We start from the raw sequence: 63,066 nt of genomic DNA, 5'->3' as shown, positions 1-63,066 counted from the left end.
CCCGCAGTCACAGGCAGCTCAACGACACCTTCCGCCGGGACAGCATCACCGGTGAATCCTACGAGGGGGGTGGACATTTTGTGCAACAACTGTCTGGACAAGCTCATTTTTTGGAAGGCCTCGTAAAACAAAATATCAGCTGAGCTTCCACTATCCACAAGAACACGCCTTACATCATAGTTTGCCATAGTGAGGGAGATCACCATGGCGTCATCGTGGGGAGTCTGAACCCCCTTTACATCCTCATCAGAAAAGGTGATTACATTGCCGACCCTCTGCCTCTTTACGACGGCCGTCCCTAACGCTTCCGTCGAGCCCCCTGCGTTCCTCACGAGCCGAGAGCAGCCCCCAGTGATAGGGTGGATCACGCCCGCAACGGGTCGATTCTGCTCCCGAGGCTCCGGAGAAGCCGGGTCGGCCGGACGCGGGTCTGCGGGGGGACGTCGGTCGCTCACATATCGACCGAGACGCCCCCGACGGATAAGAGCCTCGATCTCGTCCCGAAGCTGGAAGCAGTCCTCTGTGTCGTGGCCGTGGTCTCGGTGGTACTCACAGTACGCCCGGGAGGGCCTCTTTCCAGGGATCCTTCGTATCTGTCTCGGGGCCGGGAGGTCCTCCCGCCCCTTGATCTCCATAAGGATCTGGGCCCGGGGAGTCAGGAGAGGGGTGTACCGGTTGAAACGTCGGGGCGGAGAACGAGGGCGTGGGGCGCCGTGGTTCTTCGCCGGCGACGGGCTTCTGCGCCGACGCTGGGGCGTCGGGCTCCTCCTCTGGCGTGCCTCTTTCTGCCTTTTCTTCCCAAGCTTTGGAGGGATCTCGGCAGCCTCCTTGCTCCGGTGGGCGGCCGCCTCCTCGGCGTCCGCATACTGGTTCGCCCGGGACAACAGCTCTGGGAAGCTCCGCGGCAGGCGTTTGTCCAGGGAGAAGGTGAGCCTGCCCTTCCGGAAGCCATGCTTCAGGGCTGAAAGAGCTACCTCCTGACTCAGATTCCGGACCTCCAGCGTAGCCCTGTTGAAGCGGGTAAGATAATCCCGCAGGCTTTCTCCCTCGTTTTGCCGGACGTCAAAGAGGGAGTCGGAGACCAGTCGCCGCCGGCTACTGACGGCGAAATGAGTGATGAAGAGGCGAGTGAACTGGTCGAAAGACCGGATTGAGTCAGCCTCCAGCCCGGCGAACCACGCCCTCGCCGGGCCACGGAGGGTTGCCGGGAAGGCCTTGCAGAGAAGGGGATCTGATGCTCCGTGGAGGAGCATAAGAGTCCTGAAACTCTCGACGTGATCCCGCGGGTCTGCCGTCCCGTCATAGGGCTCGATCGCCGGCATTTTGAACCCCGGGGGATTCGGGGTCCGCAGGATCCTCGAGGCAAGCGCCGGCTGGGAGGAGATCTCTAAGTCGGCGAAGGGATCTTTGGAATGGCCCTTCAGGACCTGGAGTTGTCGGTGGAGATCGTCCACCCGCCGGTCCAGGGAGCGCGACCGGTGGGTGGGAGACAAGGAGCGGCGAGTGGGGGACCGACTGGAGCGCGGGTTCCTCGAGGACTGGGGGGTCTGGGAACGCGCCCGGGCCCGCCTCTCGTACCCCGCGCAGCTCCGATGGGAAGGTTCCGGCAGAATAGACCGTGCTCGAGAATCCTCCTCGCGCCGGCGCTCCTCCCCATGGGAGAGGAAGGAGCGCGGGTTGAGGAGGACAGGTGAACGCTCAGGCAGCAGCGGCTCCTGAGCCCGCTGCGGCGCCCGGGACATCGCACCCTGCAGATTCTGCACCGCCTCCGCGAGGGTGCGAACCTGCTGGGTTAGCTGGTCGAACTGGGCGGCTTCGACCATCTGAATGGGCGGTGGGGCGGTGGAGTGTTGCTGAGAGCGTGTTGGAGATGCAGCGGCCTCCCGGCCAATGGCCCGAGAGGCCCCGCGACCGGAAGCATTGGAAGCTCCACGACCACCTCGCCGTGCCATTACGATCACTCTGAGATCCGGCCCTTCATCTAGCGCCAACTGTTGCTGGTGGTCCAAACCGAGAACGATTGGCACAGCGGTGTGAACGGGGTTCCCTTTGAGTTGCTTTGGTTGCGCTCCGCCCTCCGCCGTGAAACCTGCAAGCAAGCCTCGCACCACCACCGGGGTAGTGGGGGCCCTCCGACGATCAAGTCAGAGGAGATCGAAGGAGAAGGAGAAGGAGAAGGAGAAGGTAGCAGGTGAGATGATACTCTGGAAGATATATCTTACCCTCCCCCTTCCCCCCCAGCCTCATATATATCAGGCTGGGGGGTTTTTCCGGGGATTCGTCATCGTGTGGCACGATGGGGCTGCCACTGACATGGCCGTTACAGGGCGTCGTGGGGCAGCGCCGGGTACAGCCATGGCAGGGCATAGTGGAGCTCCGCTTTGTACGGCTGTTACAGGGGATCGTGGGGCGGCGCCGGATACGGCCGTTGCAGGGAGTAGTGGAGCAGGGGGCCGTGGCGTGCCTCAGAGGAGCAGTCTATTGTCGTCGAGAGATTACCGACTCGGGGTCGGATTGCTGGATCAAGGGGCAGCCGACTCGGGGTCGGGCTGCGGAGCCGAAGATATCCGACCCGAGGTCGGGTTGCTGGATCAAGGGGCAGCCGACTCGGGGTCGGGCTGCGGAGCCGAAGATATCCGACCCGAGGTCGGATTGCTGGATCAAGGGGCAGCCGTAGTCTTCCTGGGCGCGCGTGCCGGTCACGTGGGGCATGGTAGCTAAGTTTCCCCGTAACACCACCCATATCAGGTACTTCTCCTCTGTCCTCTTACTGCTTTAAATTTTCTTTAACATTGAGGACAATGTTAGATTTAGGTTTGGGAGTATTTTTACGCATTTGAAATTTTATTTAAAAAAAAAGTTTTTAGTTAAAATTTTTGAAAAAAAAATATACAACACACAAGGTATATAAAATCTAAGAGCCCAATGACTAGTTGGAAGTAGTGCAAAGTGAGTTCTTTTTATTAAGTTCCTTTTAGTGAGTTGTAAGCTAATTAGTGCTTTGAATTTCACAACACATCTGGCCTGCACTTTCTAAGGTATAGGTTCGACATTGTGTTGAGAATATGGTAGCAACCTCGAATCCTGATGAACCATCTTTTTCTGATCCAAAAAAAAAATGGTGGATTTAGTCAGGTACATCGAAAAGGGCTACCTATTGTCAAAGGTCAGCGGGCTTGTGATGAGGAACCCGAGCATAGGTCCGTAGGAGAGTCTTGATGCCCGACACCTCATGCCAACTGGTGTGAGAATTGTCGACTAATTGCTCGCTACATGGAGGAATCATCACAGGAGTAAAAGTGCACAATATATACATTATCATTTCTCTTTAATGCAAAAAAAAAAACAAAAGAAAAAAAAAAGGAAAAAAAATGTATACTGACTTTAAGAAAGACAATAGTGTGAAAGCCGTCGTTGTAAAAATTCGAATAAACTGGAATATTACAGATAAAGCCCATGAGGTATTAAAGTAAACATCCACAGCTCTCGAAATCCTGCAGAAAAGATGATTTTGAATCAGCAAATAGGTCTTGTCCGACCAATTCTTGGAAACTACTAATATTAGCGATATTTTGGAGATCCAAAACCTTAGCTTGTGCATGGTCCAAACTTCACTGAGCACTCAAGTATAAATAAGTCTTACAACTTCCTAACGGAAAACTTAATAACTTCAACTTAAATTGCATACTAACCTAGAAATTGGGCTACTTAGTAATTAAAACCTTGTGTGCTTTTGAAATTCTTATCAGTTATGTACTTGAAATAAGACTTTCATTTCACAAATCAAATTTTATTTTGGGATTGAAGTTTGTGGGTAACTTCACTGCAAATCCTCACGAGACAACACTCGTCCACTAGGGTAACCTAGGGGTTTAAAGGCTTGTTGCACGTGCTAAGTGCAATCGTAATGCTCTACGAAAGTGAGTATTTATCTTAGTATATTTATATAATAAATAACACTTTTGCACTCTTATTTTATCATTTTCGCACTAAATTGCTAGAGACTAGCAATAAGCTAGTTGGGGGGTGTGATGAGAGCACAAAAGTGCGACCTACATGTCACCTAAATTAGTATTATTGCTAACCGATAATGATAAATTCACTGGATTAATATTATATTTGGGTTTGGCACAGATTTTCATAAATTAGAGATAAAATGCACACTGAGTACAAATTTGACTAAAGAAGGATCCCTTCCCAGATCCGACCCGGTTGAAGATCGGATCGGGTCCGAGTCGGGTTCGGATCCGAATCAGGTCCATTTTTTTTGTGCTTTTAGGAAATAATTTTGGGGCAAATCTAATTTGGCCATATCATAACTATGAGGTGCTGGGTGACCCATGACTTAAAGGATTTGCAATTGACCTCCAGTGAGAACAGATGACCCGTGACGAATCCGTCTACAACCCAAATTTCATATCACATTATTTATTTTATCTATATGACTGATTGGACGGAACTTGGTGTCCCCCAGCTCCCATCTCAGGAGGGCAAAACACATCCCAGCTCTTCCCGGATCGTAGCCGCATCAAATCATCCATGTCCTCCTCCTTCCCAGCAACCAAAGAAGGAAGTTCACACCCTTCCAAATCCCCCACGCCATCAACGCGTTCACAGCCAGCGATCGCGTCCGGCTCCTCGCACCAGCCCGCCTCTCAACCAAGGTCCAAAGAAGGAATTCCGAACCGGAATCCCAGCATTATTCCTCTTCTCCTGTCGCTGCCAGCTCTCCCATGCCATGAACGCCCCAAATCCGGCGCCCAAAGAAGGAATCCCGCATCCGTGCCTCCCAGCGAAGCTGCAACAATCCAGCTCCTTCCAATCTCCGGCGATCTCGCTCCGCCTCCATGCATTCCCCTCTTCCCAATCCGCAGTGCCCCAGCTGTTCACCGTTCGTGATCTTCTTCTTCAGCGTGCCAGCAATGATCGCATCCCAGAGATCTCGCGATCAGCCCAAACGCGTCTTCAGCGCATCCCCATTACAGCTCATCCTGCGTCCTCACCGTGCCAGGCCGTCCGCATCCTCCGCGCCTCCCTTCCGCATCAGGCGTCCGTCCGCGGCTATAAGAGGAGAAGGAGGAAGAGAAAGGGGAGTGTGCTCGGTTGGGGGTTGAGGCCAAGAACCAGGGAAGGAGGGGAGTGCTCGGTTTGGGGTGGGAGGCTAAGAAACAGAGGAGCTTAGAGAGGTGAGCTCGGTGGGAGAGAAGAAAGAAAAAAAGAAACCGAGCATTGCTTTGTTCTTTTGGAGAAGAAAGAAAGAAAGAAAAAAAGTATTTTATGTTGTTCCACCGTGGAAGAGAAAGGGAGAAGAAAATATTATTTTAATATTTTTTTTTATAGTGTTCAGCCGAGTTGTTGGTTCTTTTTATTTCAAGGATTTTTTTTTATGTTCTTGTAATCAATTTTCTTTCATGAAAGTGTTTTAGGTTTGATTTAATATTTGCTTAAATATACAATCTATTAATTTTCTTTTATGCAATCCGTGCCCTAGGTTTGGTTTAGTCTCCGCAATTTATTTTATATATTCTAAAATTTTTAGTTTTAAGATAACTCTGAAATTTATTTTTGCTGTTCAACTGACGATTTTAATTCATAATCTGTCTTTAGAAATCGACCCCTACTCTGCATCCAATTTCAATTGCAAAGTTTTCTTTCTTTTCCTTGTTTATTTTCAATTAGAAAACATTCAACATCCCCGACGTAATGTTTTTCTTTTGATATTCAAAAATTGATTTTGAATCCGAGTGAACGTTCTAATTTTTATGCAACTCCAATCGCTTCCCTGTGGATCGACCTCTTACGACCACTATTCTTCGAGTAAGGAAGGTAAGAGTAGAATTAAATTTAACTTTTATTCGTCGGTTCTAACAACGATCTGTCTAGCATATTTTTAGGTAGACAGGAAAAGGACGAACACACTGTTCATCAGACTTGGGCTCGACTCAACTTTCACTGGGGTTGACCCAACTTTCACTGGGGTCGACTCATGCTACATTGGGGTCGGCCTTCTCAAGAAACACAGAACCTTATATTTCAGCCGTTTTTCACTTGGGTCGACTCAACTCTTTTTGGGTCGACTCAAGGTTCAGTTGGGTCGACTCAAATTTCATTGGGGTCGACCCTCTCAGAAATTTCAGAGAACCAGTTTTTGAATGATACAGCCTTTGGGTCGACTCATGTTCAGTTTGGGTCGACTCAAGGTGGGGTCGACTCAAGTTCCATTGGGGTCGACCCTCTCAGGGATTCCAGAGACTTGTTTTCTTGAAGCTTGAAGATGGGGTCGACTCAACTTTCATTTGGGTCGACCCAAGTACTGTTCATCCGTGCCATTTTTGCAGAAATGTGCCCGATGGTTCCTTGATGTGCCGGGGTCGACTCCACCAATCTTGGGGTCGACTCATTCCACACTTTGCTGCAACTTAAGGTTAGATTCATCTTGTTGCTGGTGGTCCAAACCGAGAACGATTGGCACAGCGGTGTGAACGGGGTTCCCTTTGAGTTGCTTTGGTTGCGCTCCGCCCTCCGCCGTGAAACCTGCAAGCAAGCCTTGCACCACCACCGGGGTAGTGGGGGCCCTCCGACGATCAAGTCAGAGGAGATTAAAGGAGAAGGAGAAGGAGAAGGTAGCCGGTGAGATGATACTCTGGAAGATATATCTTCCCCTCCCCCTTCCCCCCCAGCCTCATATATATCAGGCTGGGGGGTTTTTCCGGAGATTCGTCATCGTGTGGCACGATGGGGCTGCCACTGACATGGCCGTTACAGGGCGTCGTGGGGCAGCGCTGGGTACAGCCATGGCAGGGCATAGTGGAGCTCCGCTTTGTACGGCTGTTACAGGAGATCGTGGGGCAGCGCCGGATACGGCCGTTGCAGGGAGTAGTGGAGCAGGGGGCCGCGGCGTGCCTCAGAGGAACAGTCTGTTGTTGTCGAGAGATTGCCGACTCGTGCTGGATCAAGGGGCAGCCGTAGTCTTCCTGGGCGCGCGTGCCGGTCACGTGGGGCATGGTGGCTAAGTTCTCCCGTAACAGTAGCCCCCCACTCCCGAGCCTGGAACCAGGTGGGGAACGGGTGAAGGGAGTGATGCTTTGAGATTGCCGCCATCCCTCGGAAAGGCGCGCGCGCTCCGAGCTTTCCGCCTTCTTTATGGCGTATGGCAGTTGTCGCTGATCTGGCGGTCTGCGGATTTCGGCGGACATCCTTCCTTAATGGCGTCGATTCGCCTTTGGGGCGCGAACAAACTTTCGGCAGCCAGGCGTCCTCTGGCGTCACCGAGGCGTCACCCGCCTTTCCGCCTATTTAACCGGGGGCCCTCCCCCGTCCGCCTTTCTCTTCACAGGCATCTTCAAGTTTCTCCCTTGTGCCGCTGCCATTGCCGCCGAACTGTTCGTTCGCTCCTCCTTTGACGCTCTCGAAGCCGTTCTTCCTCCCTTTCCGGTGAGTTGCCCCACTCTTCAATTTAGGGCTCTCCGTACTTTCTCCTTTCGTGTTAGTGTACTCCAGTCGTTCCGATGCCTTCCCCCCTCTTGACCCCGTCCTGACCGTAGGTTCACTGGCCATTAGGGATGGACGAAGTAAGGGCGGACGGCATTCGGTCGAAACTGGTCCCTGAAGACCTAGATAGGTTCGTGGCCCGGTACCACCTTCCCGAAGCCTGCAACATTACGCTTCCGGGGCCTGAGGAGAGGATGTCCCATCCTCCTCCAGGGAAGGTCGCCATCAATGAGGACATCCTTCGGGCTGGGTTCCGCTTTCCCCCCTCGGACTTAGTCGTGCAGGTGCTTCGGGGTTTAAGAATGGCGCCGACGCAACTGGTGCCGAACTCATGGCGTACCCTGATGGCCTTCCAGGTTCTCTGCCGCATGCACGAGGTTCCCGCCACCCTGAACGTCTTTTGGGAATGCTACGGCCTGAGCGGCCACCCCCGGGACAGAGGGTGGTGGTGCTTTGCGGCGCGGCGAGGGTGCGGCCTCGTCAAGGATGCTCCTTCCTCCATTCACGGCTGGAAGGAGCGTTTCCTTTTCATTGACGTAGATCCCTCTTGGGGAATCGGGGCAACCTGGGAGACGCCGATGAAGTCCCCGATCGGCTTATCGAGGTTGTCGAGGGAGGAGTCCGAGGGCGTTGCCGTCTTGAGGGGGCTGGTTGCCGAGGGCCGGCTTCCCCCGGTGGCCCGCCTTATTTCCGAGGATGCCTTGGTGAACGTCGGTCTGAGCTCGGTCCCCGCCGACCGTGAGCCCGCCACCACTTCTTTTTTAGCTCTTTTCTCCTCTTTCGTTTCTTCTTTCCACCAGTTTCTCAGTCTCCGACCATCTCGTCCTTTTTGCAGAAATCGACGACGTCATGCGGTCGGACAAGGCGACGGCTGTCAGTAGGGCGTCCCTACTGGAAGCGGTCCGGAGGAAGAAACGGACTCCTCCGAGCGGGGTCCCACCGGCGAAGAAGTCCCGCCAGCAGGCGACTCCGACGCCGACAGACGGGTCCGGACCCGCCGGTCAGGGGGACGCCGCGGGCTTGGACCGACAGTTGACGCCGTATCAGCCCTCCGGTGATGAGACTACCGCTTTTCCGGAGGCGTCACCCGGGCGCGCCCGAGACGGCCGGGTCGGACGCGATCGGTCCCCAGCCCGGCCTTCGACTCGGTCGGCTTTGGATGATACGAGAAGGAGCGCGCCGAGGCCCCGGCCGAGCGGGACCCTGTCGATTTCTGGAGCGGCCCCCGCCCCGAGCACGGTCAGCACGACTCTCCCCCAAGCAATGGATAAGGGTAAGGCCGCAGAACCACCGTCCGGCTTCGGGGCGAAGTCGGGGTCAGCCTTCACTTTCGCCGGCGCCCGAAACCTCATCGAGACGGTGCTGCTGGAGAGTGACCGTAGGCGGGTCCGGCAGATGGGGATCCCTGACGTCGGGGCTGCCAGCTGCGTCTGTCTCATGTCGGTGAGTGTTCTTCTGGCCGCTTTCGTCATTTATAGGCTCTATTGATCCCCGCCTGACGCCCTCATTTTTCCTATCTCTTAGCTCGCCCAGTGCATGATCCGTCTGGAGGAGAGCCACGAGGAACAGGCGAGGCTTCTGGCGAGGGCCGAGAGCCGACTGAAAGCTGTAGAGGAGGGAGGCTAGGCTGCGGCGGGGAGGACGACCAGGGACCTCGAGACGAGGCTCCAGGTGGCCGAAGAGCGGGTACTTGGCTTCGCCGCCCTCGAGAGGCAACTATTGGGGACTCAGGAGCAACTCAAGGTTGCCTCGGGTCGCGAAGGCGAGATCAGGAAGGCGGAGGAGCGGGCCGAAGAGCAGTCCCGGAAGGCTGCCGACTTCCGGGAGAGGTGGGAGAAGGCCCAGCAGTCAGCCGAGAACGCCCGCAACCGAGCCCGATCTCTTGAAGCCAAGCTGGCCGAATTGGAATCGGCCTTGGAGGAGTCCCGCGCGAGCAACCAGGAGCTTCATTCGCGCCTGGAGGAGGCTGAGGCTGCTCGCGTTGCTGCCGAGGCGAAGCACATGGAGGCTCAGGCCGATCTGCTAAGGGTCTCCTCCGAGGCGGACGACCGGATTGTGGCGAAGGTCATGGAGGCGAAAGCTCAGATTACGGAGCGAGCGGAGGCGGCGCTGGCCGAGAAGAGCGCGGAAATCGGGCGTCAGGCGGTACAGGCCTATCGTCAGTCCGCCGAGTTCATCCGTGACATGTCGGACGCGGGGTCCGACTCCTTTGTCTTAGGCTTCGATGAAGGCCTGGCGAGGGTGTCCGCTAGATACCCCGAAATTGACCTGAGTGGGGTCTCCCTCCTCGACTCCCCTTCGATGCCATTGCCTGCTGATTCTCCAACTGTCTCCCTACCCCTTGCGGGTGTGCTCGCCGTTCCCGACCCAGGGGTTCCTCCAAGCTGACCCTCTGTATTTTTCTTTGTTCTTTTCTTTGTATGTTGGCGTTTTGTCATGTTGTATGGGTCTCGGCCCTGATGCAACGAAAGTTAATGCAAACAAAGTGTTTCTTCATTTCACTTTCGTCCTTCCTCTTTTTAACTCTTGGTAGCGTCTAGGCCAGGCATCCGAGGGTTAGGCCTCAGGAAATTCTTCCGGCGCTAGGTCAGGCATCCGAGGGTTAGGCCTCGGGAAATTCTTCCGGCGCTAGGCCAGGCATCCGAGGGTTAGGCCTCGGGAAATTCTTCCGGCGCTAGGCCAGGCATCCAAGGGTTAGGCCTCGGGAAATTCTTCCGGCGCTAGGCCAGGCATCCGAGGGTTAGGCCTCGGGAAATTCTTCCGGCGCTAGGCCAGGCATCCGAGGGTTAGGCCTCGGAAAATTCTTCCGGCGCTAGGCCAGGCATCCGAGGGTTAGGCCTCAGGAAATTCCGCTCATTGGTCGGCCAAGGCTGGCGCAAGCCGAGGCGACCGGTCGGGGCTTCAGGCTAGTCTGCTCCCGGGATGATCATCGGGTTAGCCTGGCATCCGAGGGCCGAGCCTCGAGAAATTCCGCTCGTTGGTCGGCCAAGGCTGGCGCAAGCCGAGGCGACCGGTCGAGGCTTCAGGCTAGTCTGCTCCCGGGATGATCATCGGGTTAGCCTGGCATCCGAGGATCGAGCCTCGGGGAATTCCGCTCGTTGGTTGGCCAAGGCTGGCGCAAGCCGAGGCGACCGGTCGGGGCTTCAGGCTAGTCTGCTCCCGGGATGATCATCGGGTTAGCCTGGCATCCGAGGACCGAGCCTCGGGGAATTCCGCTTGTTGGTTGGCCAAGGCTGGCGCAAGCCGAGGCGACCGGTCGGGGCTTCAGGCTAGTCTGCTCCCGGGATGATCATCGGGTTAGCCTGGCATCCGAGGGCCGAGCCTCGGGGAATTCTGCTCGTTGGTCGGCCAAGGCTGGCGCAAGCCGAGGCGACCGGTCGGGGCTTCAGGCTAGTCTGCTCCCGGGATGATCATCGGGTTAGCCTGGCATCCGAGGACCGAGCCTTGGGGAATTCCGCTCGTTGGTCGGCCAAGGCTGGCGCAAGCCGAGGCGACCGGTCGGGGCTTCAGGCTAGTCTGCTCCCGGGATGATCATCGGGTTAGCCTGGCATCCGAGGGCCGAGCCTCGGGGAATTCCGCTCGTTGGTCGGCCAAGGCTGGCGCAAGCCGAGGCGACCGGTCGGGGCTTCAGGCTAGTCTGCTCTCGGAATGATCATCGGGTTAGCCTGGCATCCGAGGGCCGAGCCTCGGGGAATTCCGCTCGTTGGTCGGCCAAGGCTGGCGCAAGCCGAGGCGACCGGTCGGGGCTTCAGGCTAGTCTGCTCCCGAGATGATCATTGGGTTAGCCTGGCATCCGAGGACCGAGCCTCGGGGAATTCCGCTCGTTGGTCGGCCAAGGCTGGCGCAAGCCGAGGCGACCGGTCGGGGCTTCAGGCTAGTCTGCTCCCGGGATGATCATCGGGTTAGCCTGGCATCCGAGGACCGAGCCTCGGGGAATTCCGCTCGTTGGTCGGCCAAGGCTGGCGCAAGCCGAGGCGACCGGTCGGGGCTTCAGGCTAGTCTGCTCCCGGGATGACCATCGGGTTCGCCTGGCATCCGAGGGCCGAGCCTCGGGGAATTCCGCTCGTTGGTCGGCCAAGGCTGGCGCAAGCCGAGGCGACCGGTCGGGGCTTCAGGCTAGTATGCTCCCGGGATGATCATCGGGTTAGCCTGGCATCCGAGGGCCGAGCCTCGGGGAATTCCACTCGTTGGCCACGCGCCTGTCGCTTGCCGTTCGACGGGATTTCTCCGTGGCCAGCTACGATCGTGTTTCTCCTATTCTCCAAGCGTCGCCTGGGGAACACCAGAAGGGTATTAAATGCTAATTGAGGCGTTACCTGGGAAATCGGATCGCCAGTTGCTGCTTGTAAGGAGTGTCAGTTAAGCGGCCGCGATACGCGCGCTCTTCGAGGCGGATGCGGCCTGGACGCGAGCGGAGATACGTGGGCCGTGGGATACACACCGCCCGGAGTGTCCTGCATGAAGAATGCAATTAAGGAGAACGACGCTTAGGAGATCGTGGGAGGATACGCCTCGAGAGCTGGAACGGCTCCGGATTCGGTGCGCCCGCCTTTATTGGAGCCACCCGCATCGGAACGACCGGGGGACCACAGTTTGGCTATAAATATAAGTGCAGGTGCGGTGGAGCCTCCCAAGCCGGAGCTATTCAGGTTGCCATGGATCGTGGACCTCCTCTCCGGCGTGTGGCTGGGAAACCCCTGCCGGAGGAACGGGAGGCGTGCCCCTCGCAACTTCCGCCAACTAGCCGTTTCATCTGGGATCAACAAGGAGGTTCTCCCCGGCGGAACTCCGCTCTAGGCGTTTCATCCGGGATCACGCTTCCTCGCGCTCTTCTCCGTTGTATTCCTTCCCTCCCCTTCTCCTGGGGAGGACCGGAATATCCCTTGGAGGTGGCGTTCCTCTGGAGGCAGCGTGAACTCCTCCTTCGTCCACTTCTTCTTCGTCCGTGCCGGCTCTTCGTCTTTTGCGTGAGGCGTCGACGGCGCCTCCGGGGAGAAGCACCCACGCCCGGTGGGATTGCAGTTGCTTCGGGTGGAGGGTTCGGGATCCCGGATCTTCAACTCTACGGAGTCCCCACCTCTTTCTTATTTTCTTTTCTCCCCAATCCCTCTCTGGGAATTCTTTGTAATCACACGAACACGCCATTGTAACCAGAAATTATTGAAATGAAAAGAATTGTACATTTTTCGAACTGTCTTCCTGGCTTTGTCGTTCTATTGGTAATACGCCCGCAGGTTAGCGGAATTCCAGCTCCTCGGAATTTCTCGACCGTCTAGGGCCTCCAACTGGTAGGAGCCAGGTCGGTTTACCCAGCGAACCTTATACGGGCCTTCCCAATTTGGCGCCAGGATGCTTTGGCTCGCCTTAGCACCAGATCTCCGATTCTGAAAAGTTTCGGTCGGACCTTGGAGTTATAATATCGGGCCACCCTCCGCTGATACATCGCCATCCGAACCTGCGCCATTTCTCTCGCTTCTTCCAAGAGGTCCAGGTTCCCTCGGAGTTGCTCTGAATTGGCCTCGGGTCGGTGCGTGGCCACCCGGGGCGAGGGGAGTCCGAGCTCCACGGGAACAACCGCTTCCGTGCCATAGGTCAGGCTGAAAGGTGTCTCCCCGGTAGGGGTCCGATGCGTGGTCCGATACGCCCAAAGGACATTCTCGAGTTCTTCGACCCAAGCTTGCCCTGTGCGACCGACTCGCGCCTTAATTCCTTGGAGGATTGTCCGATTTGTGACCTCGGCCTCACCGTTGGTTTGGGGATGCGACACGGATGTGAACCGATGCTCGATTCCGAACTCCTCGCAGAAATCACGGAAATGCTTGTTGTCGAACTGCCGACCATTATCCGAGATGAGGACTCGGGGTACCCCAAATCGGACAATGATGTTTTTCTTCACGAACTTCCGGACTTGCGCCTCCGTGATAGTGGCCAGCGGCTCTGCCTCCACCCACTTGGTGAAGTAGTCGATTGCAACAATCAAGAATTTCCGCTGGGCTGAAGCGACGGGGAATGGTCCGAGGATATCCATTCCCCACTGTGCGAAGGGCCAGGGTGCGGTGATTGGTGCCAAGGGGACAGAAGGGACTCTCTGGACGTTGGCGTGGCGCTGGCAGGCGTCGCATTTCCGTACATGATCCTTTGAGTCCTCCAACAAGGTAGGCCAATAATAGCCTTGCCTCATGATCTTGTGCGCCAAGGACCTAGCCCCCGAGTGCGATCCGCAAACGCCCTCGTGGACTTCGCCGAGGACGTAGGCCGCCTCCGAGGGGCGGAGGCACCTTAAGAGGGGGGCGGTAAACGAGGTCCGATACAGCCTCCCTTCATAGAGTACGTAGTGGGCGGACTTCTTGACAAGTCGCCGAGCTTGATCTTCGTCTTCAGGGAGGATCCCTTCGGCGAGGTAAGCGACGAGCGGGTCCATCCAAGACGGCTCCGGATCAATCGCCATCACCGCTCCAGCCTCGCCGATGCTCGGGGCCTCCAGGGTCTCCAGGTAGATTGCCCTCGACAAGTTGTGCGCCTCTGCGCTCACCAAGCGGGACAACCTGTCGGCCCTAGCATTTTCGCTTCTGGGGACCTGCTGGATGTCGACACTGCCGAGATCGGGAATGAGTGCTTGCACCTTCCGGACGTAGTTCTGCATGGTCGGGCTCCGGGCCTCGAACTCCCCACGGACCTGCCCGACCACCAGCTGGGAGTCGGTGAAGACCTTCAAATGCCGGATGCCGAGCTCCCTGGTGAGTTTGAGTCCCGTGACTAGGGCCTCGTACTCCGCCTCGTTGTTGGTCACTGGAAATCCAAATCTCAAGGCATACTCGGCTATCACTCCATCAGGACTGGTAAGGACCAGCCCGGCTCCTCCACCCTCGGGGTTCGACGACCCATCGATGTGAAGCGTCCAGGTCGGGAGGTCGAGGCTGGGCGTTTCCGGCGGTCTAGGTTCCGCCTCCTGCACCGTGCACTCAGCGAGGAAATCCGCGAGTACCTGGGCCTTGATGGCGGGTCGAGGCTGGTAGCGGATGTCGAACTCACCGAGTTCTATTGCCCACTTCACCAGCCGTCCCGCATTCCCGGGGTTGCTGAGGATCTGTCGTAGTGGTTGATCAGTTAAGAGGGTGACAGAATGGGCCTGGAAATAGGGGCGGAGTCTCCTGGTCGCGGTCGGCAGCGCGAAGGCGATCCTCTCAGCCTTCGTATACCGCGTCTCGGCATCCCATAGGACCCGGCTGATGTAGTACACGGACTTCTGGAGCTTTGCCTCTTCCCGAACCAGCACCGCACTGACCGCGGTTGGGGAGACCGCCAGATAGAGGTAGAGCATCTCCCCTTCTTGCGGCTTGGACAGTAGGGGAGGAGACGCCAGGTATTCCTTAAGCTGGTCGAATGCTGCTTGACATTCGGCCGTCCAGTGGAAGTCTTTCGGGCGTTTTAACACCTTGAAGAATGGTTGGCAGCGTTCGGCCGATTTTGCTACAAATCGTCCAAGCGCGGCGACCCTTCCAGCGAGCTCCTGAACCTCCTTTACTTTGGTCGGAGGGGACATACCTTGGATAGCCTTGATTTTGTCCGGGTTGGCTTCGATACCCCGCTGGTTGACAATGAAACCGAGGAACCTCCCGGCCGAAGCGCCGAAGGCGCACTTCGCTGGGTTCAGCTTCATGCGAAACTTCCGCAAGGTGGTGAAAGTCTCCTCCAAATCCGCGATGTGCTGGTCTGCATGGCGACTCTTCACCAGCATATCGTCCACGTACACCTCCATGTTCCGGCCGATTTGCTCTTTGAAGATTTTGTTGACGAGGCGCTGGTAAGTGGCGCCAGCATTCTTCAGACCGAAGGGCATTACCTTGTAGCAGCACAGCCCCCGGTCTGTTATAAAGGCAGTTTTCTCCTCGTCCTGTGGGGCCATCATTATCTGGTTGTAACCGGAGAAGGCGTCCATGAAAGACAGCAGCTGATACCCGGAAGTCGCGTCGACCAGTTGGTCTATTCGCGGAAGCGGAAAGCTATCCTTAGGGCATGCCTTGTTCAGGTCGGTATAGTCGACGCACATCCTCCACTTTCCGCTCGCCTTCCGGACAAGTACAACATTTGCCAGCCACTCGGGGTAGCTTACCTCCCTTATGAATCCTGCCTCCAAGAGCTTGTCTACCTCCTGGTCGACCACCCGGATCCGATCCGGGGCACAGTGTCTCTTCTTCTGCTTTATTGGTCGGTGGGTCGGGTCGACGTTGAGGGCGTGAGAAATGACCTCCGGGTCGATCCCAGGTACATCGGCCGCCGACCAGGCAAATACATCGGTATAGGCTCGGAGGAATTCCACCAACCGGGCCCGAGCTCCCGGATCGAGATTGGCGCCGACCCGGACCGCCCGGTCGGGGCGGCCTTCCTCGAGGGGGACTTCGACCACACCCTCGGCCGGCTCCCCCTGCCGCAAGGCCACCTCGTCTCTGGCATCAAGGGACTCGACGCTTAGGGCTTCCACGGGCTTCTTCCCTTTGAGGGTTGCTAGAAAACATTGCCGTGCGGTCGGTTGGTCACCTCGGACCTCTCCGATCCCGACCGCCGTGGGGAACCGCATGAGCAAGTGGTACGTGGAGACCACCGCGCGAAGGGCGTTCAGCCCGGGTCGCCCGAGGATAGCGTTGTAGGCCGAGGGAACACGGACGACCAAGAACCCGAGTCGCACCGTGGCTTCTGCGGGTGCGACGCCCGCAGTCACAGGCAGCTCAATGACACCTTCCGCCGGGACAGCATCACCGGTGAATCCTACGAGGGGGGTGGACATTTTGTGCAACAACTGTCTGGACAAGCTCATCTTTTGGAAGGCCTCGTAAAACAAAATATCAGCTGAGCTTCCACTATCCACAAGAACACGCCTTACATCATAGTTTGCCATAGTGAGGGAGATCACCATGGCGTCATCGTGGGGAGTCTGAACCCCCTTTACATCCTCATCAGAAAAGGTGATTACATTGCCGACCCTCTGCCTCTTTACGACGGCCGTCCCTGACGCTTCTGTCGAGCCCCCTGTGTTCCTCACGGGCCGGGAGCAGCCCCCAGTGATAGTGTGGATCACGCCCGCAACGGGTCGATTCTGCTCCCGAGGCTCCGGAGGAGCCGGGTCGGCCGGACGCGGGTCTGCGGGGGGACGTCGGTCGCTCACATATCGACCGAGACGCCCCCGACGGATAAGGGCCTCGATCTCGTCCCGAAGCTGGAAGCAGTCCTCTGTGTCGTGGCCGTGGTCTCGGTGGTACTCACAGTACGCCCGGGAGGGCCTCTTTCCAGGGATCCTTCGTATCTGTCTCGGGGCCGGAAGGTCCTCCCGCCCCTTGATCTCCATAAGGATCTGGGCCCGGGGAGTCAGGAGAGGGGTGTACCGGTTGAAACGTCGGGGCGGAGAACGAGGGCGTGGGGCGCCGTGGTTCTTCGCCGGCGACGGGCTTCTGCGCCGACGCTGGGGCGTCGGGCTCCTCTGGCGTGCCTCTTTCCGCCTTTTCTTCCCAAGCTTTGGAGGGATCTCGGCAGCCTCCTTGCTCCGGTGGGCGGCCGCCTCCTCGGCGTCCGCATACTGGTTCGCCCGGGACAACAGCTCTGGGAAGCTCCGCGGCAGGCGTTTGTCCAGGGAGAAGGTGAGCCTGCCCTTCCGGAAGCCACGCTTCAGGGCTGAAAGAGCTACCTCCTGACTCAGGTTCCGGACCTCCAGCGTAGCCCTGTTGAAGCGGGTAAGATAATCCCGCAGGCTTTCTCCCTCGTTTTGCCGGACGTCAAAGAGGGAGTCGGAGACCAGTCGCCGCCGGCTACTGACGGCGAAATGAGTGATGAAGAGGCGAGTGAACTGGTCGAAAGACCGGATTGAGTCAGCCTCCAGCCCGGCGAACCACGCCCTCGCCGGGCCACGGAGGGTTGCCGGGAAGGCCTTGCAGAGAAGAGGATCTGATGCTCCGTGGAGGAGCATAAGGGTCCTGAAACTCTCGACGTGATCCCGCGGGTCTGCCGCCCCGTCATAGGGCTCGATCGCCGGCATTTTGAACCCCGGGGGATTCGGAGTTCGCAGGATCCTCGAGGCAAGTGCCGGCTGGGAGGAGATCTCTAAGTCGGCAAAGGGATCTTTGGAATGGCCCTTCAGGACCTGGAGTTGTCGGTGGAGATCGTCCACCCGCCGGTCCAGGGAGCGCGACCGGTGGGTGGGAGACAAGGAGCGGCGAGTGGGGGACCGACTGGAGCGCGGATTCCTCGAGGACTGGGGGGTCTGGGAACGCGCCCGGGCCCGCCTCTCGTACCCCACGCAGCTCCGATGGAAAGGTCCCGGCAGAATAGATCGTGCTCGAGAATCCTCCTCGTGCCGGCGCTCCTCCCCATGGGAGAGGAAGGAGCGCGGGTTGAGGAGGACAGGCGAACGCTCAGGCAGCAGCGGCTCCTGAGCCCGCTGCGGCGCCCGGGACATCGCACCCTGCAGATTCTGCACCGCCTCCGCGAGGGTGCGAACCTGCTGGGTTAGCTGGTCGAATTGGGCAGCTTCGACCATCTGAATGGGCGGTGGGGCGGTGGAGTGTTGCTGAGAGCGTGTTGGAGATGCAGCGGCCTCCCGGCCAGTGGCGCGAGAGGCCCCGCGACCGGAAGCATTGGAAGCTCCACGACCACCTCGCCGTGCCATTATGATCGCTCTGAGATCCGGTCCCTTCCTCTAGCGCCAACTGTTGCTGGTGGTCCAAACCGAGAACGATTGGCACAGCGGTGTGAACGGGGTTCCCTTTGAGTTGCTTTGGTTGCGCTCCGCCCTCCGCCGTGAAACCTGCAAGCAAGCCTCGCACCACCACCGGGGTAGTGGGGGCCCTCCGACGATCAAGTCAGAGGAGATTAAAGGAGAAGGAGAAGGAGAAGGTAGCCGGTGAGATGATACTCTGGAAGATATATCTTCCCCTCCCCCTTCCCCCCCAGCCTCATATATATCGGGCTGGGGGGTTTTTCCGGAGATTCGTCATCGTGTGGCACGATGGGGCTGCCACTGACATGGCCGTTACAGGGCGTCGTGGGGCAGCGCTGGGTACAGCCATGGCAGGGCATAGTGGAGCTCCGCTTTGTACGGCTGTTACAGGGGATCGTGGGGCAACGCCGGATACGGCCGTTGCAGGGAGTAGTGGAGCAGGGGGCCGCGGCGTGCCTCAGAGGAACAGTCTGTTGTTGTCGAGAGATTGCCGACTCGGGGTCGGATTGCTGGATCAAGGGGCAGCCGTAGTCTTCCTGGGCGCGTGTGCCGGTCACGTGGGGCATGGTGGCTAAGTTCCCCCGTAACACATCTATATAATCAATGAAATATATTTCAAGCAATTTTGAATATATGTCATGGTGGTGCTACATACTCTAAACAATAAAAATTACTATTGTCCCCTTAGGAGTACGTTTTACTTGAAACTTTGCCGAATTGAAATTTAGAATTTATTATCCCTTTTCTATCGCAAATTTTATCTCATTGGTAATCATTGAAGTACATCTTGATCTCATTCTTCTAATGTACCGTGGGTGACGAACTTAGTAATGATGTATTATATTACCTTGTAATATTTAATTAGATATTTCCTTAATGGTTGTGTTAATCATCAAAATACCACTATCATCCTCAATCTCTCCCTTTTTGATGATTACAAAATATTGAGTATGAGCAGATTGTTACTTAACTTAAACTCAGTTTTAGAAGAGCTCAAGTTGCTGAATTTCAGCTTTTCAAATTTGAGAGTGAATTCTCCCCCCTTTTCATCCAAATATTGCCAATTTGAACTTTTTGATTTACTCCCCCTTTCTTTTATATTTGGTTAAAGATGAAACTTCAAAAATTTGAGATAAAGCAAGAGTTTCAGATTATGTATCAAGGTGTGAAAGGTATGTGCTAAATTCTGAAATTTGATTAAAAGTTTAGACTTTAACATTTTCATTGTTACATATCGCTTCCCCTTAAGTGTATATTATCCCCTTTTATTAATTTTCAACCTTGTTTGATAACTTATTGCCACTTCCTTCTTTTCTTACTTCTCCCCCTTTTTTATTATCATCAAATAGGTGCATGGCAATAGATAAGTAGACACAGTAAATAATAAACAGTCAAGTTTCATTGATCAAAATGGAACATTGTAGTATATTAATGCCAAAAATACAATGTTCTTCAATCAAAGTGCAAAGTACATGATCAACACAAAATACATATGAGAACTAGATAAATCCTAGGCACTAATCATAATGCTAACATCAGCCTAGGGGGTATCTAATGGCTGTGATCTAGTCGTCATCCTCCTAGCATAAGTGGCGAGGGGAGGTCGAGCCTGATGGGACTGAGTCTGGCGTGAACCTCGCTGAGCTGGATGATTCTGTGCCAATACCTCTAACTCAGCTGCTTGGGGCACAGATTGACCATGAGCCTCTCTCTCTCTCCATAATGCTCCTACCTGCTCTCTGAGATCGCCAATCTCAGCAGTCATGCTATCCATCCTGCTCCACATTCCATCAGAGAGAGTCCTCACCTGAGCTGATACAAGCTCAATCATCCTACTCCAAAACTCCTATGTACATCCCGTAGGTGTGGATGACGAAGGTCCAGCCTCTGAAGGTGCTGTAGGATGATCCGCAGATACCTCAGCCTTAGGGATGGGGTCTCCAATCTTTGGTGCATCACCCTCTGGTGCATGTATCCCTGCTCCTGCACGCACCCACTGCTCGTTCACTTTCTCATAACCCATGCGAATTAGGGATCATGCAATGTAAGTGTCAGTAAATAATAGATGACTGGAGATCTCTCCCTCTACTGATATGTCATGCTGTCGGAAGATCAGGGTGAGTATCATACCATAGGGCAAGGAGACTCTCGAACTGCATATAGCCTTTCTCATCTGTCTGATCATCATAGCTGGGAGGTTCAGGGGAATGCCCTGAATAACGTGCTCCATAATAACCAAATCTCGCTCAGATATGAGATCAAATCTTTCACTCTTCGGAAACAGTATCCGACCTATGAAGTTATGCAACAACCTCATCTCAGTTGATAGAGAGTTAGCTACTAAATTTTTTGAATAATCAAAATCCTCTCTCTCAAAAATCAGCTGTAGAGCTCTCAACTTACTTTCTGGTCTTTCCGGTGTAGCTCCTTCGCAGGGGAGATGAGGCAACTCACTCAGACTTGCTTCTGAAACCCTAACCTTTACACCTCGGATCTCAGATACAAGCTCTCCCATTCCAACTTTTAGGAAGACATAGAACTCTCGAACCAAGCCCGGGTAGATCACCCCATCTAGGGAGCAAAGATACTCCCATCCTTGCCTTCGGATCCAATCACCCAACCGGAATCCTTCTTGATCCAAAAATTTGGAGTGGATCCTTCTCCCCGTGGTCACCGGTCTCCCCGCATATTTTGCAAGTTGTACGGAGGGGGAGGGAGGAGGAGGAGGCTCTACACGTGTCTCACCTTGTGGAGGCACTGTAGAAGACTCTCTAGCATGTCTATCAACACGGATTGTCTGTGAAACTCTTTCGGATCTCTTAGCAACGGCTCGTTTGGGTCCCATTCCTTCCAAGATCTTGATCTAACGGATTGGGGAAGCTTCCTTCTACTGTTTGGAGATGATTGAAAGAGATTGGAGAGTGAGAAATAGAGTTTTAGGAAGAGGACAAGATGAAACAGTGCCCTAACATAGCTCACGGGTCCCTCTTTTAAGAACAGGGTCCTGCCGTTGGGTCGACCCCAGATTTTTCTTGGGTCGACTCAACGTGGGGTCGACCCCATTCTGGCTTGGGTCGGCCCTAGTTCAAAAAATTTTCTTTCTCTTCCTTTTCTTTTAAAAATTCTTCCTTTCCTCCAATCCTTACAAATTCTTTATGGAACAATAATACATGAGTAAGGAATCTATAGATGACTAGTTTGACTAATGTTTCATGGGTTTTTCGAAATGGAAGGAGAGTATCATGAGACAACTTGTTCCTTCTTATATCTACTCAATCAAAAGGATCACATATAACCTAATTTCCTCCTAAGCATGCAAAATCTATCTTCACTTAAAGGTTTTGTGAATATGTCAGCCAATTGTTTCTCGGTACACACATGCTCAATACATATATTTTCATTTTGAACATGATCTCTAATGAAATGATACCTTATTTCAATATGTTTGGCTTTAGAGTGCTGAACTGGATTCTTGGTAAGGTTAATGGTACTAGTGTTATCACACTTTATAGGAATGTTATCTAGTTTAATTCCATAGTCCTCTAGTTGTTGCTTGAGCCAAAGTACTTGAGCACAGCAACTTCCGGCAGCTATATATTCGGCCTCAGCCGTTGACAATGCTACTGAATTCTGCTTTTTGCTAAACCATGATACTAAGTTATTTCCTAAAAATTGACATGTTCCACTAGTACTCTTCCTATCTAATTTGCAACCAGCAAAATCTGCATCAGAATATGCAAGTAAATCTAAATAGGAATCTCTAGAGTACCATAAACCTATGTGTGCGGTTGCTCTCAAATATCTAAGGATTCTTTTGACAGCACTTAGATATGACTCCCTAGGATCTGATTGGTATCTAGCACATATTCCCACACTAAACACTATGTCTGGCCTACTAGTAGTAAGGTAAAGCAAAGATCCAATTAAGCCCCTATAAAGCTTTATATCTATACTTTTCCTTTTTTCATCTTTGTCTAGCTTACTAGTGGGATTCTTTGGGGTGCCTATTCCCTTGTGATTTTCATTCCCAAACTTTTTTAATATTTTCTTTGTGTATTTAGTTTGATGAATGAAGATACCTTCCTTAGTTTGCTTGATTTGTAATCCGAGAAAGAAATTTAGTTCTCCCATCATACTCATCTCGAATTCTCCTTGCATTAATTTAGCAAACTCTTTGCAAAGATTATCATTAGTGGCATCAAAAATTATGTTATCTACATATATTTGAACTACTAGCAGATTTTTATCTTTTCTTTTGAGAAAAAGTGTTTTATCTACATTTTTCCTACTGAATTCATTATTCAGTAGAAATTTGCTTAGTCGATCATACCAAGCCCTAGGTGCTTGTTTCAATCCATATAATACCTTATGTAATCTAAACACATGATTTGGCAATTCATGATTCTCAAATCCAGGAGGTTGCTCTACATATATTTCTTCCTCTATAAAACCGTTTAAGAAGGCGCTTTTTACATCCATTTGATACAATTTAAAATCCATGAAGCATGCAAAAGCTAGAAGTAATCTAATAGCTTCTAATCTGGCCACGGGAGCAAATGTTTCCTCAAAATCTATCCCTTCTTCTTGATTGTATCCCTTAGCTACAAGTCTAGCTTTATTTCTTATGACTACCCCATTTTCATCTAATTTATTTCTAAAGATCCATTTTGTTTCAATTACAGAGTTATGCTTTGGTCTCTCAGTTAATGTCCATACATTACTTCTTTTGAATTGATTTAATTCTTCTTGCATAGCATTTATCCAATTTATGTCTTTTTCAGCTTCTTCATAAGTCTTAGGTTCTAATTGTGAAACAAAAGCAAGATAATCATTTATATTTCTAAGAGAGGATCGAGTTCTTACCTCTTGAGATGGATCACCAATGATTAAGTCTTTAGGGTGTCCATGTGCATACCTCCATTCCTTTGGCAAGTCTTGAGATTGTGGTGGCACGCGATCATTTTCCATTTCTTGATTTGGCACGTCATCAAGATTTAATTTTTCAAAGTCAATAATTCCTGTATCATCATCAAGAATATTTTCTCTTCTAGGAGACTCACTATTAGACTCATCAAAAATGATATTAACTGACTCTTCAACTACAAGAGTTCTTTTGTTGAATACTCTGTATGCCCTGCTAGATGTAGAGTATCCTAAGAAGATATCTTCATATGACTTGGCATCAAATTTACTTAGATCCTCCTTGTCATTGTTTAAAATGAAACATCTACATCCAAATACTTTAAGATATTTAGCAGTTGGTTTCTTATTCTTCCAAAGTTCATAAGGAGTTTTCTTGGTTATAGGTCGTATTAGAACACGATTCAGAATATGGCAAGCAGTACTTATAGCTTCAGCCTAAAAGTACTTTGGAAGATTTGACTCACACAACATTGTGTGTGCCATTTCTGCCAAGGTCCTATTTCTCCTTTCAACAACTCCATTTTGTTGAGGCATTCTAGGTGCTGAAAATTGATGTGAGATACCATTTTCATTACAAAATTCTTCAAAGTGTTGATTTTCAAATTCAATTCCATGATCACTTCGAATTGCTATTAAGGTAAGCTTCTTTTCAGTTATTATATTTTTATAATATTTTACGAATGCTGAAAATGCTTCATTCTTTTGTGCAAGAAATGAAACCCATGTATATCTTGAAAAATCATCTACTATAACTAGTCCATACTTCTTTCCTCCTAGACTTGCGGTTCTAGTGGGTCCAAATAGATCCATGTGTATGAGTTCAAAAGGCCTAGTGGTTGATACTATATTCTTTGATTTGAATGATGATTTTGTTTGCTTTCCTAATGAGCATGGACCACAGATTTTGTCCTTTTCAAAGATCAATTTTGGCACATCTTTTATCAAATCCTTCTTGACTAGTTTTGATATTAAGTCCATACTAGCATGTCCTAGTCTACGATGCCAAAGCCAACTTGTTTCACTTTTTCTTTCTTCATTAATAATTAAACATAATCCATTTTTCTTGCCTAATTCATGAAGATCTACCATGTAAATATTTCTTTGCCTTTGTCCTACAAGTACAATGCTATTATCTTTAGGATTTGTCATTATGCATACTGAGGCTTCAAATATGACTTTAAAATCTTTATCACAAAATTGACTTATGGTAAGTAGGTTATGTTTCAAACCATTAACTAATAAGACATTTTCTATAAAGGTAGATGGAGTAATAAAAATTTTATCCTTTCTAATGATAAATCATTTTCCATTGTCTCCATAGGTTACTACTCCACCCTTCTTAGATTCCAAGGTGACAAATTGTTGTACGTCACCTGTCATGTGTCTTGAACAGCCGCTATCTAGATACCATCGTCTATCCACCTATTAGCTGCAAGACACTCCTGCAATCAAGATCAAGAATAAGCTTTAGGTACCCAAACTATGTTGGGTCCTTTAGGGTTAGTACTTGATGTTCCTTTTGGAACCCAAACTTTCTTGGATTTTAGCTTATGATTATTACTCAATTTGTTGTAGCTAGACTTTCTATAGTTACACTCATATGCTTTATGTCCTAATTTATTGCAGCTATGACAAGTTATATTTTTATTTTTAGCTTTCACAAATATGTTCTTTAAATATTTTTGTTTTCTATTTGTTTTATATCCTAATCCAGCTTTATTATATACAGCTTTTTGACTATCAAGAATCATATTTAATTTAGTTGAGCTAAGTGTAAACTTGTCTACTAAGGATTTGTATTTTTCAGCATCTTCCTTTAACTTGACATTTTCAGCATTTTGAATTTTGGTTTTATTGGTGAATCTCCTACTTAATGTTTCATAGTCATTAGATAGTTTTTGCTTTTCTTTGATAAGAGATTGATTTTCATCTTTTAAAACTTTATTTTTATTGATTAATTTCTTGTGTTCTTTCATGAGTTCTAAAAATGCATCATGTAACTCTTCTACTGTAAAATTACATTCAAGTTCAGAATCTACCTCATCGTCATTGGCCATATGACAGATTTGGGCCGTCTTTTGTTGATCTTCCTCTTCCGAACTTGACTCCTCACTTTCACTCCATTCAGCCATGAAGTTCTTCTTCTTAAGTTTTCTTGCCATCCACTTCAATTCCGGACAATCTATCTTGAAATGCCTGGGTTTGTTACACTCATAGCAAATTGGCGTTTTCTTTTTCTTTTCTTTGTCCTTACCCTTTTCTTTGCTTGAGCTACCTTTGAAGAAGGGCTTCCTTTTATGAAATTTCTTCTTTCCTCTCATGAACTTTCTGAATTTTCTTTCAAGCATAGCCATTCCTTCTTCATCATATTCCTCCTCATCATCAGATTCTTCTGATTCAGTTTTCTATTTTGGAGTAGTAGACTTCAAAGCAATGGTCTTTCTTTTCTTGACCTCATCTTCTGAATTTTGCCTCATGGTCAACTCATGGGTCATGAGTGATCCTAAAAGTTCTTCCAATTGCAATGTATTGAGGTCCTTTGCTTCTTGAATTGCTATTACTTTAGCCTCCCAAACTCTTGGTAGAGACCTGAGAATTTTTCGCACTAAATTAGAGTTAGTGTAAGACTTTTCTAAACTTTTTAGCCTATTTATGATTTCTGTGAATCGAGTAAACATTTCAGTTATGGACTCAGTGGACTCCATTTTAAACAACTCATACTTATGAACTAATATATTTATTTTTGACTCCTTGACTTGATTAGTTTTTTCATGTGTGACCTCCAGTTTATCCCAAATTTCTTTCGCGGAGATGCATGTAGATATTCTATTGAATTCACTTACATCTAGTGAATAGTAAAGTACATTTATTGCTTTTGCATTTAGTTGTGCTAGTCTTCTATCACTCTCATTCCAATCCATTTCTGGTTTGGGAATGATTGTGCCCTCTATACTAATTGTGGGTGTGTGTGGTCCTCTAGTTATGATATTCCATAATTCATAGTCTAGAGCTTGAATGAATATCATCATCCTAGCTTTCCAGTATGTATAATTTGAGCCATTAAACAGAGGAGGTCTATTTGTGGATTGCCCCTCACTCATAGAACACCTTACTTGGGTTGTCATGATCTTTGTCTCTTGATTGCGAGATCAACAAATACTATGTGAGCACCTTGCTCTGATACCACTTGTTGCCCAAGGTGACAAGCCAAGAGGGGGGTGGGGTGAATTGGTTTCTCTAAATTTTTACTATCTTAATTTAGTCAATCGATGAGTGAGTGAAGTTAAAACAATACACAATGCAAATACACAAGAAGTATAGTGGTTCGGTGCTCTTCTAAGCACCTACGTCCACTCCCCAAGCGACCCCTTGGGAATTCATTATAATCTCATGGACACAGTTGGATTGTTTTCCGGGCTCACAATCCAAAAACCTTTACACATTGGTTTTCCGGGATCACCAAGAACCTATGTTGGTTTTATGGGCTCACCAACGAACCTTCACAATTGGTTTTACGGGCTCACCAACAAACCTACACCGTTGGTTTTACGTGCTCACCAACAAACCTTTACAAGGTGATTAAAAAGAAGAAGAAAGTTGAAACTCCTAGATGAGCAAATATAACAATTATAAGCTACAAAGAAGAGTTTAGAATATAGTTATCGCTTGATGAGACTTCTCTCTTCTTTGTCAAGAATGCTTCACTCTTTAAGGATGGATAGAGCTCTTAATGTCTCTTGGAATCTGCTCAGCCACTTCCTTTTGACTCTTTGAATGAAGCACTTGGATGAAGAAAATTAGGGCTCTTGTCTTTCTTGTGTAAGCTTTGATATTTTGCAAAAGGATGTTTTCTCTGATGAATAGTGTCCTTTTAAATAGTTTCCCTCATCCATTGGACACCCCCTATTGGTTAGATTTCAAAAACTAGCCGTTACTTACTGTTGGAAGGACAAAAAGTACTTCTGCAGAACTAGCCGTTATGTTTCTGCCCGTGCTTGGGTCGACCCAAACTTTCTGGGGTCGACTCAAACCACTGTTCATTAGACTTGGGGTCGACTCAACTTTCACTGGGGTCGACCCAACTTTCAATGGGGTCGACTCATGCTACATTGGGGTCGGCCCTCTCAGGAAACACAGAACCTTATATTTCAGCCGTTTTTCACTTGGGTCGACTCAACTTTTTCTGGGTCGACTCAAGGTTCAGTTGGGTCGACTCAAATTCCATTGGGGTCGACCTTCTTAGGGATTCCAGAGAACCAGTTTTTGAATGATACAGCCTTTGGGTTGACTCATGTTCAGTTTGGGTTGACTCAAGGTGGGGTCGACTCAAGTTTCATTGGGGTCGACCCTCTCAGGGATTCTAGAGACTTATTTTCTTGAGGCTTGAAGATGGGGTCGACTCAACTTTCACTTGGGTTGGCCCAAGTACTGTTCATCCGTGCCATTTTTGCAGAAATGTGCCTGATAGTTTCTTGATGTGCCGAGGTCGACTCCACCAATCTTGAGGTCGACTCATTCCACACTTTGCTGCAACTTAAGGTTAGATTCATCCATATAATCAATGAAATATACTTCAAGCAATTTTGAATATATGTCATGGTGGTGCTACATACTCTAAACAATGAAAATTACTATTATCCCCTTAGGAGTACGTTTCACTTGAAACTTTGCCGAATTGGAATTTAGAATTCACTATCCCTTTTCTATCGCAAATTTTATCTCATTGGTAATCATTGAAGTACATCTTGATCTCATTCTTCTAATATACCGTGGGTGACGAACTTAGTAATGATGTATCATATTACCTTGTAATATTTAATTAGATATTCCCTTAATGGTTGTGTTAATCATCAAAATACCACTATCATCCTCAATTAGATTTAGATTCATAAGTTGCTTAATTGAATTATAATATACATGACCTAATCTACCATGCCAAATAGAAGAAGGTTCTATATTCATAATCAAAGAATTTTCATTCATTGAAAGAGCTATTACATTCAACTTAAACAATCCTTCACTTAGAAATATTTTTCAATAAACATTACACCATAAGAAATTACAACTTTGTTGTACTCAAAAATAAGACGATAGCCTTGCTGGACATGTAAGGAACCCCTAATGAGGTTTTTCTTAACAACTAGAACATGTTGGACGTCGTGCAGAGACAGAACTTTTTCAGAGGTAAGCTTTAAGTCCACTCGTTCCACTCCTAGCACACGCATATCCGAGCTATTTACCATGATCACAGCTTCTCCACTTGAGACCTGGTAAGAAAAAAACCAAGAGCGATCCGAACAAATATGAATATCAGCTCCGGTATCAATCCACCAGTCAAGTGCTTGTAAAGTTATGTTAACATCAGGAGTGAAGAAAACAGACATGAAAGCTGTCTCAGAGGAGTAAGCACCGTAAGTTACCATGTTGACTTGAGCACTGGTTGTGTGTGGACCCTACTTCTTGGATTGAAGAGGTGTAGTCTTCTTATAAAAGCACTGGAGAGACAAATGATTGGTCCGACCACATACATAACAAAAACGAACACCACCATTCTCTTTCTTCTTCTTCTAGTCCTGGGATTGGATAGGTTTTCCATTGTGGTGGTTAGGGTTTCTAGGGTTATAAGGTTTCTTTTTGTAATGCTTATTTTCGAAAGGTCGGTTCTGATTTTTTCTAGGTGGGGCCTCTACATTATAAGCATTATTCTTGTGTCCAGTAGAGGTTTTACTCCTGAGCCTATGCTGCTCTTCAATTCTAATGGAGTTTAAGACTTGGGTTAGGATGAGACCTCCTTGGGTATGGCTCAGGGTCTTAGCAAAATCAGACCATGAATTAGGTAGTTTATCTATCAGACAGGCTACCTGGAATGATTTATCCAAATTGGTCCCATTAGCCCTAAGCTGATGGATTAGGATTTCAAAGTCATGGATTTGGTTATTTATAGGCTTTGAGTCCACCATCCTAAAATTATTGAAGTCAGAGGCCTTGAATCTCTTTACCCCAGCATCATCAAAATCATGTTTGCTATCTAGGGTGTCCTAGAGTTCTTTGACACTCTTGGCTGTGTAATAGATATCATACAGCCTCTCAGAAAGGGCCCCTAGGATTCTATGGATGCAATGATAGTCTATCTCATAATGTGTCATAGAGGGTGTGCTAGTGGAGGCAGAAGGTTCAGTGTTGGAGGAGATTGAGTTTCGATTTGAGTTTTGGCGAGTAGCATATCGTGAAGTAGTTGGGTTGGACCCGTTATCAACTTCAGTAGTGCTTTCACCTATGGCTGAGATCAACCCTAATGTGGTGAGCCAGAACAGCATTTGGTTCTACCACCTCCTAAAGTTATAGCCATTAAATTTTTCAGGTTTGATACTAAAATGGTCACTAATGTTTGAGGCCATAGGTTCAAGGTTATAGAGAAGGGACAGAAACCTGAATGAAGGCAAAAAGTTTATGTCAAAAGATTGCACTAAAATTTGTATTGAATTTTGAATGTCTAGTTGATATATCCAAAAAAATAATAGCCAGATCAGCTCGGTGGTAGAGCACTAGGCTCACTTAAGTACCAACCTTTCTTAGGCACGTATGCCTTTTTGACAAGCTTTTCTTTGACATTATTAGTTAGTGGATATAATCACTAGAAATCACACAAATTCAATTTTAGAGAAGCCTAAGTGCAAACTTAAATTTGTTATTATGGATTAACTAATTTTCAAATTTTTCGTTTGAATTTTTTAAATTAGTAACAATTGATTACTAAATTTAATGCTAGCAAAACAATTATTGTAATTAAGATCTAATTTATCAATTCAACGAATTATATATATTAGAATTGATTTATTACCTTATTAGAATAATTGATTACTAATTTAGTGCCAGCAAATCAATTATTGTAATTGAGATCTAAAATGTCAATTCAATAAATTATAAGATTTATTACCTTATTAGAATAATTGATTACTAATTTTGTGCTATCAAATCAATTATTGTAATTAAGATCTAAAATGTCAATTCAATACATTATAAAATTTATTATCTTATTAGAATAATTGATTGAGATCTAATAAGCCAATTTAATGAATTAAATTATTATGTATTAACCAATTTTCGAATTTTTCGTTTGAATGGGATCTAAAAATTACTCCTTGAGGAGTCTAAATGGAGGTATAATAAACCTCTTGGAGGTTAAGCAAATTATTACCTTTTTAGAATAATTGATTATTAATTTTTATGATAGCAAAATAATTATTTTAATTAAAATCTAATATGTCATAATTATAATAAAGGATTTAATGAATTTTATATTACTAACAAAAATAAACAAACACTTTTTTGGATTATTAGCAATATATCACCTAAATAAACAAATAAATCTATAATTACAATTAATAGAAAATTACAAAAGAAATAATATATATATATGTGTGTGTGTGTGTATGTATATATTATTCGGCGTCAAAATAAATCTATTATGGTACAAAAGAAATTTATTCTAGCACAAAATAAATCTATTCATTTAATAAATTCAAATCATAAAATAGCAAATCCTACAAATCTACTAATATTAAATTTAAAACAAAAATAAGAAAAAAAACCTGATTGAAAGCAGGTCGAAGCGTGTAGACGCTGTCCCAAAGAAGTATTTGCTTTCACGTACGGATCTTCCGATAATCCTCCTCAAAGATATGACGTCCCTAAACTTTCTCTTCGCTACATCTCGAAAGAAGCCAAATCGAATCCGATCGGACTTACAGATCCAACAAAGAATGAAATAAAAAGAATAAAATAAGCTGAATAAAATTGCAAAAATAAAAAATAGAAGTGGCAAAGAGGAAGAACTTTTCTCCAAAATTTATAGAAATAATTGTGCAGGGGCAAATGGGTCTTTTTGCAGATGCGTCTGCGCCTTCTGCGGATATTTCCGTGGTAATTAAGTGCGGGCACTGGCTCACGTTATTCCCAGCGGCAAATGCCCGCTTTTATTCAAGAAAAAAAAAAGAACCACAGCGGGTGCCCGCTAGCAATTGCGCACACGATCCGAATATGGCCGCGTGCGCATTAATTTTTCCAACATAGAGAACAACATGGAACAATAGAGCAACTGAGTAAAAGAAAATAAAACTCAGATGTAGGCATTGATGACACAATCTGCAGCAATTAAAAAGCAGCTTGCTTGGATAATGGCTGAGCTATCATCACTTTAAAAAATTAATAAAAACATTAAAAATTCAAAGAAAATGGATAGCTCTTGATGTGTGAGAAGGTCCTCTAAAAATGGCTAACACATGCACCATCTCCTTCTTCTGCCCATCTCACAAAAAATAAAAAAGAATAAAATAGGAAGCTACTTTTTAAGAACATATTAATGTGGGAAGCTTGGTAAGCGGGTTGCCAACAATAAGGAGGACAAGCCGACCAGTTTTCTTCCCTCTTATCTTGATTCATATAGCTACAGCCAGACCCGGCAACTTTAAGGCAAGGGCAACCCAAAGCCCTAACCTTGGTACATGTAGCGGAAATCCTAACCACCATTATAAAATCTACCACATATTATAAGGAGAAAACGAAGAAAAACCCAAAAATCAAGAGGGAAAAGAAGGGATAAACTATTCTGAAAGGAAGGGGGGAGAGAGAGAGAGTACAATAAAGCACACAAATTCAACATCATAGAGAACGAGACCAATGAAGCGTACAACAAAACAATAAGGTTCACATATTCCATCAATGAGCTCCACCAAAAAAATGTAGAGAAGCAAAAAAGCTGAAGTGTTGACATGTTAGTCCAATGATAACCTCAGAATGAAAAGATTTACTTAAGACATGAGAACAATATAGAACCTCCAATATCAACTATAGCCAAATAGAAGAAACATGTCCTAATGATTAGTTAAACGCAAAATACAAGAAAGAATAATAGCTATATTTTTGTAACTCAAGAAGCAAAAAGATTAATTATCAAATATTATTGTTTCAAAACCTTATCAATCTTCCACTGCCAATAAGAAAGCGGAATGCAGAGCTACCTTAGAGCGCTTTCCGTACAAGAAGGTGAAATCGGAGGATAATGCGTGTCGCAGTAACCTTCTCTTGTTGTCGGAGTAGCCTCCTCGAGAACAGCCCCGTAGGACCACTAATTATTGTAAATAAATTTTACATAGGGAGCAGCAAAATCCCAATTATTTGAAGATATTGAGTTTAAAACAATCTAAAACGTTACATATGAGTAAAAGACAGAATGCTGTGGAACATGTAGCCTAAGCTTTTACTTGGGTTCAATCATGATAAGATGCGCATATGCAATCCTCATATGTCTTGCAACTGTAGCAAGCTGATTGGGAAAGGATAGCACCTGTAATTTTCAACAATACTTGCATGGTTATTTCCATTGCATCTCAACCAAAATACTTAGATTGTAACCTTGCAAACAGCTGAATTATGATGCCCCATACAGCCAATAATTGATGTCAGCATGTTACTTGCAGAACATTCTAACTTCTCAAGTCTCTTAAAGAATGGAAAAGAGTACTTCAGCATACCACAGAATAAAGAGGAAGGATGACTATACAGCGGCTTATAACATGCAATAACATATACAAATATAAAATGTTCTGCTGTTATTCAGCCCTAATCTCATATGATAAGAGACGAAGCTGATGACCACACTCCATTTCTGAGTTCATCAGTTCCTACATGCCAATTGTGCAGTGTAGCGAGAGGATAGTTAAACTCAGATACATACACATGTAGGTACAAATAAATCTGGTGATGTAATATTGTAAAAGGGCTTAGGCCACAAAAGAGAATAGGGAAGGGAGATAACATAATTTAATTGCTATAATATTTTTTCCATTTTTTACCTAGTTGTCGTTTGAAATTACATTCATTACATGCAGACCGAGCTAAAGCTTGAGTTTGGGATTTAGTTCAGGGTAAGTTGGCCTTTACCTTAGGAGGAAAGGTAGAGCTGCAGATTGTTTTATAAACAAAGTATATTCGCCTTCCATTCTGAAGATGTACCCTATGCCATGTAGTGTGTTGTATAGATAGTGTACATAAGAATTCCAGACAGCCTGCAAGTCGCATCACCAAAAATTTCTTAACAGTGAAAGAAAAGTCAGAAAATTCAAAGGGTGAAGATATAATTCTCTATGCTTCAGAAATATCTGTTGATGTCATGTTAACTGCTGCTTCCCCAAGTAGGTTCTCCCTGCAAGCAGGGACTTGGTTCCACAACACATCCATTTTGCAGACAAATCATCATTGGCAGTGGCAAAAAGCTAAAAGTTTTGTGTTTCACAAAAAAAGGCTTACCATTCAACAATCAAATACTTATGTACAAGATATACACTTCAAAGTGAGTGTTTAAAAAGCAAAAAAGGCTAATGCGTCTACCATCACGTCCAGCTGAAATCACTCCTCAATATTTTTCATTAAAAAGAAACCATACATTAAATACATAAAAAAAATAAGAGTTTAGAAACAGCCCGAAAGTACTTTGTTAATCACTATAATTCATACATATCAAGATAACATCATGATCATAAAAGAACAATGCCTCAGAAAAGTCCACTGATGTCATTTGAATGTAGCAGCTCCAAGTTGGTTCTTCCTATAAAACAGGGACTTGAAGCTCTCTACACCTCATAAACTTGGAGATCGAGTCGACTCCAGATTAGTACGAGTCGACTCCGACTGAGAACAGAAAGAAGAACAGAAAGCTTCATCTCAGAACCTGTCAACGAGTCGACTCCTGAAGTGCGCGAGTCGACTCCAATGTTCACCGAGTCGACTCCAGGGAAGTAAGAGTCGACTCCAAGCAGTCACAGGCAGAAAAGTCAGAGAGCAGTTTTCGGGTCTGAGATTCGAGTCGACTCCAGTGGAACGCGAGTCGACTCCGATGGTTGGCAGGTCGACTCCAAAGAAGGTAAGAGTCGACTCTCAGAGGAACACAAGGAAAAAGTCAGAGAACGATTTTCGGACTCTGAGATTCGAGTCGACTCCCGCAGTACACGAGTCGACTCCGAGACTGAGCGACCATCAACAGACAGAAGACCATGTTACTGCCTCTGAGATTCGAGTCGACTCACAGACAGTTCGAGTCGACTCCAAGACTGGATGAGCCAAACGACAGAGAATCGAGAGTTCGGGCTCTGAGATTCGAGTCGACTCCCAGGACAGTCGAGTCGACTCGAGTGGACAAAATTCAAATTTGGATCCACGGACTTCAGTGGATGAGCCGACTCCAAAAATTGCCAGGTCAACTCCAGAAGTTGGCGAGTCGACTCCAGATCAAGACGAGTCGACTCTCAGTCAAGACGGCAACTTTAATTCAAATTTGGAACAGTTGCCGAGTCGACTCCGGAAAAGCGTGAGTCGACTCCTGCTACAGCCGAGTCGACTCCTGATCGCGCGAGTCGACTCCAACCCACCAACGGTCATATTGTCAGGCTGCGCAGAGTGTGCAGAACGGCCAGAAAAAGCAGAGTAACGGCTAGTTTCCGTGGGGGTTGGTTTAAATAGCCACAGAGGACTGTAGCAAGGTAGAGAACAGATATTCCACTCCAAGCATTCAAGTTTTCAAGCTCTCCAAGTGCTCTTAAACGAAAAAGGGGAGATCTGCATTTACTGCTCCAACAACTTCTTCCCAACAATAAAAGCTTCCTCCTCCTGCATTCAAGTCGACCACTCTTTCAAGAGGAGACCGGAGTTCCAGAAGCCATACCTCTTCACCAGCTTAAAAGCGTTTGAGGGCTTCTAACTCCTTTACGATTATATTGTCTTAAATCTGCTTTTTGAGAAGCTATTTTCTGTTTTCTCCTATCTCTTGTATTTACTTGATTCAATCGGGGGATTGAATCAAGGGGTTTAAGGTTGGTTGGTGAGCCAAGTTAAAACCAACGTGTGTAAGGGTTTGATTGTGAGCCCGGGAAAACAATCGGGGTTGGTTCTAGTCGGTGAGCCTGGGAAAACCGACCGAGTTCGTTGTGAGCTCGTAAAACAACAAGTTTGGTTGTGAGCTTGTAAAACAACCGGCTGTAATCCAAGGGGGTTATAGTGAAATTCCCAAGTGAGACTTGGGGAGTGGACGTAGGAGCAAGAGTTAGCTCCGAACCACTATAAAACTTTGTGTTTGTAGTGCATTGTCTCTCATCTCCTTCCCCGCACATTACTCACAGCACTAGGCTTTAATTAAATAACTTGCTATAGTTTTTAATTAATCATCCACAAAGTTTTAATTAGCCAAATTATATTAAAAACCCAATTCACCCCCCCTCTTGGGTTGTCTATCTGGGCAACAAGTGGTATCAGAGCCAAAAACTCTTCCACTCAAGAGTTAAAAGATCAAAATGACAACCCCATTTGGATCTTCTCACATTGAGGGTCAGTCCACCCAAAGACCCCCTTTCTTCAATGGATCTGATTACTCATACTGGAAGGCTAGGATGAGAATATTCATCCAAGCCCAAGACTATGAGATGTGGTCCATTGTAGTAAATGGGCCATACATTCCATCCATATACGTAGATGGTGTTAAGGTACCTAAACTAGAAATGGACTGGGATGAACATGACATGAGGAAGGCACAATTAAACTCTAAAGCTATGAATGTGTTTTATTGTGCCTTAGACCGTAATGAATTCAATAGGGTCTCTACTTGCAATTCTGCAAAAGAGATTTGGGACAGACTTGAAGTGACCCATGAGGGCACGAATCAAGTGAAAGAGTCCAAAATAAATATTTTGGTTCATAAATATGAACTATTTAAAATGGACTCTAACGAAACAATTACATGCATGTTCACTAGGTTTACTGATATTGTCAATGGCCTAAAAAGCCTTGGCAAGAACTATACTAACAGTGAACTTGTCAGGAAAATCCTTCGGTGTCTACCAAGGTCGTGGGAAGCTAAAGTGACGGCAATCCAAGAAGCTAAAGACTTGAACAAGCTTCCACTTGAAGAGCTCCTTGGATCCCTTATGACGCATGAGCTTACCATGAAACAACACAACGAGGAAGAGTCCTCCCATAAGAAAAAGGTAATAGCTTTAAAATCTACTTCTTCTAACAAGGACTTGTCTTGCAGCAGCAGCAGTGAAGAAGAAGAAGATGAGGAAGATGGTGGTGAGGCTCTTCTTGTGCGCAAGTTCAAGAAATTCATCAACCACAAGAAGTGCTATCATCAAAGGAGAGGCCCCTCAAATTCCTACCGCAAGGACAAAGGTAAGGAAAGGGAAAGTGAGGGGATCGGCTGCTATGAGTGCAAAAAGCCGGGACACATCCGAGCTGAGTGTCCCTTATTAAAGAAGAGCAGCAAGTACAAGAAGAAGAAGAAAGCCCTTGTCACCACCCTATCGGACTCCGACACATCATCTTCATCATCGGATGAAGAACAAGAAGAGAAGGCCAATTTTTGTTTCATGGCCAACGAAAATGAGGTAACTTCCGATACGCACTATGATTTTTCATTTGATGAACTTTATGATGCGTTTAACGAACTAATGATTGAATATAAGGATGTTAATGTTAAAAACAGGGAACTAAAAGTAACTAACCAAACTTATATCCATAAGTATGATTCTTTAATTAAGGATAAAGATGCTATTACCAAAGAAAATCTAGAACTTAAGACAAGCAACCAACTCTTAATTAAGAAAACTAATACCTTAACTAAAGATAATGAAAAACTAACTAAGGAACTTTCAGAACTCAAAAACCATAAACAAGTCTTAAACAAGGATCTAACAAAAGAACTAAATGATCTAAAAGCCGAAAATCAAACATTAACTAAAGAACTTAACAAATACAAACCCTTAGTTGAAAAATTCACATATAGTTCTGAAAAGTTAAACATGATACTTAACAGTCAACGAGCCGTATTCAATAAAGCGGGTTTAGGGTATAAACCGAAAAATAAACAAAAACTTCTTAGTAACTTCTTTGTCAAAGTTGGGGAAAATAAAACTAAGAAAATGACCTGTTTTTGTTGTGGAAATATAGGACATAAGGCAAATGCATGTGACTATAGGAAAAGGAAAACTAAAAGAAAAATTAAACGGGTATGGGTTCCAAAAGGAACCAACTTGACTAACCATGAAGGACCCAAGAAAACTTGGGTACCTAAGATGACATGATTTGCTTGTGTAGGAGTGTCTTGCAGCCAAGGTCAACAAGAACTGCTGGTATTTGGATAGTGGCTGCTCAAGGCACATGACGGGTGATAAAGACCAATTTTTCACCCTTGAAGCTAAGAAGGGAGGTGCTGTGACGTTTGGAGACAACAACCAAGGTCACATCATTGGTATTGGTAAAGTTCAAATCACCCCTTCTACTTTTATAGATAATGTTAGATATGTTGATGGTCTTAAACATAACTTGTTAAGCATTAGTCAATTATGTGATAAAGGATATGATGTTATGTTTAAACCATCACTATGTATTATAACAAATCCTAATGATAATAGTTTAGTTTTTAAAGGGATTAGACGTGGAAATGTATATGTTGTAGACCTAGAAGATCTTGCAAAACATAACCAATGTCTAGTTGTAAATGAAACTAAAGATAATGATGCTAGTTGGTTATGGCACCGTAAGTTAGGTCATGCAAGCATGGACACAATAACTAAATTAGTTAAAAGAGACTCCGTGATAGGTTTGCCGAAATTAAAATTTGAAAAGAACAAAATATGTGAGGCATGTCAATTTGGCAAACAATCTAGGAACTCTTTTAAATCCATAAAATGTGTCTCTACCTCTAGGCCTCTAGAATTATTACACATGGACCTATTTGGTCCAACTAGAACAACAAGCCTAGGTGGAAATAAATATGGTCTAGTCATAGTAGATGATTACTCTAGGTACACATGGGTCATGTTTCTAGCACATAAGGACCAAGCATTTTCCATGTTTAAAAAGTTTCATAAGGAAGTAACAAATGCTAGAGAGTCTTCAGTCATAGCCATTAGAAGTGACCATGGTACCGAATTCGAAAATCAATTATTTGATGAATTTTGTAGTAAAAAGGGGATAACCCATAATTTTTCTGCACCTAGGACACCACAACAAAATGGAGTTGTGGAAAGGAAAAATAGAACACTAGAGAAAATGGCTAGAACGATGTTATGTGAAAGTAACCTCCCTAAGTACTTTTGGGGAGAAGCCATTAATACTTCTTACCATATATTAAATAGAGTTCTATTAAGACCCATCATAAAGAAAACACCTTATGAACTGTGGAAAAACAGAAAACCAAAGGTTAACTATTTTCATGTTTTTGGATGTAGGTGTTTTGTACATAATAATGGGAAAGATAATCTAGGGAAATTTGACCCTAAATCTGATGAAGGAATATTCTTAGGTTATTCTACAACTAGTAAAGCCTATAGAGTCTTTAATAAAAGAACACTAGTTATAGAAGAATCTATACATGTTGTATTTGATGACTCTAGTGACATCTCCTCTAGTAAGAAAGCCAATCTTGATGATGATATTGAAATACTTGAAGAAAAGATAGATGAGATGGGATTACAAGATGATAATCAAAAATTGATTGAAGAAGCATCATCAAGCCAAGAGCCTATTGTGGATCATGGGTTAACAAAAGCTTGGAGGTATGCTCACGGGCATCCTAAGGAACTCATTCTAGATGATCCATCTCAACCGGTTAGGACTAGAGCATCTCTTAGGAATTTGAATAACCATCTAGCTTTTGTTTCACACTTTGAGCCCAAACATATAGAAGAAGCCGAGAATGATGTAAATTGGATAAATGCAATGCAAGAAGAACTAAACCAATTTACTAGAAACAAAGTGTGGGATCTAGTAGAGAGACCTTCTGAATATCCAATAATAGGTACAAAATGGATATATAAAAATAAACTAGATGAAAATGGAATTGTTATAAGGAATAAGGCTAGACTAGTAGCAAAGGGTTATAATCAAGAAGAAGGCATAGATTTTGATGAAACCTTTGCTCCCGTAGCTAGACTTGAGGCGATTAGACTTCTATTAGCATATGCATGCTCTAAGGACTTCAAGCTATATCAAATGGATGTAAAAAGTGCTTTTCTAAATGGGTTTATTAATGAGGAGGTGTATGTAGAACAACCTCCTGGTTTTGAAAATCATCAATACCCTAATCATGTGTATAAACTGAACAAAGCGCTTTATGGACTAAAACAAGCACCTAGAGCATGGTATGAGAGACTTAGTAAATTCCTATTAGAACATGAATTCTCTAGGGAAAATGTAGATACAACATTATTTCTGAAAAAGAAAAATAAGGATATGTTATTAGTACAGATCTATGTTGATGATATCATTTTCGGTACTACTAACAATCGCCTCTGCGAGGAATTTGCTGATTTGATGCAGAGTGAGTTTGAGATGAGCATGATGGGAGAGCTGAACTATTTTCTCGGGCTTCAAATCAAACAATCTGAAGGAGGCATCTTCATCAATCAAGCAAAATATATCAAGGAGATGCTCAAGAAGTTTGATATGGAGGGAAACAAGTCAATCAGCACCCCCATGAGCTCATCATGCAAGTTAGACCAAGATGAATCAGGTAAATCTGTAGATCAAAAACTTTATAGAGGTATGATAGGTTTTTTACTGTATCTTACTGCAAGTAGGCCTGATATTATGTTTAGTGTGTGCATGTGTGCTAGATATCAGGCTAATCCTAAAGAATCACACCTAGCTGCAGTTAAGAGAATCTTTAAATACTTAATTGGAACTAAGAACATAGGGCTGTGGTACTCTAAAGAATCTAGCCTAAACTTAATAGGGTACACAGATTCAGACTTCGCTGGATGTAAGCTTGATAGAAAAAGTACCAGCGGGTCTTGTCAATTTCTAGGAGAAAACCTAATCTCATGGTTTAGCAAGAAACAAAACTCGGTTGCATTATCCACTGCAGAAGCTGAATATGTTGCAGCCGGGAGTTGTTGTGCTCAAATCTTATGGATTAAACAACAATTAGAAGATTATGGCATTAAACAAGATAAAATTCCCATTAATTGTGATAACACAAGTGCCATAAATCTAACTAAAAATCCAATTCAACACTCAAGAACTAAACACATTGAGATAAGACATCACTTCATAAGAGATCATGTATTGAATGGTGATGTGTCACTCCAATTTGTGTGTACTGATAATCAATTAGCAGATATTTTTACAAAACCCCTAAGTGAAGAGAGGTTTAGTGTGCTTAGAAGGGGATTAGGAGTGATTGATCCATCTTAGTGGGAGTTTTTCACTAGATTAATTGATTTTGATGATTAGAATGAGGTTAAAATAGAGTTTCTATGCAGTGATCATCAAATCAGTCCTTAATTAGGTGATTTTCCCTCATTTGGCACGATTATGGCATGGTTTTTAGGTGCGTGCCAAGGTTAGAGACGACTCGAGTAAGTTTCAGAGCCGGCTCCTAAGGGGGAGTCGACTCGCGCATTAGCGGGAGTCGACTCGCAAAGTTGGCAGCTGAGGGGGAGTCGACTCGCACACTGTCGGGAGTCTACATGCGCTAACAGAGAGTCGACTCGCGCATATTCTGGAGTCGACTCGAGGTCGAGTCGACTCGCGACTCAGGGGAGTCGACTCGCAGTCGGGATCCGACTTTTTAACCCTAGGTTTGTCGTTTCGCAAACACTTTTCCTCAAGCCGCCATTGTCAAAGCCCTAGAGCCGACTCCTAGGTCATCCCCGATCGTCTCCAAGCCCTTTTCCCGTCGATTCTTCGCCGGACATTGAGTTTCCGTCCGTTCCTAGGTCATTTCCGGTCCGTCCCGAGCTTCCTCTGTCAGTTCTTCACCGTCCTCTAGGTATTTTTCTTCCCGTTTAAGTCAAGATGCCTCGTAAGACCGTCGTTAGGAAGAGGTCCCGTCCCGAGGCCGGTCCCGAGCGACGCTCCAAGGCGCGGCACGATCCCGCGAGGCAACCACCTCCGGATCGGTCCCCGCCTAGGGTGGTTCTCGTTAGGCCGTTGGCCGGGAAGGCCGTCACCTCCGGGAGGTTTGTCGATTTCGACTATCTCTCCCGGGAGGGGTTCACCATAGGCGATAGGCTTAGAGCCCAGGGCCTAGAGTACTTCCTCACCTTGGACCTTCCCACCTATCCTGGCCTAGTTCAAGAGTTTTACAGTACCGTCCATCGGGGAGATGGAGGTATCGAGGGTACGGTAGTAGGTGTCCCGTTGCGTGTCACAGAGGACCTCATTGCCCATATCCTTCACCTTCCATTAGAAGGGGTGGCTCCCGCACACCCTGAGGATAGAGTTGCGGCCCTTACTGTCGTCTTAGGGCATCCACCTCAGTCCCCCCTAGATGAGGTATCTGCTAGCTCACTTCCTATTGAAGTGAGAATCCTTTTGAGCATTCTGTCCAGGTCCATCTTCCCTAAGACAGGGAGATTTGATTTTGTGAATGAGAGGGACTTAGCTATTATGTCTTATATCCTTCAGGACACCCCGATCAACTTCCCAAAGCTCATTTATAGGTATATGTGTGAGCCCCTAGATAGACCTAGGCTCTCACTCCCATACGGGATGTTATTCACTCTTCTTTTTAGGCAGTACGAGATTCCCATTCCTGAGAGGGAACCCTCTCGTGCCTTGCGATGGACTGATCGCCTGTGTACAGGGACTATGCACAGGATGGGATTTCGGAAGAGAGAAGGGATCTGGGTTAGGAAGTCTACTCTCACTGCTCAGACCACCAGACCATTACCCAGTCCTGAGCCAGATTCAGACTACCCAGACCTTCCAGACCATCCAGACCTCCCATCCACTCCTCCTGCTCCTACCACCTTTGCCGGACCTTCCTCCTCAGCTACACCATCTATGGAGGTTCGGATTGATCCAGAGCAGCTCCGGGAGCTGCGGCAGGAGATCGTCCGAGATCTGAGGGACGAGCTGCTTCGGGAGCTCCGAGGTGCGGTGCCTGCTCCCACTCCTGCACCCGTATCTTCTCAGTTGGTCCCTTCCTTGACAGCCGTGACTGACATGACGGCTCATGTACGGAAAGAGATCTACAATATCCGGAGTTTGGTCCAGGCCCAGTTCCACAGCATGAGTGAGGTCACGAGCTCCACTCGACAGATGCGAGAGGAGATAGGTCGTGACATGCACACCACCACCGAGGGGGCCGAGCGCTTGTCGAATGTACTCATCGACAAGCTGGACGCACTTCAGACATCGGTGACTGGGCTTCAGGCGTCGGTGACAGAGCTCTCCACTACACATAGCAGAGCCACCACGTCTATCATCGCACAGCTTGGCCATGTGACAGATGCAGTCACCCTCCTCATGGAGCAGAGCCGATTGAGAGGAGGAGCCACATCCTCGAGAGGAGGAGCCACATCCTCCAGAGGAGGAGATGCATCCTCGAGAGGGGGAGCCTCATCCTCGAGGAGGCCATAGATGTTTTTGTGTTTTGTCTTGTTTTGCTTTACTTATTGTATTCTCAAATGTATTCACATTCATATCAATACAATGAGTAGACATTTTATCTTCAATTATGTGCCATTTGATGTGCCATTTGTTGATTGTGCCATTGATTGTGTGTGATTACCTCCTTTTTGGTATGATGACAAAAAGGGGGAGAAATATGTATAAAATATGGTAAAATATGTAAAAGGGGAGAAATATTAAAAAAACAATATGTAAAAGAAATCAATGGAAATAAATATAACGATAAACTCTTAGAAACACACACAAATTTGTTCTAAGTGGATTCGGTACCTCGAGGCTCATTATCTCTCTTTTGGGGCTCCTAATGGAGTAATCTCCAGAATCTATTCAAGGGATATTCGGAGATTAGCTGAATCCTACTCAAGAACAAATTGACAGATTTTTCCTCTAAAAAGATAAAATTCAGTTCAAAAAAAAACTTCAAAGCATGAAGAGGAAATTCAGAAAATTAAAATATAGTTGAATGCATATGTTGAGGGGGAGAATCTGAATTTTAATCAAGCTAAAATATTAATGACATATAAGCCAAACAATTGATTGCATAATATGAAGGCTTATATAATTCCAAATGAAAGGGGGAGCTTTAACTCCGAAATTTAATGTTTCACTCCTTTCAAACTTGGATAAATTAAATTATCAGACATTTGAATTCATTTATGGATTTTACTTCATTGTTTTATGAGCAATTCATTTTACATATACTCAAAGTTTTGTCATCATCAAAAAGGGGGAGATTGTGGAGTGATTGATTAAAACCCCATTTGATTTTGATGAGCTCAAAGCAATTGAGTATATCTTGTGATTACTAATGAATTCAATTGAGTGTTTCAGTGAAAATCCTGTCCAAGTGTTTCTAGACTTGGTTCATAGTATTTTGGATAAGTTAAGAAGTCTGCATGAACCAATGTCTGAGACTCGAGTCGACTCCCGAGTATCACGAGTCGACTCCAAGCGTATCAAGTTCACTGGCACGAGCTCGAGTCGACTCCAGATTAGTACGAGTCGACTCCGACTGAGAACAGAAAGAAGAACAGAAAGCTTCATCTCAGAACCTGTCAACGAGTTGACTCCTGAAGTGCGCGAGTCGACTCCAATGTTCACCGAGTCGACTCCAGGGAAGTAAGAGTCGACTCCAAGCAGTCACAGGCAGAAAAGTCAGAGAGCAGTTTTCGGGTCTGAGATTCGAGTCGACTCCAGTGGAACGCGAGTCGACTCCGATGGTTGGCAGGTCGACTCCAAAGAAGGTAAGAGTCGACTCTCAGAGGAACACAAGGAAAAAGTCAGAGAACGATTTTCGGACTCTGAGATTCGAGTCGACTCCCGCAGTACACGAGTCGACTCCGAGACTGAGCGACCATCAACAGACAGAAGACCATGTTACTGCCTTTGAGATTCGAGTCGACTCACAGACAGTTCGAGTCGACTCCAAGACTGGATGAGCCAAACGACAGAGAATCGAGAGTTCGGGCTCTGAGATTCGAGTCGACTCGAGTGGACAAAATTCAAATTTGGATCCACGGACTTCAGTGGATGAGCCGACTCCAAAAATTGTCAGGTCAACTCCAGAAGTTGGCGAGTCGACTCCAGATCAAGACGAGTCGACTCCCAGTCAAGACGGCAACTTTAATTCAAATTTGGAACAGTTGCCGAGTCGACTCCGAAAAAGCGTGAGTCGACTCCTGCTACAGCCGAGTCGACTCCTGATCGTGCGAGTCGACTCCAACCCACCAACGGTCATATTGTCAGGCTGCGCAGAGTGTGCAGAACGGCCAGAAAAAGCAGAGTAACGGCTAGTTTCCGTGGGGGTTGGCTTAAATAGCCACAGAGGACTGTAGCAAGGTAGAGAACAGATATTCCACTCCAAGCATTCAAGTTTTCAAGCTCTCCAAGTGCTCTTAAACGAAAAAGGGGAGATCTGCATTTACTACTCCAACAACTTCTTCCCAACAATAAAAGCTTCCTCCTCCTGCATTCAAGTCGACCACTCTTTCAAGAGGAGACCGGAGTTCCAGAAGCCATACCTCTTCACCAGCTTAAAAGCGTTTGAGGGCTTCTAACTCTTTTACGATTATATTGTCTTAAATCTGCTTTTTGAGAAGCTATTTTCTGTTTTCTCCTATCTCTTGTATTTACTTGATTCAATCGGGGGATTGAATCAAGGGGTTTAAGATTGGTTGGTGAGCCAAGTTAAAACCAACGTGTGTAAGGGTTTGATTGTGAGCCCGGGAAAACAATCGGGGTTGGTTCTAGTCGGTGAGCCTGGGAAAACCGACCGAGTTCGTTGTGAGCTCGTAAAACAACAAGTTTGGTTGTGAGCTTGTAAAACAACCGGCTGTAATCCAAGGGGGTTATAGTGAAATTCCCAAGTGAGACTTGGGGAGTGGACGTAGGAGCAAGGGTTAGCTCCGAACCACTATAAAACTTTGTGTTTGTAGTGCATTGTCTCTCATCTCCTTCCCCGCACATTACTCACAGCACTAGGCTTTAATTAAATAACTTGCTATAGTTTTTAATTAATCATCCACAAAGTTTTAATTAGCCAAATTATATTAAAAACCCAATTCACCCCCCCCCCCTCTTGGGTTGTCTATCTGGGCAACAATCATCATAGGCAGCTTGGAAAATTACAATTCCAGCTATCAGAGACTGCTAAAGTCAGTTCAAACAAATGGGTGTGAGAAAAACAAAAACTCAACTATCCTAGGTGAAAAATTAGAAAAAACAATGATAATCCAAAATGTCCCAAGGCTCAGAACAGCTTCCTCTATCATTCTGAAGCAGAACTGGCGTTTTTGAAGCTGTCTAGATTCTCATCGCAGACAATGCATCACGATGAGTCTAAAACAAATAGAAGAATAGAATACCTCATTATCCTAGCATTTGAATTTTTTCTAGAAAATTATAAGGAAATCCTCAAAAGATATGCAAATAATTTTGTCGCTGTTGCTGGAATTTGGACCCGGGGGCGACCGCTGGGCTAAGAAGGCGGAGCTCCGGCGAGAATCGGTGGACTACGGGTGGCGGCGGTCCGTCGGCGGGCGGCGTCCTCCGGGTGACCTGCAACAAGCCGGTGGCCGGGGTTTCCAGCGCCGGCCCTCCGAAGCTTAAGTCAGAGGGGAAAAGATAAGTAGAGGCAATATCTCCAGAGTCTTTTTTTCCAGCCCCCTTTATGGTAGAGGGGTTCCCCTTTTATAGTGGGGTGCTGGGTTACCTATGATGCGACGGGACCAGGTTGCCGTATGGCTGAGCACGTCGCATGAATTAGTACACGATCATGTGAATTAATGTCTCGCCGTAGAAGATGAGGTCGGGGTCAGGGAGTTGTCGCGGCTGACGAAACGCGGCCAAGCTGACTTATCGTGGAGGATTGGAGATCCGCAGACAGCGGAAGCCGTGCGCATTAATTGTTGAGTAAGCTGGAGGTCTGCAGAGACCATGCGCATTAATTGTTGCGTAAGCTGGAGGTCTGTAGAGACCATGCGCATTAATTGTTGCGTAAGCCGCCCAAGGCGTGGTTCCGAACTGGGCCGTAGGAGGATGTGACAGTAGCGGGCAGTTGGTGAGGTTTAACTTATAAGGATTGGATGCCTTCCGAGATCGGGTGCTTTCTAGGTCGGGCGTTCCGAGGTTGAGAGTTCAGGGTTGGGCGCCTGGTAGGGCGTCAGGTGGTCCGAGGTCGGGCGCTAGGTCGGTCGTCCGAGGTCGGGCGCTAGGCCGGTCGTCCGAGCTCGGGCGACCAGGTCGGTCGTCCGGATTAGGGCGCTTCCGATCACGTGCTAGCGATGCGCCCACGTACTTGGGGGGACTTGTATTTTCCTCAACACTACCCCCCGACTTCCAAGTTCGGGCTGCTTACGAGCTCGGACGTGGGAAGTAGTTTCCTTTTATTGCGGTGATGGGGGCCAGAGAGCGCCCTGGCGTCCTTCAAGGTCTTTTCGTGTAGCAGGCTCATGATGAGGCTCCAAGATCCGACGGGACGACGCCTCGATTCTATACCCGAGGCGCCCGTTCGGAATAAATGCGCTGCTTCGGCTTTCGGAGTCGACACGCAGCGCGATCCGAACGGAAGACGGAATTCAGCCCCGCCGATCTGGGCCATTGGGGAGGTCTATATAAACCCTCCGACTTAGCCCTAGGAAGGTCCTGCTTGTTTGTTATTGCTGCCATTTTCTCTCCCGGTTGCGACTGATCCTTCCCGACGACATTCAGGGGCGATTTCCGACGGTGACCAGAGACAACTCCCGGTGACCCCATAGTAGGTCGTCTTCCCACATTAGCTCGGAAGTTTTCTTTTTTCTCTTTTTCTTTGAATTCCCGCACCTTTCTTCTTCTTTGTTTTCATTTTTTGCTCCTTCCTTCCTCCTTCTTTCTTTTGAGATGGGTCTTGGTCCCGGTGAAGTCGGGTCTACCCTAACCGAGGAGGAACTGGAGCTAGTCCGTTCCCGGTTCTTCTTCCGACCCGGATTTCGTCTCGAGCTCGCAGGGTCGGAAGACCGGGTGACTAGGCCTCCGCCAGGTCGGATCGGGGTGTACGTTGATACGCTCTGGGCCGGCCTGCGGTTCCCCCTTCATGAGTTTGTGAATGACCTGCTGGTGGAGTACCAACTCGTCCCAGCGCAGCTCACTCCAAACTCATGGAGGACTATCGTCGGGTTCGTGTCCCTCTGCCTGGCGCATGGGATCCCGACCTCGGTGAACGTCTTCCGCCAGTGTTTCACGTTAAAGACGAACCCGGCGGACGTAGAATGCTTGTACTTTGCCTGAAGGAGCGGTATGTCGCTCTTTCGAGGTGCCCCTTCCTCAATTCATGAGTGGAAGGGGAGGTTTTTCTTTCTTTCTTCCGAGCTCTCGTGGGGGTTCAATCCAAGATAGGGGCGTCCCGGGCTGAAGGCCCTGAATAGGCTCAACAGTCTTTCGGTGGACGAGCAGAGGGCTTTTGATGCCCTGTGAAGTCTCGGGAGAGACATCCTCCTGACCGAGTTTCTGACCGAGGAAGCTCTGGTGGAGGTTGGCCTGAGCTCGGCGCAACCCGAGGGTAAGGGCAGTTGTACTGCTCCTTCATTCTTTAGTTTTTACCTTGTTTGTTTCTTTCCTTTGTTCTTCTGATGTTGGTTTGACACTTAGAAAAATTTTTCCTTTGTTTCAGACATTCCTCACATGCCGACCGGCAACACATCCCTCTTTTCTCGGCTGAAGAGGCGGGCAGCCGAGGCCGGCGGGGCTATTCCTCAGCCCCGGAAGAAGTCCAAGTCTGCCGCCACTTCTACCCCTGTCGAGGTGAGGGATTCTGAGGCCGGAGCTTCGGCGATTGCCCAGGGGCGAGTTCCGGCTGCCGAGCATGCGAGCTCGGGTTCTGCAGGGGCGTCTGGTTCGGCATCTCCAACCTGTCCCGCCCTCGTTTCTCAGCGGGCGGGTTGGCCGGTCATCCGCCTGCGACGCTCAGGGCCCGAGCCGAGCCGGAGTCTCCAATACCCGAGGGGAGCTCGGCCTTCCGAGACGGTGACATCGCGCGTGAAGTGTTCCGCCGCGCCATGCTTCCAGCTGACCGGGCCGAATTTCGAACCTTCATGCTGGAGGAGATCGTCGACCAAACCTACTGCAACACTGCTCGGGTAAGTCACCCTCTCATCTTGCCCTTAGTCATTAATATTTTCTTCATTTTTACTTATAGTTGCTTTCTCTGCAGCATATCCACTGTTGCCCAGATAGACAACCCAAGAGGGGGGGGGGTGAATTGGGTTTTTAAATTAACTTAGCTAATTAAAACTTTGTGGATGATTAACTAAATACTATATCCAGTTATTTAATTAAAGCTAAGTGCTGTGAGTAATGTGTGGGGAAGAAGATGAGAGACAATGCACTACAAACACAAAGTTTTATAGTGGTTCGGAGCTAACCCTTGCTCCTACGTCTACTCCCCAAGTCTCACTTGGGAATTTCACTATAACCTCCTTGGATTACAGCCGGTTGTTTTGCAAGCTCACAACCGAACTTGTTGTTTTACGAGCTCACAACGAACTCGGTCGGTTTTCCCAGGCTCACCGACTAGAACCAACCCCGATTATTTTCCCGGGCTCACAATCAAACCCTTACACTCGTTGGTTTTAAACCGGCTCACCAACCAACCTTAATCCCCTTGATTCAATCCCCCGATTGAATCAAGTAAATACACGAGATAGAAGAAAACAGAAGATAGCTTCTCAAAAAGCAGATTTAAAACAATATAATCGTAAAGGAGTTAGAAGCCCTCAAACGCTTTTAAGATGGTGAAGAGGTGTGGCTTCTGGAACTTCGGTCTCCTCTTGAAAGAGTGATCGACTTGAAAGCAGGAGGAGGAAGCTTTGAATGCTGGGAAGATGTTGGTGGAGCAGTAAATGCAGATCTTCCCTTTTTCTCGTTGAAGAGCACTTAGAGAGCTTGAAGACTTGAATGCTAGGAGTGGAATGTGTGTTCTTTTTCTTGCTACAGTCTTCTGTGGCTATTTAAGCCAACCCCCACGGAAACTAGCCGTTACTCTGCTTTTTCTGGCCGTTCTGCACACTCTGCGCAGCCTGACAATGTGACCGTTGGTGGGTTGGAGTCGACTCGCGCGATCAGGAGTCGACTCGGCTGTAGCAGGAGTCGACTCGAGCTTTTCCGGAGTCGACTCGGCAACTGTTCCCAGTTTGAATTAAAGTTGCCGTCTTGACTGGGAGTCGACTCGTCTTGACCCGGAGTCGACTCGCCAACTTCTGGCGCTGACCTGGCAATTTTGGAGTCGGCTCATCCTCTGTAGCCCGTGGATCCAAATTTGAATTTTGTCCACTCGAGTCGACTCGACTATCCTGGGAGTCGACTCGAATCTCAGAGCCCGAACTTCCGATTCTCTGTCTTTTGGCTCATCCAGTCTTGGAGTCGACTCGAACTTCCTTGGAGTCGACTCGGCTCTCAGTTTCCGAAAGTTGGTCTTCTGTCTTTTGACGTGAAGCTTGTCTTGGAGTCGACTCGAGCTGTCTGGGAGTCGACTCGAATCTCAGAGGCAGTAACATGGTCTTCTGTCTGTCGATGGTCGCACAGTCTCGGAGTCGACTCGCGTACTGCGGGAGCCGACTCGAATCTCAGAGTCCATAAAACGCTCTCTGACTTTTTCTTTGTGTACCGCTGGGAGTCGACTCGCGTTCCACTGGAGTAGACTCGAATCTCAGAGTCCATAAAACGCTCTCTGACTTTTTCTGTGTGTACCGCTGGGAGTCGACTCGCATTCCACTGGAGTCGACTCGAATCTCAGACCTGAAAAACTGCTCTTCTGTCCTTCTGTCTGTTTTCAGTCGGAGTCGACTCGTACTGATCAGGAGTCGACTCGAGCTCGTGCCAGTGACCTTGATACGCTTGGAGTCGACTCGTGATACTCGGGAGTCGACTCGAGTCTCAGACATTGGTTCATGCAGACTTCTTAACTTATCTAAAATACTATGAACCAAGTCTAGAAACACTTGGACAGGATTTTCACTGAAACACTCAATTGAATTCATTAGTAATCACAAGATATACTCAATTGCTTTGAGCTCATCAAAATCAAATGGGGTTTTAATCAATCACTCCACAATCTCCCCCTTTTTGATGATGACAAAACTTTGAGTATATGTAAAATGAATTGCTCATAAAACAATGAAGTAAAATCCATAAATGAATTCAAATGTCTGATAATTTAATTTATCCAAGTTTGAAGGGAGTGAAACATTAAATTTCGGAGTTAAAGCTCCCCCTTTCATTTGGAATTATATAAGCCTTCATATTATGCAATCAATTGTTTGGCTTATATGTCATTAATGTTTTAGCTTGATTAAAATTCAGATTCTCCCCCTCAACATATGCATTCAACTATATTTTGATTTTCTGAATTTTCTCTTCATGCTTTGAAGTTTTTTTTGAACTGAATTTTATCTTTAGAGAGAAAATCTGTCAATTTGTTCTTGAGTAGGATTCAGCTAATCTCCGAATATCCCTTGAATAGATTCTGGAGATTACTCCATTAGGAGCCCCAAAAGAGAGATAATGAGCCTCGAGGTACCGAATCCACTTAGAACAAATTTATGTGTGTTTTTAAGAGTTTATCATTTTATTTATTTCCATTGATTTCTTTTATATATTTTTTAATATTTCTCCCCTTTTACATATTTTATACTTACACATTTCTCCCCCTTTTTGTCATCATACCAAAAAGGAGGTAATCACACACAATCAATGGCACAAATGGCACAGTCAATCATCAAATGGCACAGAAATGAAGATAAGATGTCTACTCATTGTATTGATATGAAGGTGAATACATTTGAGCATACAATAGGTAAAGCAAGAACAATACAAAAGAAGACAAAACACAACTCAAAATCGTCTATGACCTCCTCGAGGATGTGCCTCCCCCTCTCGAGGATACATCTCCTCCTCTGGAGGATGTAGCTCCCCCTCTCGAGGATACATCTCCTCCTCTGGAGGATGTAGCTCCTCCTCTCGAGGATGTGACTCCTCCTCTCAATCGGCTCTGCTCCATGAGGAGGGCGACTGCCTCTATAACATGGCCCAGCTGCGTGATAATAGACGTGGTGGCTCTGCTATGTGTAGTGGAGAGCTCAGTCACCGACGTCTGAAGCCCAGTCACCGAGGTCTGAAGTGCATCCAGCTTGTCGATGAGCACATTCGACAAGCGCTCGGCCCCCTCGGTGGTGGTGTGCATGTCACGGCGGATGTCATCCCGCATCCTCCTCGTGGTGCTCGTGACCTCGCTCATGCTGTGGAACTGGGCCTGCACCAGGGTCCTAATGTTGTAGATCTCCTGCCGCACCTCAGCCGTCATGTCTATCACGGCTGTCAAAGATGGGACCAATGCTGAGGATGGAGTGGGTGCAGGAGTGGGAGCTGGCACGGAACCTCGGAGCTCCCGGAGCAGCTCGTCCCTCAAATCTCGGACGATCTCCTGCCGCAGCTCCCGGAGCTGCTCTGGATCAATACGGACCTCCATAGATGGTGGAGCTGAGGAGGAAGGTCCGGCAGAGGTGGTAGGAGCAGGAGGAGTGGATGGAAGGTCTGGATGGTCTGGGAACTCTGGATAGTCAGAATCTGGCTCAGGACTGGGTGATGGTCTGGTGGTCTGAGCGGTGAGAGTGGACTTCCTAACCCAGATCCCTTCTCTCTTCCGAAATCCCATCCTGTGCATGGTCCCCGTACCCAAGCGATCAGTCCATCGCAAGGCACGAGAGGGTTCCTTCTCAGGAATGGAAATTTCGTACTGCCTAAAGAGAAGAGTGAATATCATTCCGTATGGGAGGGAGAGCCTAGGTCTATCCAGGGGCTCACACATATACCTATAAATGAGCTTGGGGAAGTTGACCGGGGTGTCCTGAAGAATGTAAGACATAATAGCTAGGTCCCTCTCATTCACAAAATCAAATCTCCCTGTCTTAGGGAAGATGGACCTGGACAAAATGCTCAAAAGGATTCTCACTTCAATAGGAAGTGAGCTAGCAGATACCTCATCTAGGGGAGACTGAGGTGGATGCCCTAAGACGATCGTAAGGGCCTCAAATCTATCCTCAGGATGTGCAGGAGCCACCCCTACTAATGGAAGGTGGAGGATATGGGCAATGAGGTCCTCTGTGACACGCAATGGGACACCTAATACCGTGCCCTCAATACCTCCATCTCTCCGATGGACGGTACTGTAGAACTCTTGAACTAGGCCAGGATAGGTGGAAAGGTCCAAGGTGAGGAAGTACTCTAGACCCTGGGCTCTAAGCCTATCGCCTATGGTGAATCCTTCCCGGGAGAGATAGTCGAAAGTGACATACCTCCCGGAGGTGACGGCCTTCCCGGCCAACGGCCTAACATGAACCACCCTAGGCGGGGAACGATCCGGAGGAGGTTGCCTCGCGGGATCGTGCCGCGCCTTGGAGCGCCGCTCGGGACCGGCCACGGGACGGGACCTCTTTCTAACAACTCCCTTGCGAGGCATCTTGACCTAAACGAGATGAAAACCTAGAGAACGAAGAAGGATCGATAGAGGAAGCTCGGGACTGACCTGAAAAGACCTAGGAACGGACGGAAACTCAATGTCCGGCGAAGAATCGACGGGAAAAGGGCTTGGAGACGATCGAGGATGACCTAGGAGTCGGCTCTAGGGCTTTGTGAACAGTGGCGGCTTGAGAAAAAGTGTTTGCGAAACGACAAACCTAGGGTTAAAAAGTCGGATCCCGACTGCGAGTCGACTCCCCTGAGTCGCGAGTCGACTCGACCTCGAGTCGACTCCAGAAAATGCGCGAGTCGACTCTCCTTATGCGCCTGTAGACTTCGAGTCGACTCCCGACAATGTGCGAGTCGACTCCCCCTCAGCTGCCAACTTTGCGAGTCGACTCCCCCAAATGCGCGAGTCGACTCCCCCTTAGGAGCCGGCTCTGAAACTTACTCGAGTCGTCTCTAACCTTGGCACGCACTTAAAAATCATGCTATAACCGTGCCAAATGAGGGAAAATCACCTAGTTGGGATCTGATTTGATGATCATTGAATAGAAACTCTATTTTAACCTCATTTTAACCATCAAAATCAATTAATCTAGTGGAAACTCCCACTAGGATGGGTCAATCACTCCTAATCCCCTCCTAAGTACACTGAACCTCTCTTCACTTAGGGGTTTTGTGAAAATATCTGCTAATTGATCATCAGTACAAACAAATTGGAGAGTCACATCACCATTCAATACATGATCTCTTATGAAGTGATGTCTTATCTCAATGTGTTTAGTTCTTGAGTGTTGAATTGGATTTTTAGTTAGGTTTATGGCACTTGTATTATCACAATTAATGGGGATTTTATCTTGTTTAATGCCATAATCTTCTAATTGTTGTTTAATCCACAAGATTTGAGCACAACAACTCCCGGCTGCAACATATTCAGCTTCTGCAGTGGATAATGCAACCGAGTTTTGTTTCTTGCTAAACCATGAGATTAGGTTTTCTCCTAGAAATTGACAAGACCCGCTGGTACTTTTTCTATCAAGCTTACATCCAGCGAAGTCTGAATCTGTGTACCCTATTAAGTTTAGGCTAGATTCTTTAGAGTACCACAGCCCTATGTTCTTAGTTCCTATTAAGTATTTAAAGATTCTCTTAACTGCAGCTAGGTGTGATTCTTTAGGATTAGCCTGATATCTAGCACACATGCACACACTAAACATAATATCAGGCCTACTTGCAGTAAGATACAGTAAAGAACCTATCATACCTCTATAAAGTTTTTGATCTACAGATTTACCTGATTCATCTTGGTCTAACTTACATGATGAGCTCATGGGGGTGCTGATTGACTTGTTTCCCTCCATATCGAACTTCTTGAGCATCTCCTTGATATATTTGGCTTGATTGATGAAGATGCCTCCTTCAGATTGTTTGATTTGAAGCCCAAGGAAGTAGTTCAGCTCTCCCATCATGCTCATCTCAAACTCACTCTGCATCAAATCAGCAAATTCCTCGCAGAGGCAATTGTTAGTAGCACCGAAAATGATATCATCAACATAAATCTGTACTAATAACATATCCTTATTTTTCTTTTTCAGAAATAATGTTGTATCTACATTTTCCCTAGAGAATCCATGTTCTAATAGAAATTTACTAAGTCTCTCATACCATGCTCTAGGTGCTTGTTTTAGACCATAAAGTGCTTTGTTCAGTTTATACACATGATTGGGGTATTGATGATTTTCAAAACCAGGAGGTTGTTCCACATATACCTCCTCATTAATAAACCCATTTAGAAAAGCACTTTTTACATCCATTTGATATAGCTTGAAGTCCTTAGAGCATGCATATGCTAATAATAGTCTAATAGCCTCAAGTCTAGCTACGGGAGCAAAGGTTTCATCAAAATCTATACCTTCTTCTTGATTATAACCCTTTGCTACTAGTCTAGCCTTATTCCTTATAACAATTCCATTTTCATCTAGCTTATTTTTATATATCCATTTTGTACCTATAATTGGATATTCAGAAGGTCTCTCTACTAGATCCCACACTTTATTTCTAGTAAATTGGTTTAGTTCTTCTTGCATTGCATTTATCCAATTTACATCATTTTCGGCTTCTTCTATATGTTTGGGCTCAAAGTGTGAAACAAAAGCTAGATGGTTATTCAAATTTCTAAGGGATGCTCTAGTCCTAACGGGTTGGGATGGATCATCTAGAATTAGTTCCTTAGGATGCCCATGAGCATACCTCCAAGCTTTAGTTAGCCCATGATCCACTATAGGCTCTTGGTTTGATGATTCTCCTTCAATCAACTTTTGATTATCATCTTGTAATCCCATCTCATCTATCTTTTCTTCAAGTATTTCAATATCATCATCAAAATTAACCTTCTTACTAGATGAGATGTCACTAGAGTCATCAAAAACAACATGTATAGATTCTTCTATAACTAGGGTTCTTTTATTAAAGATTCTATAGGCTTTACTAGTTGTAGAATAACCTAGGAATATTCCTTCATCAGATTTTGGATCAAATTTCCCTAGATTATCTTTTCCATTATTATGTACAAAACACCTACATCCGAAAACATGAAAATAGTTAACCTTTGGTTTTCTGTTTTTCCACAGTTCATATGGTGTTTTCTTTATGATGGGTCTTAATAGAACTCTATTTAATACATGGCAAGAAGTATTAATGGCTTCTCCCCAAAAGTACTTAGGGAGGTTACTTTCACATAACATCGTTCTAGCCATTTCCTCTAGGGTTCTATTTTTCCTTTCCACAACTCCATTTTGTTGTGGTGTCCTAGGTGCTGAGAAATTATGGGTTATCCCCTTTTTACTACAAAATTCATCAAATAATTGATTTTCGAATTCGGTACCATGGTCACTTCTAATAGCTATAACTGAGGACTCTCTAGCATTTGTTACTTCCTTATGGAACTTCTTAAATATAGAAAATGCTTGATCCTTATGCGCTAGAAACATGACCCATGTGTACCTAGAGTAATCATCTACTATAACTAGACCATATTTATTTCTACCTAGGCTTGTTGTTCTAGTTGGACCAAATAGGTCCATGTGTAGTAATTCTAGAGGCCTAGAGGTAGAGACACATTTTATGGATTTAAAAGAGTTTCTAGATTGTTTGCCAAATTGACATGCTTCACATATTTTGTTCTTTTCAAATTTTAATTTTGGCAAACCTATCACGGAGTCTCTTTTAACTAGTTTAGTTATTGTGTCCATGCTTGCATGACCTAACTTACGGTGCCATAACCAACTAGCATCATTTTCTTTAGTTTTATTAACAACTAAACATTGGTTATGTTTTGTAAGGTCTTCTAGATCTACCACATATACATTTCCACGTCTCATCCCTTTAAAAACTAAACTATTATCATTAGTATTTGTTATAATGCACAGTGATGGTTTAAACATAACATCATATCCTTTGTCACATAATTGACTAATGCTTAACAAGTTATGCTTAAGACCATCAACATATCTAACATTATCTATAAAAGTAGAAGGGGTGATTTGAACTTTACCAATACCAATGATGTGACCTTGGTTGTTGTCTCCAAACGTCACAGCACCTCCCTTCTTAGCTTCAAGGGTGAAAAATTGGTCTTTATCACCCGTCATGTGCCTTGAGCAGCCACTATCCAAATACCAGCAATTTTTGTTGACCTTGGCTGCAAGACACTCCTACACAAGCAAATCATGTCATCTTAGGTACCCAAGTTTTCTTGGATCCTTCATGGTTAGTCAAGTTGGTTCCTTTTGGAACCCATACCCTTTTATTTTTTCTTTTAGTTTTACTTTTCCTAAAATTACATACATTTGCTTTATGGCCTACTGTACCACAACAAAAGCAGGTTATTTTCTTAGTTTTTGTTTCCCCAGCTTTAACAAAGAAGTTACTAAGAAGTTTTTGCTTATTCCTTGGTTTATATCCTAAACTGGCTTTATTAAACACTGCACGTTGACTATTTAGTATCATGTTTAATTTTTCAGAACTATAGGTAAATCTTTCAACTAAGGGTTTGTATTTGTTAAGTTCTTTAGTTAGTGTCTGATTTTCGGCTTTTAGATCATTAAGTTCTTTAGTAAGATCCTTATCTAAGGTTTGTTTATATTTTTTAAGTTCTAAAAATTCCTTAGTTAGTTTTTCATTTTCTTTAGTTAAGGTGTTGGTCTTTTGAGTTAAAAGTTGGTTGCTTGTTTTAAGTTCTATATTTTCTTTGGTGATTAAATCCTTATCCTTAACTAATTTATCGTATTTATGTAGGTATGATTGATTAGTTATTTTCAGTTCTTTATTCTTAAGATTTATAGCCTTATATTCTACCATTAATTCATTAAATGCATCATAAAGTTCATCAAATGAAAAATCATAGTGCGTATCGGAAGTTACCTCATTTTCGTTGGCCATGAAACAAAAATTGGCCTTCTCTTCTTGTTCTTCATCCGATGATGAAGATGATGCGTCGGAGTCCGATAGGGTGGTGACAAGGGCTTTCTTCTTCTTCTTGTACTTGCTGCTCTTCTTTAGTAAGGGACACTCCGCTCGGATGTGTCCCGGCTTTTTGCACTCATAGCAGCCGGTCCCCTCACTTTTCCTTTCCTTACCTTTGTCCTTGCGGTAGGAATTTGAGGGGCCTCTCCTTTGATGATAGGACTTCTTGTGGTTGATGAATTTCTTGAACTTGCGCACAAGAAGAGCCTCACCACCATCTTTCTCATCTTCTTCTTCTTCACTGCTGCTGCTGCAAGACAAGTCCTTGTTAGAAGAAGTAGATTTTAAAGCTATTACCTTTTTCTTATGGGAGGACTCTTCCTCGTTGTGTTGTTTCATGGTAAGCTCATGCGTCATAAGGGATCCAAGGAGCTCTTCAAGTGGAAGCTTGTTCAAGTCTTTAGCTTCTTGGATTGCCATCACTTTAGCTTCCTACGACCTTGGTAGACACCGAAGGATTTTCCTGACAAGTTCACTGTTAGTATAGTTCTTGCCAAGGCTTTTTAGGCCATTGACAATATCAGTAAACCTAGTGAACATGCATGTAATTGTTTCGTTAGAGTCCATTTTAAATAGTTCATATTTATGAACCAAAATATTTATTTTGGACTCTTTCACTTGATTCGTGCCCTCATGGGTCACTTCAAGTCTGTCCCAAATCTCTTTTGCAGAATTGCAAGTAGAGACCCTATTGAATTCATTACGGTCTAAGGCACAATAGAAGACATTCATTGCTTTAGAGTTTAATTGTGCCTTCCTCATGTCATGTTCATCCCAGTCCATTTCAAGTTTAGGTACCTTAACACCATCTACGTATATGGATGGGATGTATGGCCCATTTACTACAATGGACCACATCTCATAGTCTTGGGCTTGGATGAATATTCTCATCCTAGCCTTCCAGTATGAGTAGTCAGATCCATTGAAGAAAGGGGGTCTTTGGGTGGACTGACCCTCAATGTGAGAAGATCCAAATGGGGTTGTCATTTTGATCTTTTAACTCTTGAGTGGAAGAGTTTTTGGCTCTGACACCACTTGTTGCCCAGATAGACAACCCAAGAGGGGGGGGTGAATTGGGTTTTTAAATTAACTTAGCTAATTAAAACTTTGTGGATGATTAACTAAATACTATATCCAGTTATTTAATTAAAGCTAAGTGCTGTGAGTAATGTGTGGGGAAGAAGATGAGAGACAATGCACTACAAACACAAAGTTTTATAGTGGTTCGGAGCTAACCCTTGCTCCTACGTCCACTCCCCAAGTCTCACTTGGGAATTTCACTATAACCCCCTTGGATTACAGCCGGTTGTTTTGCAAGCTCACAACCGAACTTGTTGTTTTACGAGCTCACAACGAACTCGGTCGGTTTTTTCAGGTTCACCGACTAGAACCAACCCCGATTGTTTTCCCGGGCTCACAATCAAACCCTTACACTCGTTGGTTTTAAACCGGCTCACCAACCAACCTTAATCCCCTTGATTCAATCCCCCGATTGAATCAAGTAAATACACGAGATAGAAGAAAACAGAAGATAGCTTCTCAAAAAGCAGATTTAAAACAATATAATCGTAAAGGAGTTAGAAGCCCTCAAACGCTTTTAAGATGGTGAAGAGGTGTGGCTTCTGGAACTCCGGTCTCCTCTTGAAAGAGTGATCAACTTGAAAGCAGGAGGAGGAAGCTTTGAATGCTGGGAAGATGTTGGTGGAGCAGTAAATGCAGATCTTTCCTTTTTCTCGTTGAAGAGCACTTAGAGAGCTTGAAGACTTGAATGCTAGGAGTGGAATGTGTGTTCTTTTTCTTGCTACAGTCTTCTGTGGCTATTTAAGCCAACCCCCACGGAAACTAGCCGTTACTCTGCTTTTTCTGGCCGTTCTGCACACTCTGCGCAGCCTGACAATGTGACCGTTGGTGGGTTGGAGTCGACTCGCGCGATCAGGAGTCGACTCGGCTGTAGCAGGAGTCGACTCGAGCTTTTCCGGAGTCGACTCGGCAACTGTTCCCAGTTTGAATTAAAGTTGCCGTCTTGACTGGGAGTCGACTCGTCTTGACCCGGAGTCGACTCGCCAACTTCTGGCGCTGACCTGGCAATTTTGGAGTCGGCTCATCCTCTGTAGCCCGTGGATCCAAATTTGAATTTTGTCCACTCGAGTCGACTCGACTATCCTGGGAGTCGACTCGAATCTCAGAGCCCGAACTCCCGATTCTCTGTCTTTTGGCTCATCCAGTCTTGGAGTCGACTCGAACTTCCTTGGAGTCGACTCGGCTCTCAGTTTCCGAAAGTTGGTCTTCTGCCTTTTGACGTGAAGCTTGTCTTGGAGTCGACTCGAGCTGTCTGGGAGTCGACTCGAATCTCAGAGGCAGTAACATGGTCTTCTGTCTGTCGATGGTCGCACAGTCTCGGAGTCGACTCGCGTACTGCGGGAGCCGACTCGAATCTCAGAGTCCATAAAACGCTCTCTGACTTTTTCTTTGTGTACCGCTGGGAGTCGACTCGCGTTCCACTGGAGTCGACTCGAATCTCAGAGTCCATAAAACGCTCTCTGACTTTTTCTGTGTGTACCGCTGGGAGTCGACTCGCATTCCACTGGAGTCGACTCGAATCTCAGACCTGAAAAACTGCTCTTCTGTCCTTCTGTCTGTTTTCAGTCGGAGTCGACTCGTACTGATCAGGAGTCGACTCGAGCTCGTGCCAGTGACCTTGATACGCTTGGAGTCGACTCGTGATACTCGGGAGTCGACTCGAGTCTCAGACATTGGTTCATGCAGACTTCTTAACTTATCCAAAATACTATGAACCAAGTCTAGAAACACTTGGACAGGATTTTCACTGAAACACTCAATTGAATTCATTAGTAGTCACAAGATATACTCAATTGCTTTGAGCTCATCAAAATCAAATGGGGTTTTAATCAATCACTCCACATCCACGAAGTTGATACCCTGGTATTCATCGCCTCGGAATGCCAGGAGGAGTCTCGGCAGCTCTGCAGGCAACTGGAGCCGGCCAAAAAAAGGATCACCGAGCTGGAGGCCGCGCTGGTGGAGGCAGTGGCGCGGAGAGAGGCCACCGAGGCCGGGCAGCGAGCGATGGTGGACGAGCTCGAGGAGGAGCGGGCCGCGCATGCCTTGGCAAGGTCGGAGTTGCGCGCCTCTGAGGCGCATCTTGCCGAGGCTCGCTCCGAAGCTGCCGGCCACAAATATGAGGGCGGGGTTCTCCGCCTTAAGGTCGAACAACTCGAGGCCTGAGAGAAGAGGGCGCTCGAACAGGCCGAGAATGCCGTGGAACTCTTCAAAGAGTCGGAGGAGTTCCGCGACATGTTGGAGGAGGAGACCGTGGATGGGTTCCTCCGGGGCTTCGAGAATTTTCGAAGACAAATGGCTCGGTATTGCCCCCAGTACGATATGTCAGGGATCCGGCCGAAGTCGGGATTCGGCGACGAGTTCGATCTACCCTCCGGACTCGAGGACGAGGAGGAGGCGACCAAGGCCGAGGTCGGGGGACAGGTCGCTGAGCCCGAGGCTGCCGAGGCTGATCCACTGGTTGGAGGGGCTCTTACTGGGGAGGCCGTCGGGGGAGTTCCCGAGACTACAGGCGAAGCTTCATCCGAGCCGGCCGCGGAGGGTCCTGAGCCAAGTTCTGCTGAGGGTCCCCAAGTGATCGTCGTGGACGATCCTGGCACTGAGGAGGCGGCAGCCCCCTAGGACTTGTTTTCCTTTTTGCTCTTCTTTTTTGTAAGCGAGGTCGGCCTTCAGTCTTGTTGTTCGGCCGACCCTCAATTTTGTACTTCAGCCTTCGGGCTCTTTATTAATGAAAGAATACTTTTCGCCAATTTGTATCCGCCTTTCTTTTTCTCTTTCGCACAACAAGTAAACTTTTACTTTAATTGTTCGAGTCGAACTTTTCTCAATAATTTCTTCTAAGTCTCTGAGCCCGGCTAAGCTCTCAGGCTCGAATTCCATAGACTTAGGTTCGAGACATTTTCACTAAGCTATCAGGCTTAGCCCCGATAAGGATAGCATTTTAGGTGCCCAGCTCAGACCTTAGGGGAATTCACTAAGTCCTTGAGCTCGGTCAGGTTCGCAAACCTTAGTCCCGCAGGCCTAGGTTCCGACTGCAATTGCTAGGGAAAGCTCCGAGCTTAATTCTTTAGAAGAGTTCATCGAATCTTCAAGCTCGGATGCGCACCTTACCAAGCCCTTAAGTTTGGCTCTTGGACCTCGAAAGGGTTTCGTCAGGCCCTTTGGCCTGCCTTTTGAGAAACTCAGCTAAGCCTTGGAATTCGGCTATCCGGTTGTGGGCTTTCGGAAGGTTTCGGGGTCAGTCTCCGAGGAGACTGTAGATCGAAACTACGTTGTTGTTGGGGCCTTCGCGATAGTTGGCCCCAAACTCGGTTGAGGTACCAACAAGTGGGGCAGAGATTCATGATGGGTGCCTTGGCATTCCCGAGCTCAACCAAAGTACTAAAGGTCGAGGTCGTTGCTGCAGGCCGGCGGCGACCTTTCGATATTTGGGCTTGGCCGGGCCCTCACTCGGAGGGGTCTGTATAGATTAACACGGAGGTCATCAACGGAGAGAATGTGCACGAGGTCGGTGGGACCTCGTCCTCGGATTTACTCAGAGGAGCATCCCGACCTTGGTCGGGGGAAATTCCGAGCTTACTCGGGATCTTGTCGGCAGTGCGTAAGTAAACAAATATAATGGAGTAGGTGTCAAGTGGGAGGTACCTCTTGCACCTTCGAGATCGGGCGCTCCATGTTGAAGCAGGCCGCTTTGTTTCTTGGTCATCTTTTGGAGGCATTCTTTGGCTCGGGGTTTGTTTCGGGAACACCGGCGGACCGGAAGATGTTGCCACTGTTGGAGATTTTCGTGGGTATTGCTTCGTTGTCGCTGTCGAGTGTCACGAGGGGGGGGGGCGCGAAGGTACTATCCCGTCTTTTCGAGATCGAGAAAGTTTGGGACTCTACGGTTGACATACGGGGCATCCCAACCTTGGTCGAGGTATCGAGCACGAGGTCGAGGGAGCTTGGGCTCGCTGTCGACCTGGTGACGCTTCCCAAGGTCGAAGGAGTTTGGGACTCTACGGTCGACACACGGGGCATCCCGATCTTAGTCGAGGTATCGAGTACGAGGTCAAGGGAGTTTGGACTCGCTGTCGACCTGGTGACGCTTCCCGAGGTCGAGGGACTTTGGGACTCTACGGTCGACACACATGGCATCCCGACCTTAGTCGGGGTATCGAGCACGAGGTCAAGGGAGCTTGGGCTCGCTGTCGACCTGATGACGCTTCCCAAGGTCGAGGAAGTTTGGGACTCTACGGTCGACACACGGGTAGAGATGGGCACTGAGCCGGGCCGCCCACGGCCCGGCACGGCACAGCACGAAGCGGGCCGTGCCTGGCACGGCCCGCCAGCTACAGTGCCGGGCCGTGCCGGGCACGGCCCCTTTGAGAGGGCCGTGCTGGGCTAGAGGGTCCTGGCCAGCGGGCCGTGCCTGGCACGGCCCGGTCTAGGCCCGCGGGCCAAGCACGGCACGGCCCGCGGGCCAGCACGGCACGGCCCATAAGGGCCTGGGCCGGGCTGGCACGCGGGCCTGGCACGGTCCGGGCCTGGGCCCGGCTCGGCCCGATAAAAATTAATGCTTCATAAATTTTTTTAATAAATTAATAAATATTGAACACTAAGAATTTATGATTTATGAATATAAAGCCACCTTAATGGTGGGGGGTTTGGCATAGACCCCTACCAGTTTATTAATTTAAATCAAAATGCTACATGAAGGGAGGTTTGGACCTTGGTCTGACCTCTAGAATACAATAAGAAACTAAGAAAGGGCCGAGGTTTGGACCTTGGTCTGACCTCCAGAATACAATAAAAATGTACAATTATAAAAAATTAAGAAATCTTACTAATCATCAGTGATTCAGTGAATCAGTATTCACTCTTCAGTCTTCAGTCTTCAGTCT

At 46.7% G+C, this 63,066-nt stretch overlaps 4 non-coding genes across 4 annotated transcripts; all 4 read right to left on the bottom strand.

Annotated features, from left to right (window-relative positions):
• Nucleotides 1-31,482: 31,482 nt before the first annotated feature.
• LOC113461559 (small nucleolar RNA snoR109) lies at nt 31,483-31,577 on the bottom strand. Its single transcript, XR_003383826.1, has one exon. It is a non-coding gene; the product is annotated as a small nucleolar RNA snoR109 (small nucleolar RNA).
• Nucleotides 31,578-32,720: 1,143 nt separating this feature from the next.
• Nucleotides 32,721-32,825, bottom strand: LOC113461560 (small nucleolar RNA snoR97). Its single transcript, XR_003383827.1, has one exon. It is a non-coding gene; the product is annotated as a small nucleolar RNA snoR97 (small nucleolar RNA).
• Nucleotides 32,826-33,269: 444 nt separating this feature from the next.
• Nucleotides 33,270-33,384, bottom strand: LOC113461558 (small nucleolar RNA Z278). The gene has a single exon (XR_003383825.2). It is a non-coding gene; the product is annotated as a small nucleolar RNA Z278 (small nucleolar RNA).
• Nucleotides 33,385-33,672: 288 nt separating this feature from the next.
• On the bottom strand, nt 33,673-33,785 carry LOC113461557 (small nucleolar RNA Z278). The gene has a single exon (XR_003383824.2). It is a non-coding gene; the product is annotated as a small nucleolar RNA Z278 (small nucleolar RNA).
• Between the last annotated feature and the right edge of the window lie 29,281 nt (nt 33,786-63,066).

Source organism: Phoenix dactylifera, chromosome 2 (assembly GCF_051530095.1).
Source record: "Phoenix dactylifera cultivar Ajwa chromosome 2, Ajwa_hap1_PhDact_Kaust_v1.1, whole genome shotgun sequence".
Classification (NCBI taxonomy): Eukaryota; Viridiplantae; Streptophyta; class Magnoliopsida; order Arecales; family Arecaceae; genus Phoenix; species Phoenix dactylifera.
This window is presented reverse-complemented; position numbering and strand designations above follow the sequence as displayed.